The 71696-nt window shown below is 45.0% G+C and overlaps 2 protein-coding genes across 4 annotated transcripts; one reads left to right on the forward strand and one right to left on the reverse strand.

The window, feature by feature from the left end:
* The first annotated feature begins 530 nt into the window (after nucleotides 1–530).
* Nucleotides 531–41899, forward strand: LOC308467755 (PABIR family member 2-like). The gene is given in 12 exon segments (XM_080989465.1): nucleotides 531–802; nucleotides 6325–6403; nucleotides 13620–13676; nucleotides 16293–16336; nucleotides 16812–16866; nucleotides 17026–17127; nucleotides 19760–19848; nucleotides 23307–23371; nucleotides 28024–28120; nucleotides 34677–34773; nucleotides 34779–35229; nucleotides 41535–41899. Coding segments are annotated over 11 exon segments (831 nt in total). The 5' UTR covers nucleotides 531–695; the 3' UTR covers nucleotides 34818–35229; nucleotides 41535–41899.
* On the reverse strand, nucleotides 36111–48998 carry LOC308467761 (motile sperm domain-containing protein 1-like). 3 transcript variants are annotated; one of them, XM_080989473.1, is made up of 7 exons: nucleotides 48955–48998; nucleotides 47993–48252; nucleotides 46311–46386; nucleotides 44767–44984; nucleotides 38935–39096; nucleotides 37484–37885; nucleotides 36111–36419 (listed from the first exon to the last, which is right to left on the reverse strand). In XM_080989473.1, the coding sequence occupies exons 2-6, from the start codon at nucleotides 48144–48146 to the stop codon at nucleotides 37854–37856; spliced, it is 642 nt and encodes a 213-aa protein (XP_080845599.1). In that variant the 5' UTR covers nucleotides 48147–48252; nucleotides 48955–48998; the 3' UTR covers nucleotides 36111–36419; nucleotides 37484–37853. The 3 variants fall into 3 exon arrangements, with proteins under 3 accessions (XP_080845599.1, XP_080845600.1, XP_080845598.1); XM_080989474.1 differs by having other exon boundaries at nucleotides 36111–36423; XM_080989472.1 differs by lacking the exons at nucleotides 36111–36419; nucleotides 37484–37885 and having other exon boundaries at nucleotides 38691–39096.
* Nucleotides 48999–71696: the final 22698 nt, after the last annotated feature.

The raw sequence follows: 71696 nt of genomic DNA on the forward strand, positions 1-71696 counted from the left end.
GAAGCCACTTTCTGGATTGGCCCGTTGTCTAGGGATGTCAAAATAGAGCAGCAAATCACTCTGCGGTAAAGAGCTTGCCCCGCCCTCAATGGGCGGAGCGGCAAGGGAGAGCCGCGGTGACGAAATCATGAGGCTCGCCTTCCCCCCGCCCGGGCTTTTTTTCTTTTGCCCCGCCCTCTATTCGGTTGAGCATGCGCAATCGTCGTCGGGAGCAGCTCCGGCCAGATGCACGCACGCGTAGAGGCCGACATGCGCAGGAGCAGCGGGACGCATGCGTGAAGGGGCGGCCCGCTTCTCTCCCAGCAGCCGGGCGATTCAACAGCCCGCGCATGCGCATCGCCTACCGGCTTGCCAGCCTCCAATGCCGTGCTTCGGCGAGACGCACGCGCAGAGGCCAACGTGCGCATGCGTGAAGGGCCTGCCCGCCGTTTCCCTTCCTTTCGCCCAGCAGCCGGGCGATCCAGCTGTCAGCGCATGCGCAACGCCTACCGGCTGGCCGGCCTCCGCCTGAGGAGACGCTCCGACGCCGCTCCTGCTGCGAAGCTGAGGCGGCGGCGACGACGGGCTGGAGGAGGAGCCTCCTCCGCCGGGCAAGTTCTTCGCGGGCACTGCCATGCTTCTCCCGTCACAGCTGGGAGGCCGGGCCTGAGGAGCAGCAGCCGAGGCCGCCCTCAGTGAGCAGGCCCGCCGCCGCCATGGCCCAGGTCGAGAAGATGGAGTTGGACCTGGAGCTGCCGCCGGCCGGGAGTGAGGGGGGCGGCCTGAGGCGCTTCAATAGTGCCCCACTCATCCACGGGCTCAGGTGAGGAACGGGCCCTCCCGCTGCTCGGGGATTACAACTCCCATCATTCCTACCGCACGGGACCGGTGGTCAGGGATGATGGGAATCGTAGTCCTCGAACAGCTGGAGGGCCGAGTTTGAGTCTAGTTCAACCGGTATCCCAAGAAATGGGGCACTGCGCCAGGAAGGCGCCTTCTCCTCTTGCGCCTGGCCATTCGCAGGAGGAGGAATAATAATAATAATAATAATAATAATAATAATAATAATAAAAAATATAAATTTGTATCCTGGCCGAGGCCGGGCTCAGAGTGTCTAACATCATAAAAACAACACAATGTGCATAAAAACAGACATCAATCTTAAATCTAAAATAAATCTTAAAATTAATTCAGACAAGTTAAAATCTGGGCAGGTGGTGATTATCAGGTTGGAATTGAGAGTGGTTAATACTTACCCTTAAAAACCACGGGCACGGAGCCCGTGGACATGGGGACTCGGCTGGCACCGCTAGCGCCCTCCCGACTCGTGAAGGAGCCTTTTTAAAGGCTTTGGATCGGGTGCCGGGGAGTGGCGTGGTGCTTTGAGTCCACTGCTTCCCCTGCCGAGCGCAGCCGCATGCCATTCGACGGAGAGCGCTGACTTCTTCCATTGGAAATTTGGACTATCAACAACAACCCGTGAGTAATTGGGAAACCGGGTACAAAAGGAGAAAAAAAAGAAATTTTTTTCGGATTCGGTCCGAGCGGGGGTGATCTAAAAAGGAAGTCAGTCCCCCCCCGATTGTAAACATTCTAAAACAAGGACTGGGTAACCAAGATCGAAAGAGAAGTTTATTGTTGACAAAAATCATTAATTCCACGATAGGAAATTACAAGAACTGCGCTGGAGGAGAAGAGTGGAGGGAGAGAGGGAAAATGCAACCCCCCCTGGGAACCGGGGCGATTCGTAGAGCCTGGCGAAGAGAGACGGAGACTTTGACAGCTGTCAAAGTAGCTGTCAAAGCTGGAGAATATAAAGAGGACTTTGTTACATGGACTTTGCTGGCTAATTCTGTTACAATTTGACACAATATGGATATAAACTGTCGGAAAATAAGGAACAACAATTTGACTTTTGGATTAGAGGATATAAAGTTACTACAATCCCCCTAGAGGGGTTTCGGGACATTACAAGTGGTCGTACGTGGAAAATCACTCTGGGATTTGTACAGGACTTATCTTCTGGGAAAGCTGCAAAACTGAAATAGTATTTTGTCTACAGAGGTGTTTACATTAAAAGGAGACAATAGAATTTTCTATTGAAGAAAGGAAGGGACTGGACGTAAGTTTTTGTTCCTGAACAACAAACCTCTGTAGAGATATCAGATCTCGGAATAAGAACGTTTTAGCAGCTGAACAATACAAGAAACCTGAGAAAGTAAGGAATAAAAAGAACAAAGGACTAACTACGACACGGAAAGAACAATGGGAGGAGCAGCAAAGACCAAGGAAATTAAAGGCCTCTATTAGACTGGATTTTTGAAGTTAAACATTATTAAAATAAATAAATTAAAAGAAAGCCAGCAAGGTGGAATGGGAAAAATCTGGCCATGGACTTGAGACCTCCAGGCTGACAACATATAGACTGATGGACATGGGGAATTCAAACCGGGGAAGGGAGGGGGGAGTTTTGGAATCCAAAGGCTATGTAACCATCTTTTTGAACCTTCTTATATTTTTTATCTTCTATTTCTTTATATAACTTTTGTATATTATGGTATTTTGATTTGGCATGTTTAAAAAAAGGGAATTCGTGGAAGGAAATTGGGGTAGATCTTGGGGAAAAATCTTTTTTCTTTTTCTGTTAATGATGAGGGATGATGGTAAGATTGTATAATTTAAATTGGTTAATGGGTTAAACATATTAAGTTTTAAATTGGGAGTGAGAGCTTGTGGAACTAAATTAATGAAAGGGGAATATAGTCGGGAGGGGGAGGAGGGAGTCCTAGAAAGAAGATAACGAAAGTAAGGCTCTAAATATACTTTATCTTTTCTTTTCTGTTATATTTCTATATTATTGGAAACTCTAATAAATATGATTTAAAAAAAAAAAAAGAGAGTGGTTAATACTTGCCAAGACCAACTGTTTCCACTGTTTAAAATAATAGTTATTATTTCAAAAAGGGCATTGGGGTCGGTAGGAACAGAAAGGAGGCATCACACCCCCCCCCCCGAGGTACTGTCACCCTTTTGGCCCTCCAGCTTCTTTGGGACTGCAATTCCCATCATCCCTGACCGCTGGTCCTGTGAGCTAGGGGTGATGGGAGTTGTAGTCCCAAAGACGGCTGGAGGGCCAAGTTTGGCCATGCCTTCTCGAAATGAATGGGCGCGCAGAGACTCGAGCAGACCAAGATCCCTCGTGTGCGACGAAGCCGAACTTGGGGTTTGTGTGGGTATTATGAGACGTATAGGATGCCCAACTACTGCGCTTACAGACCCAGAGCAGAAATGTGAATATTGTTTATAGGCACCTTGCTTGTATATATCCCGTATCTTTCGCTCTATATGACACACTTTTTCCCCTCCAAAAATTGAGGGGAAATGTGTGTGCGTCCTATGGAGCGAATGCAGGCTCCTTGGCTTCAGCGATAGCAACGCTAAGCCTCCGAAGTGCAGAGGGAGCGTTCCCTCCGCACTCCGGAGGCTTCGCGTTGCTTTCGCTGAAGCCTGGAGAGTGAGAGGCGTCGGTGGGCACCGACCCCTCTCGCTCTCCAGGCTTCAGGGATAGCCGCCTGAAGGCCATCCTGCTGTGTTCTGGAGGCTTCAGGTTCCTTTTGCTGAAGCCAGGAGAGTCTTGCTCTCCCGGCTTCAGCAAAAGGAACCCGAAGCCTGAGGAGCGCAGTGGGAACTTGCGCTGCGCTCGGAAGGCTTCAGGGATAGCCGTGCGCAGCCCCTTTGGCAGGGAGAGGCTGCGCGGGGCTAAAGAGGAAGCCAAAACCAAGCGGGATCTATTCCGCTTGCTGTCTTGGCTTGTGCCATAGCCGCGTGCAACCACTCCGGCAGGGAGAGGTTGCGCTGGGCTAAAGAGGAAGCCAAAACAACGAGCAGGATCCATTCCGCTCGCTGTCTTGGCTTATGCCATAGCTGCGTGCAACCCCTCCGGCAGGGAGAGGCTGCTCAGGGCTAAGGCTTCTTTAGCCCCGTGCAGCCTCTCCTGGCTGGAGAGGTTGCGCGCAGCTAAAGAGGAAGCCAAGACACCGCTGTCTTGGCTTGTGCCATAGCCGCATGCAACCCCTCCGGCAGGGAGAGGTTGCGCGCAGCCTGTACACTGCTCTTTGGGGCTGGGGGGGAAATGTGATTTTCCCCCTTGATCTCCCCCTGTAAAAACTAGGTGCCCCCTATGGTCCGGTGCGCCTTATGGAGCGAAAAATACGGTATATATGCGATGGAAGGCTTAAAAGTGGTTTTTGCGCCAGGTGAGCTGGGGGTTCCCCTGGAGTAAAAGCAGGGTGGATTTGATTTAAATCAAATCAATTTAAATCACGATTAAAATCACTAGTCAGTAAGGCTTGATTTAAATCCTCTTTTTTTTTTTTTTTACAGAAATGTTCAACCTTGCTGAAATCTTCTTCATATTGACAACCAGAGGAAGGTTTCGTTTTTGGAAGAATAAATTTTCAGAATAGTTTTTACAGTTACATCAAAAATGACTGATTTGGTTATACTATTAGAAATACATACAGATAATTGTGAAATTATTGTTTCTATTTGGACATTGTACTTGATTGGAAGGAGAAAAATAATCATTTCCTTCATAACAATTTAAACAATTTATTTCACTAAAACAATAACATGATAAACATGATGGGCCATGCCTGGTTTAAAGCATACAGTTAAAACACAAATAAAGGATCTGGAGAGCACATTGGAATGTTGTTCTACTTTACGCTACCTAAGGTCACAGGGAACTGGTATCCTATAGACCAGCGATGGCCAAACTCGGCCCTCCAGCTGTTTTGGGACTACAACTCCCATCATCCCTAGCTAACAGGACCAGTGGTCAGGGATAACGGGAGTTGTAGTCCTAAAACAGCTGGAGGGCCGAGTTTGGCCACCACTGCTATAGACGTCTGTTACAATGGGCAATTACAGTGGTGCCTCGCAAGACGAAATTAATTCGTTCTGCGAGTTTTGTCGTCTTGCGATTTTTTTCGTCTTGCGAAGCACGGTGTCGGGAAAGTTTTGGAAAAGCTTCAAAAATCACCAAAGTCTTTAAAAACCTAAAAAAAGGCTACCACACTGTGTTCTATGAGTTGCTCCTCAAAGTCAAGTCGCAACTGTATTAACGGTGTTAAGAAAAAGGAAACAAACTTGCAGGATGTTTCCGTCTTGCGAAGCAAGCCCATAGGGAAAATCGTCTTGCGAAGCAGCTCAAAAAACAAAAAACCCTTTCGTCTAGCGAGTTTTTTGTCTTGCGAGGTACCACTGTAACCTGTTGATATCAGTGGGGCTCCTGTTTTGTTGGCATCTGTCTGTCTTGGGAGACAATAGAGGACTGGGCCTGTTGAATGGCCTCATTCGTAATAATTTCAAACGGAGGGCTTCTTGTTTCACAGCTCATACTCTTAGCCAACATACTGCTATTCCACTAGTAATTAATAATGCTAATAATTTATTATTTATATCCCGCCCATCTGGCTGGGCTTCCCCAGCCACTCTGGATGTCTTCCAACCGAATATTAAAAACACAAGACAGCATCAAGCATTAAAAAACTTCCCTAAACAGGGCTGCCTTCAGATGTCTTTTAAAAGTCAGATAGTTGTTTATTTCTTTGAGGGAGGGCGTTCCACAGGAAGGGAGCCACTAGCGAGAAGGCCCTCTGCCTGGTTCCCTGTAACCCCATATCTCTCAGGGAGGGATCCGCCAGAAGGCCCTCGGTGCTGGACCTCAGTGGAACGGTGGGCTGGAGACGCTCCTTTGGGTATACAGGATCGAGGCTGTTTAGGGCTTTCAAGGTCAGCACCGACACTTTGGATTGTGCCTGGAAACGTCCTGGGAGCCAATGCATATCTCTCAGGACCATTGTTATATGGTCTTGGTAAGGTTTTATTTTACACAAAGGTTCAGCCTCGCTGGCATCCTCTTAACACACTTTGAATTGTGCCTGGAAACGTCCTGGGAGCCAATGCAGGTTTCTCAGGACCGGTGTTGTATGGTCTTGGTGGCTGCTCCCAGTCCCCAATCTAGCTGCTGCATTCTGGATTAATTACAGTTTCCGGGTCAGCTTCAAAGGCATCCCCACATAGAGCGCATGGCAGCAGTGTGGCCAGGATCCAAAGTGCTACAGGTGGTATTGTGCTAGCTGTGCATGGGAGCTACATATTTGTATAGAGCTAGCAATATGTGTGGCACATTTTAGAACAAACCAAGCAGCCTCTTCCAAAGTTGATAGTCGACATTTGGATGGGAGAGAAGAGGGTGGGAAGGGAAGAGTAGTCAATCAGGAATTTAGAATCGTATGTAAGACAGCTGCATAACGTAATAGATGCTTTCGCTTCTTTCAGTGACAATTCCCAGGTCTTTCAGCCTCACGTCTTGCGCACCCTCTGGAACAGCACAACGGTTGTGAACCGGCACAGCATGGTAAGCACTGGTGAGGTACAAAGCGCATTCGAACCCCAGGGGTTTGTGGAAGAGGGAGGCTGTGTGGGAGCCTGACAGACAGGCGGCGAAGGCCCCGTTGCATTTCCATCAAAGCTGAATTGGTGGTTGTGCTGTCAGCCCTTGACTCTAATATTATTTCATGCATATCAGTTGATATCTTGACCCTCCTCCATGAAAATAGCTGTTTACTTGGCCGTTTTCCTATGTTGTGAAGGCTGAAATTTCAATTCAGTGGAGCAGGGTCAATATATTAACTGATATGCATGAAATGTCAGAGATAGCTATATAATCCCTAGTGTAGTAACATAAGACCTTTGGAGCAGGCATTTTTTTAAAAAAAGTTTTTTATGAACCGCCCTAATCAGAGAACCACTTTTTGAGGTGGCAAAAGTGATGTCTTCATCGCCAGTTGCAATTTCCAGCTCCTGCCAGCCAACTCCATCAGGAGGAGGCCATAAGGCATCATCTTCTTTCGTGATTTCACCATCATCAATTATCCTCTTTATTTGTATTTATTTTTGTTCAAATTTTATTCATTTTCAATCACAACCTTCCAATTAATGACAAATCAAATCAAACCAATCCAGATTACAGTAATAGCAGTGCACCAATTATATATTCCAATTGTAAAAAAAAATTAAAAATTGGGACTTCCCGTGTTCCAGATGTCTGGAGATAACAGTCCTCATTCGCATCTCTGCATTTCCGGCTATTGTTCAAATTCAATACTAATATTATCCACCCTCATTCTGAATCTGATCAGTCGTCGTTTCTGTGGCTCACATCTTCTGTAGCAAAGCTTTTATGCATATGTATTATGCATATTGTATTTTTTCTGTGATGTTAACCGCTCTGAGCCTGGCTCCGGCCGGGGAGGGCGGGGTACAAATAAATTATTATTATTATTATTATTATTATTATTATTATTATTATTTTGTTAACACACAGGAGGCATGTTTTTCCCCTCCCCATCTTATTCTCTGCCCAATTATTTGGGTGTTCAGTCCTCTCTCCTTTGTTTGTCAAGTTCTCATTAAAGGCACTGGGCTTCATTCCAAAAATAAGAGTTTTTAAATGGCAAGTCAACAACTTCTCTCTGGTGTCTCCTAATGAGCTGGTGTCCGTGTATGTCTGTATATAATGCTGTGTTGTGGGGCATGCTTCTTGGCTGTGTATTACGTGGAAATTATTTAAATTCCTCCAAGAACAAAAGGACCCCCCCCCAAGCTCCTCCGGGTTGATCATCCTCTTTACTTCTTGAGTACGCATGCTTCTTTTCTGATCCAGACATCATTTTTACAATTGCTGCCGTTTGCATGTCTCAGTTTCTCATCAGGGCGGAACTCGAACTCGAGTCCGGACTTCCTCTCGTGCCCGACATAATCACGCAAATAGAAATTGCAAATAGAAATATGGCCTGCCAAGAATCCCTGCTCTGTAGCGTAACTATTCATGGCATATCTCAGGACTGGAGTTGTTGAGCTTTTTTTACACTTCTACCCCAAAGCTGTTGAGCTGTTTTTCAGATGGAAGTTGTAGAGCTTTTTTTAGGATTGATGCTGCTGACCTTTTTTTACAATTTTAACCCAAAGTTGTTGAGCTTTATTTAGGATTGAAGTTGTGCTTTTTTTACGATTTTGCCCCAAAGCTGTTGAGCTTCTTTTAGGATTGAAGTTGTTGAGCATGCAGTAAACTTTGTTTCCTCTTTCCATGACTTTTTGCAAGATGAGGAACTTGCAATTTTCTGTCTTGCAAAGAGGCAAGCTGATAGCATTTTCAATGGCAGGAATAAATTCAGCTAATTTTGCCCCAAGATTGAATTAGCTTTAGTATCAATCTCTACATGGTAGGCTAAAGTGTCAATCATCTCCACCAGATAAACAGATGAGCAGTGAGAAGAATAAGTTTTGCAGCTGAAATTCCACATATAAATAATGCTTCAACTCTTCTTAGCCACCAATGAAGGTGTTTTCAGGTTCTATCATTGTTAAAATATTTAGAGTACTGTATTTTTCGCTCGATAAGATGCACTTTCTTTCTCCTAAAAAGTAAGGGGAAATGTCTGTGCGTCTTATTGAGCGAATGTGTGGGCCCTGGAGCCGGCTGGCCCAAGTGCAGCGGCGAAAATCAGATCGCGTGTCACAGAGGAGGGAAGGCTGCAGAGAGGAGGCTGCTGGGGTTCCTGTATCGGGCATACTTTGGTGTGTGTGTGGAGGCGTGTGAGTCGTGTTGCTGCACGGGAGAGCGCATGGTTAAAGGGGGAGCTTGAGTGTCCTTGTGTGTGGAGCCTCTCAATCTGTACGGCATCCCAAGGCTACCGTCTGTTCATCAGCCCTGTTCCCCTTGCCTAATTATTGTAGCGCCTTCCTAAGGATTCAATTGCGACTCCTATTTTGTTTTGCGCTCCCCGCTGCGTATGGTTTTAACTGGGCGATTAAAGTCAGCCGCTGCTCTGCTCTTTTTGTTCTTGTCCCTTTCTGGCAGGGAGCGCACAGCCGCAGTGAACTCCTTTCCTGCCCTCTGCCTCAGGGTCTTACTGCCCACCCTCTTTTGTTTTTGGTTGATGTGTTTGCTCGGATTGGGCCAGCAATGGCCCATTCCCCTTGCTCAGAGTGTCTGCTTGCTGTGAGGTGACGCAGCTAGGAAGGAATTAGCAGGCAGACACGATCGTTTCCCCTTCCGTTGCTCAGCACAGGCTGTGGCAGCGTCACCTCACAGCAAGCAGACACGCTAAGCAAGGAGACTGGTAGCAGACAAATGCAACAAAGAGCAGGGAAGTCCCTTGCCCTCCTGGCAAGCAGAGGGGAAAGGATCGCGTCCTTCCTGCTAATTCCTTCCTAGTCACCCTGCGCGCAGGCTCCAGCCCACCCGGCTCAGGTTCCGTCAGCTAGAAGCACAACTGACAGCTGCTGCTGCCGCCGCGCCTCCTCTCCGTGCTCCAGTGCTTCTGCTGCTGCGTCCAGGGAAGCATTCTAGGGAAGCGCAGGCAGCCAGAAAACATGCAGGTGGGAGATAGAGAGAGGGGGCTGGCTTGGGGGGGGGGACTTTTGCTTTCCTTTCCTCCCTCCCGTTAAACCCCTCTCCTGCATTGTTAGCCAGCTCCTTCTCCACACACCCCTCTCGTGCTCCTTGTCCCTTCTGTGTTTTTCCTTCCCTCCCCACTTAAAACGTGGTTACAAAGCACGGATCCACATGGATCCTCAGGATCTTTGCATTGGGTCACCCCAAATTCAACATCAGATCACATAGCATGTCCATGGGTACAGCCTGTACCAAAAAAATCATGCACCCACTGTTGCCTGGGGCCGCAGTGGCGCAAAAATGTGGTTACAAAGCACAGATCCACATGGATTCTCAGGATTTTTGCATTGGGCTACCCCAAACTCACCGTCAAATCACATGTCTGTGGCCACAGCATGAAGCACAAAAATCATACATCATTGTTTCATTCAGAATATTTTTTTTCTTGTTTTCTTCCTCTAAAAACTATGTGCGTGTTATGGTCAGGTGCGTGTTATAGAGCGAAAAATATGGCAATATTACCTTCCTTTGCAACAGATTTATATGATGGAGTTTGATCGCATCTGCATGAGAGAAACTGTCATTCCTCTTTCCTTTTAAGAAGAATGAATATTCTTTCAATGCTGTAAAAATAAGGGGTTTTCAGGGTCACATGCCTTGGAGCAGAGGCTGAGTGGTAGTGTATTTTTCCTCCATTAAAATGGGTGGAATGCATATCTACCATAATCAATAGTCCTGGGGAGGTTACAGCTGTGGAAATATTAGTGTTCTTCAGGGTGGATTTGATTTAAATCAAATCGATTTAAATCACGATTTAAAGCAGTAGTCCATAACGCTTGATTTAAATCCTTTTTTACAGAAAGGTTCACCCTTGCTGGCATCCTCTTCATAAAAACAGAATACTGAAGGTACACTTTAACAGGGTGGATTTGATTTAAATCAAATCAATTTAAATCACTATTTAAATCACTAGTCAGTAAGACCTGATTTAAATCCTTTATTTACAGAAAGGTTCAACCTTCCTGGCATCCTCTTCATATTGAAAACCAGAGGAAGGTTTCATTTTTGGAAGAATAAATTTTCAAAGTAGTTTTTACCATCACATCAAAAATGATTGATTTGATTCTACTATCAGAAACACATAGATCATTATGAAATTATTGTTCCTGTTTGGATAACTTTTCTGCTGTACTTGATTGGAAGGAGAAAAATCATCATTTCCTTCACCACAGTTTAAAACATTTATTTCTCTAAGACAATAACATGGTAGCATATGGATCCGTGTTTGTTAACTGATGTGGTTAAACTATTAGAAATGCATTGAAAGATAATTATGAAATTATTGTGAGGTTTATTCTGTGTCCAGGGCAGTTGTTTATCAGCTCCATCTGGTACGCAGGCTGAGACCCTACCTGTCCGCGGACTGTCTCGCCAGAGTGGTGCATGCTCTGGTTATCTCTCGCTTGGACTACTGCAATGCGCTCTATGTGGGGCTACCTTTGAAGGTGACCCGGAAAATACAATTAATCCAGAATGTGCTAGCTAGACTGGTGACTGGGAGCGGCCGCCGAGACCACATAACACCGGTCTTGAAAGACCTAAACTGGCTCCCAGTACGTTTCCGAGCACATTTCAACGTGTTGGTGCTCACCTTGAAAGCCCTAAACGGCCTCGGTCCAGTATACCTGAAGGAGCGTCTCCACCTCCATCGTTCTGCCCGGACACTGAGGTCCAGTGCCGAGGGCCTTCTGGCGGTTCCCTCACTGTGAGAAGCCAAGTTACAGGGAACCAGGCAGAGGGCCTTCTCGGTAGTGGCGCCCGCCCCGTGGAACGCCCTCCCACCAGATGTCAAAGAGAAAAATAACTACCAAACCTTTAGAAGACATCTGAAGGCAGCCCTGTCTAAGGAAGCTTTTAATGTTTAATAGGTTATTGTATTTTAGTGTTTTGTTGGAAGCCGCCCAGAGTGGCTGGGGGGACCCAGCCGGATGGGTGGGGTATAAATAATAAATTATTATTATTACTATTATTTAATAAGTTAACCGTTTATATTTGGACAACTTTTCTGCTGTACTTGATTGGGCGGTCCATCTGTTAATGGACAGCCGTCCTGACTCGGCCCCAGACACACTGATCAGATGTTTGGAAGCTGTGGCTGGATGGTTACGTGGGAGCCGGTTGAAGTTAAAGCCTTCGAAGCCAGAGGTCCTTTGGCTGGGTCGGGACAATATGGGATTGGGGGGCCAACTCCCACCTCTTGCGGGGTTGCAATTAGTGCCAGCGTCATCCATTAAAAGTTTGGGTGTAATCTTCGACATCTATGAAGGCGCAGGTTGCAGCTATAACAAAGGTGGCATTTTTTCATCTCCGCCAAGCTAAGCAGTTGGCTCCTTACCTCTCTCGCCCTGACCTCGCCACTGTGATCCATGCAACGGTCACCTCCAGGCTTGATTATTGTAACTCACTCTACGTGGGGCTGCCCTTGAGACTGACCCAGAACTTCAGCGGGTGCAGAATGCTTGGCTTCTCGCAGTATACCTTCAGGTATACTGGACCGAGGCCGTTTAGGGCTTTAAAGGTCAGCACCAACACTTTGAATTGTGCTTGGAAACGTACTGGGAGCCAGTGTAGGTCTTTCAAGACCGGTGTTATATGGTCTTGGCGGCCGCTCCCAGTCACCAGTCTAGCTGCCGCATTTTGGATTAGTTGTAGTTTCCAGGTCACCTTCAAAGGTAGCTCCACGTAGAGCACATTGCAGTAGTCCAAGCAGGAGATAACCAGAGCATGCACCACTCTGGCGAGACAGTCTGCGGGCAGGTAGGGTCAGATGGAGCTGATAAACAGCTGCCCTGGACACAGAATTGATTTGCACCTCCATGGACAGCTGTGAGTCCAGAATGACTACCAGGCTGCGTACCTGGTCCTTCAGGGGCACAGTTACCCCATTCAGGACCATGGAGTCCTCCACACCCGCCCTGTCCCCCCAAAACAGTACTTCTGTCTTGTCAGGATTCAACCTCAATCTGTTAGCCACCATCCATCCTCCAACCGCCTCCAGGCACTCACACAGGACCTTCACCGCCTTCACTGGTTCCAATTTGAAAGAGAGGTAGAGCTGGGTATCATCCGCATACTGATGAACACCCAGCCCAAACCACCTGATGATCTCTCCCAGCGGCTTCATGTAGATGTTGAAAAGCATGGGGGATAGGACAGAACCCTGAGGCACCCCACAAGTGAGAGCCCAGGGGTCTGAACACTCATCCCCCACCACCACTTTTGGAACACGGCCACGGAGGAAGGAGCGGAACCACTGTATGACAGTGCCCCCAGCTCCCAGCCCCTCTAGATGGTCCAGAAGGATGTTATGGTTGATGGTATCAAACGCCGCTGAGAGATCCAGCAGAACTAGGAAACAGCTCTCACCTTTGTCCCTAGTCCGCCGGAGATCATCAACCAGTGTGACCAAGGCAGTTTCAAAGGCAGTTTCAGCCCCATGATGAGGCCTGAATCCCGACTGGAAGGGATCCAAATGGTCCGCTTCTTCCAGGTGTGCCTGGAGTTGTTCAGCAACCACTCGCTCAATCACCTTGCCCAAGAATGGAAGATTTGAGACTGGGCACACAAAAACTTTAAACAAATCCTTATTTCCTGATGAATAGCCTTTGGACTATAATGTCACTTAAATAGAAAATCTTGACAAAGATTTTTTCTTCGAAAGCGTTTTATTTTCAAAATCCGATTTACCGTATACCATGTATAAGACACCCCCTATTTTGGGGGACTCCAAATTAAGCAAACACCCCTCAGCACTACCCGTGTAGAAGACGAGCCCCAATTTTAAACCTATATTTTTTGTAAAAAACCCTAGTCTTATAGATGGAAAAATATGGTAAATCCAAAAAATCCGATTTAAATATTTTAAAAATCCGATTTAAATATTTTAAAAATCCGATTTAAATTATTAAAAATTGATTTTTTTATTTTAAAAAAAATCATTGATTTTAATCCACCCTGGCATTCTTACTATACAATTCTGTGGGCAGTTTTTATTAGCGGCTCATCTTTCCTTCTTTACAAAGTGGCATGCCAGGTTCTTGAGTGAGTGTTGGCTTTCAGCCCAACCAAAGCAAGGTAACTTCTGAAAGGTCTGTGTCTTCCTTCTCTCCCACAGCTGGTCTCTTCCTCTACAATTTGTATTCCCAGCAGCCGACTCCATCAGATCAGGAGGGTAAGCAACATTTCACTTCTACAGGCGCTGTCATCGAAGTACAAACATATATAAAGGTTCTTTGGAATTGGTCTCAATAATATCTCGGTTATTCGAAGAAAACAATTGTTTTGCAGAAATTAAGACTATAATGGAAATTGTTTGAAGATTATATGTCCAGACACTGCTCAAAAAATAATACGTTGATATGTTTGGATTAATGCTTGTAAAGTCGAGTAAGAATAAATAATAATAAGTTAAGAGAGTTAAGAAACAAAGATATAAATTGCAATGTGAAATACAGTAATACTGTACAAAAGAAGGTGAATGTTGGTGGAGGGAAGTCACAAGGGTGTTTTAATGTTTGTAATTGGTGTCAGTAGCGTATGTGAAATATTTCTGTTTTCCTGTTGGTTTGTATATAAAATAAAATAAAATTTAAATAATAATAATGTATTTCTACTGTGCCCATCTGGCTGGGTTTCCCCAGCCACCCTGGGCGGCTTCCAACAGAACACTAAAAACATAATAAAACAGGCATAGGCAAACTTGGCCCTCCAGCTGTTTTGGGACGACAACTCCCATCATCCCTAGCTAACAGGAACAGTGGTCAGGGATCATGGGAGTTGTAGTCCGAAAACCTCTGGAGGGCCGAGTTTGCCTATGCCTGGAAGAAGGGGCAGGGGAGTTTGGGGTGGGGCGGGCGGGCAGGCTTCCTCGCTGGCATCCTCTTAATATTGACAACTAGAGGAAAGTTTCCTGTACTTCGCCGTTGAGGGCTTTCAAGGTCTGCACTGACACTTGGAATTGTGCCCCAAAACGCCCCGGGAGCCTATGCAGGTCTTTCAGGACAAGTGTTATGTGGTCTCGGCGGCTGCTCCCAGTCCCCAGTCTAGCTGCCGCATTCTGAATTAATTGCGGTTTCCAGGTCACCATCAAAGGTAGCCCCACGTAGAGCATGTTGCAGTAGTCCAGTGATGGCCAAATTTGGCCCCCTCCAGCTGTTTTGGGACTACAACTCCCATCACCCCTAGCTCACAGAACCAGTGGTCGGGGATGATGGGAGTTGTAGTCCCCAAACAGCTGGAGGGCCAAGTTTGGCCATCACTGCAGTAGTCCAAGCGGGAGATAACCAGAGCATGCACCACTCTGGTGAGACGGCTGGCAGGGAGCTGGTTTCTGCTGCTGCAGAGGGTCGAGATGTGAGCTTCCAGGTTTGAAAGCTTCCTGCAGACAGAAAACGAGCATGTTGGGGGGAAATGTATCTTCCTGATACATTTATGTTTTGTGTGCATCTACGCGGTTATTTATAATCAAACGCATACAGTGGTACCTCGGGTTAAGTACTTAATTCGTTCCGGAGGTCCGTTCTTAACCTGAAACTGTTCTTAACCTGAAGCACCACTTTAGCTAATGGGGCCTCCTACTGCTGCCGGAGCACAATTTCTGTTCTCATCCTGAAGCAAAGTTCTTAACCTGAAGCACTATTTCTGGGTTAGCAGAGTCTGTAACCTGAAGCGTATGTAACCTGAAGCGTCTGTAACCCATGGTACCACTGTATTACCCTATCCTCTGTGATGGTACAGTTTGGCTGCACCATGCAATTCTGCTGATACACCCTGGTGCAAATTTATGTATTTTTTCCGTGTATAAGACTAGGTTTCCCCCCCAAAAATTAGGGGGGGCATCTTATACTCGGATATATCTTCCACCCATTTTCTTAAATCTGATTCCGCCAAAATAGTCTTATACAGTGGGACCTCAGGTTACATACGCTTCAGGTTACAGAACATGCTGATTCCTGGACCGTCTGCAGGCCAGATTGAAAAGGCGATTGGGCCGGATCCGGCCCCCGGGCCATAGTTTGCCTACCCATGCTGTTGATTTTCAGATCCCCGCACCACACTCGAGCTTCTGCATAGCTGCGCAGTCTTACAGCGCAGAGGCGACTTTCTGCATATAGCCCACCAATTCTCCATGGGATTGTCGGGGGAATTTCCTGGCTAATCAAGTATCTGTCTTTGCTGCTCTGTCGTGAATTTCTTCGCCGCTTTCGATATGTGACAGGGAGCTAGGTCCTGCTGCAATATCTCAGTACCGTCAGGATACCTCTTTCTCAGCTCTGGAATAACTCTCTTTCGTAGAACCTCAATAGATTGTGGCGAGCTCATCATTCCTCCTATTGGCTGCAGGCTTCCGACACCACAATGACCAACTGGCTTTTCATGTTTGTTTTGAGTACAGGATAGCGAGTGAGATAGAAAATATTCTTTGTTTCAGTTCATTTGCACAAGGCTGTATAGGATGTAGCAGTGGTGGCCAAACTTGGCCCTCCAGATGTTTTGGGACTACAACTCCCATCATCCCTGGCCTCTGGTCCTGTTAGCTAGGGATGATGGGAGTTGTAGTCCCAAAACAGGCATCCCCAACCTGCGGCCCTCCAGATGTTTTGGCCTACAACTCCCATGATCCCTAGCTAACAGGTCCAGTGGACAGGGATGATGGGAATTGAAGTCCAAAACATCTGGAGGGCTGAGTTGGCCGATGCCTGATATAGGATATATGGTTGATATAGGAAGTGATATTTTGCGGAGCAGGAAGTCATTAAGAACTAAGCTGTGAATTCTTGTACTCCAGGAGGAAGGAGTGGATTTGATGAACAGAGAAGCGGCACATGAAAGGTAGGTGCAACTGAACTGCTGTCTTAAAAAAAGGAGCAAATATACCCACAACGTAACTTGCTGTGTTTAACTGTATAAATTATTTATACATCATATAAATATAACTCTTTTCACATTATCTAATTGAGTAGAAGCAATTAAAGACCAACATTTAGAACAGGAAATACAAATAGATCAGTTCTTATATACGTAATGTCCAAATAGAAGCTTTTGTGTTCCATGTATGTACAAATGAATCAGTTTTTTTAAAGGTAATGTCCAAATAAAAGCTTTTTGTGTTCCATGTATGTCTTTACAAATACAAGTGTCAGACGCGACAACTTTAAGAAGCAGTACTTGCAGAAAATGAACTTGTTCTTTGTAATGTTCCACATATGCCTTTGCAAAGTATAGTTGTTGTATGCAGTTGCTGTAAAAAAGAAGAAGAAGCGACTGTGTTCTCTTGTCACCACTGATGAGCCTTTTTGTGTTTTAGGGAAGTCCAAACAGCACTGCAGATAAGCCAATCATGGGAAGAAAGCTTGAGCCTGGTAATCTTTTTACAGATGTTTAATATTTTAATTTAATTTAATTTAATTTAACCAGTGAGCTTAGAGTGGGGAATGAAGTGATTGGCTGTGCTCTTTTTCACTGAGATTTTTGCAGCGCAGCCCCATGAGGCTGTCAACATGACCCTTTTGTGTTCTCAGAGTGACAACGACTTGGACAAATCGGAAAAATCCTCGTCTCCAAAGAGGATAGACTTCATTCCCATCTCTCCGGCACCTTCGCCCACGAGGGGGATTGGAAAGGTACGCCAGAGAGCTTCCTCAGTTTAGGAGTCGCAAGGGAGGTGGCAGTGTGGGAAGACTTTTCTATACAGCAGGGACGCCCAACTCCCGATAGACTGTGATCTACTCTCGCAGTATAAAAAAAACTGGCCGGGATCTACCCATTGTCGTTGGATGGATCAAAGTTGTGGAGCTTTTTTTTGGGAAGCCAAAGTGGTTGACCTTTTCCCCTGGAAGCAAATGAATGAAGGAGACGGAATATATGAATGAATGGAACGAAATACATGAATGAATGGAACGGAATATATGAATGAATGAATGAATGAATGAATGAATGGAACAGAATATATGAATGAACAGAACAGAACGAGCGTTGCGATTCACACAGAACATAATCAAAGGTCACTTATATATAATACACAGTTGAGGGTCCTGAATCCGCAGTCCGATAGTGCAGGGACAGCCAACTCCCGATAGACTGCGATCTACTCACAGTATTAAAAAAAAAACTGGCCGGGATCTACCCATTGTTGTTGGGTGGATCACAGTTGTGGAGCTTCCCCCCCCCCCCCCCAGAAGCAAATGAATGAAGGAGACGGAATATATGAATGAAGGGAACGGAATATACGAATGAATGGAACTGAATAGATGAATGAATGGAACTGAATGAGCATTGCGAGATACACAGAACATAATCAAAACTTGATTATATAAAACACAGTGGAGGGTCCTGAATCCACAGTCCGATAGTGGAACTTAATTTGATGGCCCACTTTTTTGCTAGGGAGCAAAAGTGGCTGATCTTTTTTGGGGAAGGCAAAGTTGTTCAGCTTTTCTTAGGAAGCCAGAGTGGTTGAGCTTTATTGAGGATGCAGTAGTTGTTGAGCTTATTTTATTGTGTGTGGGGGGGGAGATCCCTGAGGGACCAGAGATCGACCAGGAACACCCCACGATCTACTAGTAGATCGTGATCTACCTGTTGGACGTGCCTATTATACGGGAACTAAATGATATTTAGTGGTCTTTGGGAGTCCTCAGATCTTTTGGACCGATAAGCTCATTCATAATCTTCAGACAGGGCTGTGGACACCAACCCTTCTGGTTGCTTTTGTCAAGAACTGGAGGGATCAATATTTTGCAATATGTTTATAAAACTTCATTTTTTCCTATCATTTTTATTAGTTTTTTGTAAACATTTTAAACATAGCATTCAACTTATATATAACATAGAAAACATTTGGCTAAAACAGCCGGAGACTTCCCTCCTCCTTGACTAATGGTTTTCTGTGTATAAGACTAGCCCCCCCCCCCCAAAAATAATGTCAAAAATTTGGGGGCGTCTTATACACAGATACGTCTTCCCCCCATTTTCTTAAATCTGATTTCCCCAAAATAGGGGGTATTTCCTACATGGGGGCATCTTATAGGCAGAAAAATAAAGGTAAAGGTACCCCTGCCCGTACGGGCCAGTCATGTCCGACTCTAGGATTGCGTGCTCATCTCGCTCTAGAGGCCGTGAGCCGGCGCTGTCTGAAGACACTTCCGGGTCACGTGGCCAGCGTGACGAAGCTGCAGCTGGCGAGCCAGCACCAGCGCAGCGCACGGAAACGCCGTTTACCTTCCCGCTATAAAGCGGTCCCTATTTATCTACTTGCACTTAAGAGTGCTTTCGAACTGCTAGGTGGGCAGGAGCTGGGACCGAACGACGGGAGCTCACCCCGCCGCGGGGATTCGAACCGCCGACCATACGATTGGCAAATCCTAGGCACTGAGGTTTTACCCACAGTGCCACCCGCGTCCCTAGGCAGAAAAATACAGTACTATTAAATCCAAATTGTAAATTGACCATTTTTAAATTACCGTATTTTTCTGTCTATAAGGCGCCCCCATGTATAAGATGCCCCCTATTTTTAGGGACTCAGATTTAAGAAAATGGCGGGAGATGGCCCCCATGTATAAGATGCCCCTCAATTTTGGACACTATTTTTTAGGGGGGAAACCTAGTCCTATAGACGGAAAAATACGGTACTATTAAATCCTAATTATAAATCAACCATTTTACACTTTGCAATAATGGATAAAGTCCACCTTACAAAACTTCTGGCAACCTTCCTAGCGAAGTTAGTTTTTTACAATTGTCTTTCAAGTATTCTGTAAATTTATTCCAATATTTCAGGAAAGTCTGGTCTTGCTGGTTCTGAATTTTCCCTGCAAGTTTCGCCAGCTTGCCATAGTCCATTAATTTCGTCTGCCCCTCTTCTTTCGTTGGGATCTCTTGTATGCTTCCAACGTTGGGCTAATAATATTCTTGCTGCAGTTCTTGCAGATAAAAACAGTCTTTTATCTTGCTTATGTATTTCATTACCTACAATGCCTAGTAAGAAGGCTTCTTGGTTTGTTTTTTAAAATAAATATATATTTTAACATTTTTTAAAAGTTCATTATAAATCATTTCCCGGAAAGCTTTCACCTCCTTACAGACCCACCACATAGTTTAAAAGTACCTTCCTTTTCTTTACGTTTCCAACAACGATTCCTTGTTTTATGCATTTCAGTTAATTTCGCTGGTGTTGATATGTTGATAAAACTTCTTATTTCTAACGACAGAAACATCATTTCAGGTGCTTTTCAATGCTGTGCTTGTCTTTCCTAGCAATGCTTCTCTCCCTCCCTGCAAATGTTTGTGTGTAGTAATGGATTGCCTCCAAGCCCAACTCCTAGCCCCATAAGGAGATTTTCAAAGTAAGTCAGTATATCTGCTGAAGCGTTTCTTAGTAATCAGTTTGACTTCTGTACTGTTAACTTATACATGACCTATGCCTGCAAATGGAACAGATCAGGGTGGATAAAAAGCAATGATTTAAATATATATATGTCAAAAAAGATTTTTTTATTTAAATCGGATTTTTTAAGAAAATTAAATCAGATTTTTATAATAAAATGCTTTTGGAGGAAACATCTTTCTAAAGATAGTTTTCTATTTAACTGACATTCGAGTCCAAAGGCTATTCATCAGGAAATAAGGATTTTCATTTTCATTTTTCAAAAATAATAAATTTTCAGAGTAGTTTTTACAGTTACATAAAAAATGACTGATTTGGTTCTACTACAGTCATACCTCAGGTTAAAGACGCTTCAGGTTGAGCGTTTTCAGGTTGCGTCCTGCGGCAACCCAGAAGTACCGGAAAGGGTTACTTCCGGGTTTCGCCACTTGTGTCAAAATGACGTCACGCGCATGCGCAGAAGCGGCGAATCACTAAACACACGCAGACGTGGGTTGCATTCTGCTCAGGTTGTGAATGGGGCTCCGGAACCATAAAATTACTCATCTCCTACTATCCTTCCGAGAAATATCCCACCCCACCCTCCCTCTATATATCAGGGTCTGGGGACTTCTGGTTCAGTGTATCTGAAGAAGTCTGCCTGCGCACGACAGCCAAGTGTTATTATCAATGAATACAAGGATTAAGAAAAAGTCAGTCATGGAGGCGCAGGTCTGTAGTCCTACTACGCTTTCGTTTCGGAACCATAAAATCACTCATCTCCTACTACCCTTCTGAGAAAAACCCCACCCCACCCTCCACTATATATAAGAGTCTGGGGACTTCTGTTTCCGTGTATCTGAAGAAGGGTGCATGCACACGAAAGCTTATACCAAGAACAAACTTTGTTTGTCTCAAAGGCGCTGCTGGACCATTTTTAATTTTTTATTTAGTTATTCCGACTGTGTCCGACCAACGCGGCTGCCCCCCTGAATCTAGATGCATGCTGATGGACAGTGTGTGGCGTTGTGTTTGTTATTATTTATTATTTCTTTTATTTCTGCACCGCCCCATCCCTGAAGCTCTCGGGGGGCTTCACGTTAAAAACCACTTGCATAAAACCAACACGAAAACCAGATTATCAGTTGTATAATTTAAACATCATGTGTGTTTCCTTACTTGTCTACTCCAATACAGCCACAACACGTGGTTAATGAATGTAATAAATGCATTTATTAATAGTAGAATGTCACCCCAAATTTACAATTTCCAAATAAAATAGATACCAGTCCATCACCAAAGAGTAGTCAATGTAATGAGTTAACATTTCAAATAGTGCTGAAGCAACCTGTATATTAAATAACGAATAAACAATAAATTAGGAATACACACCAAGTATTTTTTTTAGAATATCCATACAGATAAATATAATACTTGGGGATCAGTGCTTACTAACCAGTGTATCTAGCTGATGCTGATAAAACCAATGTATAGAACTTATAAGGTTATTCACAGATGTATCAAATAACAAATAATTAGGATCAATGTAGAAGAAGAAGAAGAGTTTGGATTTGATATCCCGCCTTTCACTCCCTTTAAGGAGTCTCAAAGCGGCTAACATTCTCCTTTCCCTTCCTCCCCCACAACAAACACTCTGTGAGGTGAGTGGGGCTGAGAGACTTCAAAGAAGTGTGATTGGCCCAAGGTCACCCAGCAGCTGTATGTGGAGGAGCGGAGACTCAAACCCAGTTCCCCAGATTACGAGACTACCGCTCTTAACCACTACACCAAATGTAAGAAACTTTAAAGGTACAGTGCATCAAATCTGGCAGCACACCGCAAGCTGAAACCATAAAGTCACAGGCTGGTTACTTAAAGCCCATTTTTAAAATAAATTTATTTCTTCTGACAATTTATCAGTTATACAGTGGTACCTTGGGTTATAGACGTTTCAGGTTACAGACTCCGCTAAGCCAGAAAGAGTACCTCAGGTTAAGAACTTTGCTTCAGGATGAGAACAGAAATCGCACGGTGGCGGGGCGGCGGCAGCAGTGGGAGGCCCCATTAGCTAAAGTGGTGCTTCAGGTTAAGAACAGTTTCAGGTTAAGAATGGACCTCCAGAATGAATTAAGTTCTTAACCCGAGGTACCACTGTAATTTAAACATGTTATGGGTTGCCTTACTCGCCTAAGCAGATAGCAATTGGCATTTCTGATGTTATGTAACTTGTCATTATTGTGTTTTATTTTCTGGAAAGGATAGCATTTATTTTCAACTTTATATCGATTTTATTAGCATTGTCCTGAAAATACTGCCCCGTGTAGATATGCTTATTAAAGAGCGGACTCGTGTAGCAGAGTTTCATTTGATAAACTGCTAGGGCACAAAGTCCATCTTCGGTGAAATTCCTTGGCGGTTAAAAATAGTAACAGTGCTTGCTTTTAAGGGATGAAAGCTTGTGAAAGGCTACTCTTTGTAAGGATTGGGTGGAGTATCTATACAGCATTATAATCAGGGTGGATTTGATTTAAATCGATTTATATCACAATTTAAACCACTCGTCAGTCAGACTTGATTTAAACCACTAGTCAGGAAGACTTGATTTAAATCCCTTTTTACAGAAAGGTTCAACCTTGCTGGCATCCTCTGAATACTGACAACCAGAGGAAGGTTTCCTTTTTGGAATGATAAAATCCCTTTTTAACAGAAAGGTTCAACCTTGCTGGCATCCTCTTAACATTGACAATCGGGAGGAAGGTTTCCTTTTTGGAATCATAATTTTTTCCAGTTATATAAAAAATGACTGATTTGGTTATACCATTAGAAATACTTACAAAATTATGGTGAGGTTTAATAAGTTAACTGTTTCAATTTGGACAACTTTTCTGCAGTACTTGATTGGAAGGAGAAAAATAATCTTTTCCTGCACAACAATTTAAACAATTTATTTAACTAAAGGAATAACATTATAGCACATGTATCCATGTTTGTTAACTGATGTGGTTAAACTATTTTTTTTAAAAAAAAAACCTTAGACTGAGTTTTAGCACTTAAAACAGGCATCCCCAACCTGTGGCCCTTCAGATGTTTTGGCGTACAACTCCCATGATCCCTAACGGGACCAGTGGTCAGGAATTATGGGAATTGTAGTCCAAAACATCTGGAGGGCCGAAGGTTAGGGATGCCTGATTTAAAACAAATCCTTATTTCCTGATGAATAGCCTTTGGACTATAGTGTAACCTAAATGGAAAACTATCTTTAGAATGATTTAAAAATCCGATTTAAATTATTAAAAAATCTGATTTTTAAAAAAAAACATTGATTTTTATCCACCCAGATTATAATTTTGAAAACACAATACAGTAGCTTTAAAGTCGTCTTGTCACCTCAGAAGTTTCCCCATTCCTAGGTTGACCGTAATCCGGCTTTGATTTTAGCAGGAGGAGCCAGAGTCCAATCAACTGCATCCGGCCCAGCGCTCTTGGTCCCATCAAAAGGAAAGGTATGTGCAGGGGCAAAGGCAGGGGGGTGCCGTGGGGCCGTCCGTCCCGGGTGTCACCACTGGGGGGGGACACAAAATGCCGTGGGGCCCTCACCGTGGGGCCTGCGGCCTGCCCGAGCCATGCGTCTTTCCTGCTCCAGATCAGGCATGGCCAAACTTGGCCCTCCAGCTGTTTTGGGACTACAACTCCCACCACCCCTGACCACTGGTCCTGTTGTTGGGATATTGCGTTCCACCTTAAGAACAGACGTGTGGATTGTTGCATGTCACATGTCTGTTTACAGTCCAGCACAGCTTGGAGGATGGATGGCGGCTAACAGATTGAGGTTGAATCCTGACAAGACAGAAGTACTGTTTTGGGGGGACAGGGGTGGGCGGGTGTGGGGAACTCCCTGGTCCTAAATGGGGTAACTGTGCCCCTGAAGGACCGGGTGTGCAGCCTGGGAGTCATTTTGGACTCACAGCTGTCCATGGAGGCACAGGTTAATTCTGTGTCCAGGGCGGCTGTCTATCAGCTCCACCTGGTACGCAGGCTGAGACCCTACCTGCCTGCGGACTGTCTTGCCAGCGTGGTGCATGCTCTAGTTATCTCCCGCTTGGACTACTGCAACGTGCTCTATGTGGGGCTACCTTTGAAGGTGACCCGGAAACTGCAATTAATCCAGATTGTGGCAGCTATTCTGGCGACTGGGAGTGGCTCCCGGGACCACATAACACCGGTCCTGAGAGATCTGCATTGGCTCCCAGTACGTTTCCGAGCACAATTCAAAGTGTTGGTGCTGACCTTTAAAGCTCTAAATGGCCTCGGTCCTGTATACCTGAAGGAGCGTCTCCACCCCCATCGTTCAGCCTGGACGCTGAGATCCAGCACCGAGGGCCTTCTGGCGGTTCCCTCATTGCGAGAAGTGAGGTTACAGGGAACCAGACAGAGGGCCTTCTTGGTAGTGGCGCCCGCCCTGTGGAACGCCCTCCCTTCAGATGTGAAGGAAAGACATCTGAAGGCAGACCTGTTTAGGGAAGTTTTTAATATTTAATGCTGTATTGTTTTTAACACTTGATTGGAAGCCGCCCAGAGTGGCTGGGGAAGCTCAGCCAGATGGGCGGGGTATAAAGAATAAATTATTATTATAAATTATTATTATTATTATTATTATTATTATTATTATTATTGCTGCGAACTTCTGTTTGTGTATTGCTTTTGCTTTAGCTGTCTTGCTTTGGACACGAAGGAAAGCAGACATGTTTTCCTTTTGTCCTGATGTATGCTGAATAAACTGCTTGTAAATATGCTCACACAACCTCTCTTGCCACTTCTGTTTGCGTGTTTACTCTGCTGAGTAGAGTGTCCCAGCTTCTGAAGCTCGGGTCCAGATTCATGCTGATCCAAGGACTGGAGATAGCTCGGAACACCAGCCGGTGGGCTGGAGCCAGCTGGGGGCCTGCCAATTGCCCCCGTTTCCTTGGTTGCATGCCAACAACAGGGTTATGGGCCCAGATCCACGGCACTTACACAAGAGTAAGGCTGCTGATGGATGCTGCACCACCTGGCATTTGATGTGTGTGCCAAGCAATTAAGGCCGCTGAGAGAAGCAGGCTGTGTTGATTTACGACCTGCTAAGATAAGCAGTTGTGAAGAGCTCAGGTCCTGGCTGAAGTAAAAAGCAGGAATGGATCTCTTACAAGCATCAGATGGGGCTCCCTGTCCACGTCTAAATGGACACAATTATCAGACCTGGGCAAAGTACTGCAAGGGTCAATTGAGAAGGCTTGGGGTATGGAACACTGTTTCTGAAGATCCCCCAGCTCAAATAACAGATGCATGGTCTGCAGCCAACTCCAAAGCAATGGGGGCGATTCTCCTGTCAGTAGCTCCGGAGGAGTTAATTACCCTGGCTGGCAAGGCGTCTTCACGCCAAATGTGGAAGGCGTTGAAGGAATCGCATCTGAGACAAGAAGCTGGGTCTGTATTGCTTTACTTCAGAAAGCTGCACAGAAAGAAGCTTGAGCCAGGGGGAGATCTCAGAGCCCACGTATTGGACTTCCAGAAGTTAAGACAGGAATTAGTGCATATAGGTTTCATTATGCCGGAGTCTTGATTTGCGGTCCTGATTTTGGACTCCCTGGATGAGAGTTACCACGCTGTGGCAAGCCAGCTGGCTACTCTACTTGCTCAAGACCTGACTGCAGCAAAGGTTTTGGCTGTCCTCCAAAATGAGTGCAGTGGTACCTTGGGTTAAGAACTTAATTCGTTCCGGAAGTCCGTTCTGAAACTGTTAGTAACCTCAAGCACCACTTTAGCTAATGGGGCCTCCTGCTGCCGTTGCACAATTTCTGTTCTCACCCTGAAGCAAAGTTCTTAACTCGAGGTACTATTTCTGGGTTAGCAGAGTCTGTAACCTGAAGCATATGTAACCCAAAGCGTATGTAACCCGAGGTACCACTGTATGATCGGAGGAACGCAGAACCCGATTGCGTGCTTCAGGGAGAGCAGACTGCGATGTCATCTGGGACGGCATTGCAGCCACCAGGGGAAGCTAAGGCTTTGGCAGCTGTGAAATGCTAGTCCTGTGAGAATCAAGGTCACGTCCAACGGAATTGTCCAAAGGCGAAAGATAAACAGAGAAAAAAGACTGCAGATGGCCGGAAGAAGGGGGGCCAAAAGCCCGAAACAGTGCAGAACAAGGCTTTAGTTGCTAGCACTGCTTCTCCAAAAGCCAAAGCCTGATTTGTTGTGGATTCATGCGCATCGCAGCACATTGCGAGGGACAGACACTTGTTTATCTCCTTTATGCCACAGGATGGGGCAGTTCAACAGGCTGATGGAAAGACATTGCGGGTTGCTGGAATTGGGACAGTGAAACTGACAAGCTTGCACACCACCATCAGCAAGGTACTGTATGTTCCTGCTTCAGCAGACAAATTTGCTCAGTATCCCACAGCTGACTGAGCAAGACTTTGAAATTTCCTTCAAGAAGGGGGTTTGCATCATTTGGAAGAACAATGAAGGAATCTTGCATGCTGATTTTATAGATGGATTGTTCTTGATAACTTACGATGACACTGGTGTTAATGTGCCTAATGTTGAATCTTGTTGTGTTGCACAAACTAACAAAGTTCTTCATTTAGATTGTATTCATACACATCATCAAAGATTTGGTCACATGGCATGGCAAGCGCTCGCCAAGATGCCAGAGAAGGTTCAAGGTATGACAATCAAACTCTGCAGGTATTATATGAAATGTGTCTCTTGTGCAGAAAACAAAGTGAAGGTTGCACCCAAAGGCAGTGTCTAGCAGGCAGGCGTCTAAAACCTATTAGCTAGTCCACGCAGACCTGGTTGGTCCACTTTCACCCTCTTTGGGTGGTGCCAGGTACTTCGTGGTTTTAATTGATGCTTTTTACAGGTACATTCATGTGTTTGTGCTCAAGCAGAAATCAGAAGCATTTCCTAGGTTCAAGGCCTTCTGTGCTTGGTTGAATAATGCCCACGGTAGACAACTTGGTTGTTTGTTTACTGACTGAAGTGGGGAATTCACTTCTCAGCAGTTTGAAGCTTTTTTGACTGAGAAGGGAATCCAGCACGACCTCTCAAGTTCCAGATCTCCCTGGGAGAATGGACTTTGTGAAAGGACAAATCAAACTTTGCTGCAAGGCCTAAAACCCTTGTTGCATGATGCCAATCTTCCTGAGAAATATTGGGCAGAGTCACTGAATAATTTTGTTTACACGTATAACAGGAGATTGTCTTCACCTATCGGCTGTACTCCCTATGAGAAGATGTTTGGTAAGAAACCTTACGTCAAGCACATGAGAATCTTTGGTTCTGACATGTGGGTCCACACCCCACAGAGCAGCAAGCTTGGGAAGCGTGGGGCACATGGTTTGTTCATGGGGTATGAAAAAGGTGCATACAGGGTACTCATGACTGACACTAAGACCATACGGTTCACAAAGAGTGTTGAATACAATCCCAAGGGGGGGGGGAATGTGGGGATTTTCCAGAGTCACTCAGAAGATGAGGATGCTGAGGTAGCAGAGGAAGCTGAGGATGATGATCAGAGTTCAGATTCCAGCTTAGTGGGCGGTGCTGCTGCTGATGTCAGCGACAGTGATGACACAGCAGACTACAAGAGCGCAAAGGCCTCACTCAGACCATCTGATGGGTTTGACACTAAACTGGAAGAACCACTGTTCACCATTGGCCACCATTCTCCTAAGAAGGAGGAGATGAGTGCTGAAGACTTGCATCTAGTATGCAGATCTGCAAGGGCCACAAAAGGCAAACCTCCAAAGAGATTTGCTGATGAGTTTGCTAAGACAGCAACAGCTGTTGTTAGTAGCTGATCCAAGGACTGGAGATCGCCCAACACACCAGCCAGTGAGCTAGAGCCAGCTGGGGGCCTGCCAATTGCCCCCATTTCCTTGGTTGTATGCCAGCACCTATTAGCTAGGGACAATGGGAGTTGTAGTTTCAAAACATCCGGAGGGCAGAGTCTGCCTATGCCTGGAGTTGAGGAGCGGGTGCCTGAAATGATCATCACCCAGAGACTTGGTTTGATTGTCTTGTTTTGCTGCTATGAGGCAAGCTTCAAACTGCTGCTTTTTGAAGGTCTCCTCCTCCAATCTGAACCAAATCTGCTTGATTTTGGTAGGAAAAATGGAAACCGAAAGCCAGCCGAAGAGACTTTTCCAAGGAACCACCAACATTCTTTCTCCCGACGTGACCCACCTGTCAGACCTCAGCTCATGGTAAAATTAATCTTAATAATGCATATACTACTCATCTTGGCCCAGAAATGGTTTGCCATGTCTTTTGATGTTCTAGCATTCCAAAATAGTTCCTACCCAGGGTGGATAAAAATCAATGATTTAAAAAACAAACAAAAAAAGGGATTTTATATTTAAATCTGATTTTTTCTACTTAAATTGGATTTTTAAAAATTTAAATCCGATTTCTAAAACAAAATGCTTTTGGAGGAAAAATCTTTCTAAAGCTTTTTTATTTAAGTGACATTCTAGTCCAGGCATAGGCAAACTCGACCCTTTAGATGTTTGGGGACTACAACTCCCGTCATCCCTGACCACTGGTCCTGTTAGCTAGGGGTGATGGGAGTTAGTTTCTTCGGATTCGTTGTTTTTTGTTTGTTTTTGCATTCACTTTATGTGCACTTTATCAGAACAAAATGAGTTGGTCTATAACAGGCATAGGCAAACTCCGGCCCTCCAGATGTTGGGGACTACAATTCCCATCATCCCTAGCTAGCAGGACCAGTGGTCAGGGATGGTGGGAACTGTAGTCCTCAAACAGCTGGAAGGCCAAGTTGGGCCACCACTGCTCTAGATCAGGTGTGGCCCAACTTGGCCATCCAGCTGTTTTTGGACTACAACTCCCATCATCCCTAGCTCACAGGACCAGTGTGCTGGTCCCGGGGGTAAGGTACCTTGGGTGTAGCAGAGTCCACACGAAGAGGGGCAAGGTCCGAGGCAGAGAGCCGGGCGGGGAACAGGAACGCTGGAACAGGAGGCTGTGCAGGGAACAGGAACACCGGATGGTCGGGAACAGGAGGCCGAGCAGGGAACAGGAGTACCGGATAGTCAGGAACAGGAAGCCGAGCAGGGAACAGGAGTACCGGATAGTCAGGAACAGGAGGCCGAGCAGGGATCAGGAACACAGGAAGGTCCGAAGCCAACAACGACGTTGCTCCCGCAACCTGGGGCCGGGCTGACTGGGCTTTTATCCTCTTCTAAGGCCAGGGGCGGTCCCGGTCCCCAGGAGCCCCGCCTCCTCTGGCCTTAAGGCGAGCACTCCTCCTGGGGGCAACCAGTTCCCTTCGCCTCTCTGCCCTAAGCCTCTGCAGATCAGGAGAGGCCGAAGGGTTACTGGGCCCTGGAGGAGGCTCACCTGTGGCCACTGAGTCGTCAAGCCCCTCTGGGGCCAGAAGGGCTTCACCTGGGGCCAGCTCCTGATGCACTGCCACAGGTGCAGGCTCTTCAGCATCTAGGCCTTGCCCCAGTTCAGCCGGCCCTGGAGGCGGGGACTCCTGTGCAGGCTGGGATTCCTCTGTTTCATCCTCCGAATCGGAATCCCAGGCCATCACACCATCCCCCCTCCCAGGCCCCCCCCTCAACCGAGGGTCCGGACCCGGCTTGCCGGGGTACGTCGCGTGGAACTCTCGGAGGCAGGCAGGTGCGTGGACATTGGCCGCTGGTTCCCAGGAACGGTCCTCCGGTCCGTACCCCTTCCAGTCAATGAGATACTGCAGCTTTCCCCTGCGGTATCGGGAGTCCAGGATGCGTTCCACCTCGTACTCAGGCTCTCCCCGAACCAACACTGGCTGCGGTCGGGGACGGTTCGGGTGGAACTCGTCGGGTGGGGCCACCGGACTCAAAAGGGACCTGTGGAAGACCGGGTGAACCTTCAGGGTTGCGGGTAACCGGAGACGGAATGCCACAGGAGAGATTTGGTCTACGATAGGGAACGGGCCGGTGAAGCGGGCGTCCAACTTCCGCGAAGGTCGAGAGGGGTGGAGGTGGCGAGTGGAGAGCCAAACCAGGTCACCGACGCGAAGTTCCGGCCCCACCTGGCGGTGGCGGTCGGCCTGGGCTTTGTACGCTTCCTTGGCCTGGTGCAGTTGCCCCACCAAAAGCTGTTGCTGGGACTGGAGCTCTTGAAGCCACTCCGTCACCGCCGGGACCGCGGATGCCGGCAGCACCTCTGGAAACAGCCGTGGATGATAACCATAACTGGCCTGGAACGGGGTCTGCTGGGTGGACGCATTCACCGCGTTGTTATAGGCGAACTCCGCCAATGCCAGGTGGTCGACCCAGTCATCCTGCTGGTAGCTGCAGTAACACCGGAGGTACTGCTCCAGCACCGCGTTCGCCCGTTCCGTCTGGCCATCGGTCTGTGGGTGGTAGGCTGACGAGAGGCAGACCTCTGTCCCGAGGGTCTGGTGTAATGCTCGCCAGAACCGGGATGTGAACTAAACGCCCCGGTCGGACACCACGCGCTCAGGTAGTCCATGCAGGCGGAAGACATGCTGAAGGTACAGCTGAGCAGTTTCCTTGGCTGTGGGTACAGATGGACAGGGAGCGCAGTGCACCATCTTGGTGAAATGGTCGGAGAAAACCAGAAGGCAGGTACAGCCACGAGACGAGGGTAAGTCCACTACAAAGTCCAACGAAACTGTGTGCCAAGGGCGCGGTGGAACTGGCAATGGCTGAAGTAGGCCGGGGGGTCGCCCGGTAGGTCCCTTGGCGCGCCGGCAGACATCACAACCAGCAACGTAGCGAGCCACGTCAGCCTTCAGGCGGGGCCACCAAAACTCACGACTGACCAGATGGGTGGTCCGATACCGTCCAAAGTGCCCCGCTGCTGGGGCATCATGGGCCATCCGGAGAACCTCCAGCCGCAGTGGCCCTGGCGGGATGTACAGACGACCGTGGTGCAGCAGGAGGCCCTGATGCAGGACCAGCCCCGGATACTGTGGGCTGGACCCTTCAGCCAGCTCCCGGAGTCGTTCCTGGGCCCAAGCGTCGACCCGCTGCTGTTCCCGCACCCGAACCTGCAGTGGCTGCGCCTCCTGGGTGGCCAGGAATGCAGCCGGAGGTAGGATCGTGGTGGGTTCTGCTTGCTGTACCGTGTCTGTGTTGTCTTCAGGTTTCCGGGACAGGGCATCCGCCTTCTGATTCTGAGAGCTAGGGATGTAGCGGATCCGGAACTGGAACCGGGAAAAGAACAACGCCCACCGGATCTGTCTTTGGTTCAGCTTGCGGGTGGTCTGGAGGTACTCCAGGTTCCGGTGGTCGGTTCTCACCTCCACCGGATGTCGTGCCCCCTCAAGATGGTGGCGCCAGACCTCAAAGGCTACCTTGATGGCCAGTAGTTCCCGCTCCCACACAGTATAGTTACGCTCCGCTGGTAGGAGCTGGCGAGAATAGAAGGCACAGGGTAAGAGTGGCGCTTCAGGACCAATCTGTTGAGACAAGACGGCACCGAGAGCCGTACTGGAAGCGTCGGTCTCCACCACAAAGGGTCGAGAGGGGTCAGGATGTTGTAAGATTGGTGCCCTCTGGAAACAGGCCTTCAACCCCTGAAACGCCGCCTCTGCCTCCTTGTCCCAGGAAAACGGCGTCTTTGGGCGCAGTAGCCGGGTCAACGGGGTGGTGCGATGAGCATAATCAGCGATGAAGGTCCGGTAGTAATTGGCGAACCCCAGGAAACGCTGCAGGTCCTTGCGGTTCCGGGGTGCCGCCCATTCTTGAACCGCTGTCACCTTCCCCGGGTCCATTTGCACCCCATCTGGAGAGAGCCGGTGACCAAGGAAGTCCACAGTCCGCTGATGGAACTCGCACTTGCTGAGCTTTGCGTACAAACGGTGCTCACGCAAGCGCTGCAGCACGGTCCGGACATGTCCCTCATGGCAAGCCGGGTCACGGGAGTAAATCAGTATGTCATCCAAATACACCACCACGTACTTGTCTAACAAGTCCTGAAACACGTGGTTGATGTAGCGTTGGAACACAGCAGGCGCGTTGCACAAACCGAAAGGCATAACCAAATATTCGAACTGCCCGTACCGGGTCCCAAACGCTGTCTTCCACTCATCCCCGGCTCGGATCCGAATCAAGTTGTAGGCCCCCCGGAGGTCCAGCTTGGTGAACACCTGTGCCCCTTGCACCCGCTCCAGCAGCTCCGAGATAAGGGGCAAGGGGTATCGGTCTGGGACGGTAATTTTGTTCAGGGCTCGGTAATCATGGCAAGGGCGGAGTTCCCCACATTTCTTCTTAACGAAAAGCACTGGTGCCGCGGTAGGCGAGGTGGAAGGCCTAATGAACCCACGCTCCAGGTTCTTGCGCAAGAAGTCCTGCAAAGCCTCGCGCTCTGGCTCTGTTAGGGAATATAAGCGACTCACTGGTAAAGGCGCTCCGGGTTGGAGGTCTATGCCGCAGTCAAAAGGCCGATGCGGCGGCAGCTGGTCTGCCCCCCGTTCCTCGAACACGTCCTGGTAGTCCTGGTACACGGCTGGGAGCGTGGGTGCTGCCTCCTCTGAGGGCGCGGCCGCCAGCGTTCCGGATTGAGCATGGGAACATGGGTCTGGGAAGTGCACGGTCCGTTTGACCCAGTCAATCTGAACGTTGTGGGCTTCCAGCCAGTCCATCCCGAGCACCAGGGGGAAGCGGGGCATAGAGGCAATGTCCAAAGTTCGCAACTCCCGGTGCTGCTGGAGACACAGGACCAGGGGCTGGGTCTCCTGAGTAACGGCACCTGAACGCAGAAGTCGTCCGTCAATCGCTTCCACCTGGACCGGTACTGGCTTGTTCCGAAGTGGCACCTGATGATGGGCGGCAAAAGCAGCGTCCATATAGGAGCGGGTTGCCCCTGAATCTACCAAAGCATGGGTGAGGATCCAGGGCCCACCTGGAGGGTATAAACGTACCAAAACCATAAGATGTTGCAAGTCCATTGGTGCGGGCCCATTCTGTACGGTTTGGGACCCCCGGTAGCTAGGGCCATCAGCTACTGGGGTTGGCGGTTTCCCTGCAGCTGGCGTTTCTCAGGGCAGGACAGAGCGAAGTGTCCACTTCCGCCACAGTAAAGACAGAGATTTCCCTCCCGACGCCGCGCCTTCTCTGCGGGGGAAAGGCGTGGCCGCACTGCCCCGAGCTGCATAGGCTCCTCCGTTAAATCAGTTGTGACCGTGGGGCTGCCGGAAAAAGCTGGTGCCGTGAACTGGAAGTGTCGGCGACCCCGGGCCTGACGACGATCCTCCAACCGGTCGTCTATTTGTAGACTCCGTTGAATGAGAGTGTCCAGCGTGGTGGGGCGTTCCATTGTGGCCAACTGGTCCAGTACCTCGTCCGAAAGCCCTTCGAGATACTGGTCCCGCAGTGCCGAGTCATTCCAGGTCAAGTCCTGTGCCAACAGCCGAAACTCCGTGGTATATGTGGCCACCGTGGACTTGCCCTGTTTCAAACGCCGAATCGCCCGGTTGGCTTGACTCTCTTTCTGGGGGTTGCCGAACGCGGCCTCCAAACGATTGCAAAACCCCGTATAGTCTGCCAGCAAGGGGGAGTCTTGCCTGAGTAGCGGCAACGCCCACTTGGCCGCCTGGTCCTTTAACAAACTAATCAAAAAGTGCACCTTGGTGCGGTCGTCAGGAAAGTTCCGGGCTCGCCCCTGAATATACAGCTTGGCCTGGGCCAGGAACATGGGAAAGCTGGCCGGGGCTCCATCAAATTTCTCAGGCAAAGCCACTGGGTACTTGCCAGGAGCCGGGGCGTCGGCCCCAGGAGCCGGTAGGGCTTCCAAGCGTTGCTGAAGTGCCACAACCGCGTCGCTGAGCTGCTGCACGGTGTAAGTCAAGGCCTGGTTCTCCTGGGCCAAAGCCACCAGTGCAGCCGCCTGTTCAGCCATGGCCTCTGGCTCTTCCCGAACGCACCCCTACGAAGGGGAAGTGCGGGTGTGGCGGGAGCAAACTGTGCTGGTCCCGGGGGTAAGGTACCTTGGGTGTAGCAGAGTCCACACGAAGAGGGGCAAGGTCCGAGGCAGAGAGCCGGGCGGGGAACAGGAACGCTGGAACAGGAGGCTGTGCAGGGAACAGGAACACCGGATGGTCGGGAACAGGAGGCCGAGCAGGGAACAGGAGTACCGGATAGTCAGGAACAGGAAGCCGAGCAGGGAACAGGAGTACCGGATAGTCAGGAACAGGAGGCCGAGCAGGGATCAGGAACACAGGAAGGTCCGAAGCCAACAACGACGTTGCTCCCGCAACCTGGGGCCGGGCTGACTGGGCTTTTATCCTCTTCTAAGGCCAGGGGCGGTCCCGGTCCCCAGGAGCCCCGCCTCCTCTGGCCTTAAGGCGAGCACTCCTCCTGGGGGCAACCAGTTCCCTTCGCCTCTCTGCCCTAAGCCTCTGCAGATCAGGAGAGGCCGAAGGGTTACTGGGCCCTGGAGGAGGCTCACCTGTGGCCACTGAGTCGTCAAGCCCCTCTGGGGCCAGAAGGGCTTCACCTGGGGCCAGCTCCTGATGCACTGCCACAGGTGCAGGCTCTTCAGCATCTAGGCCTTGCCCCAGTTCAGCCGGCCCTGGAGGCGGGGACTCCTGTGCAGGCTGGGATTCCTCTGTTTCATCCTCCGAATCGGAATCCCAGGCCATCACAACCAGTGGTCAGGGATTATGGGAAATGTAACATAGGAGTTTGCCTATGCCTGCTCTAAGATTCTACTGGACATTTTTTTAATTTTTAATTTTCATTTCATGTGCCCTGACTGAAGCTTGTGGTTTCCCCTCGTGCCCTGCAGTTTGTCCTCGGACGCCCTCGACGGGAGCTCCAGCAGTGCCAGGCTTTCCTCCGACTCCCTGGCCAAAGGCGCCGTGGCGGAAGCACCTGTTGTGCGATCCGAACCCCCTTCATCTTGATGGATGACCTTTCCCCCAAGTGACTCCCCCCTGCCGCTCGCCTGGATGTCCGCCCGTGCCGTCCTTTCGCTATACCCGCCTACAGAGAAATTGGTGGCATAAAACCCCTGAGGGCATCCGGATTATGAGCGCAGAGTGCGAAATACCCACGTCAACCTTCCTTCTCGGCAACGTTTCCTGGCGATTTTAATCCTTTTAAGGGATGCGTCAGGTCCCGGCGGTGCCTGGCTCGCCGGTTTCCCTTTTAATTCATTTGCCAACATCTGCTCGGTTTTCCTTTTAACTACCAATTATTTTGACAACAACTGCTCAGATCGGGACTTTCCTTTCAAAGAAAGTGAATCCACATTTCCTCCAGATTCTCGGAAAAGCACCCAATTTATATTCGCGTTAAAAATGTCGGCGAGAAACCAGTCGCCGTCACTTGTTCCAAAGGTAAGAATGTAGTTGAAATAAACTCTTGCTCTAGGTCAGGCCTACGCAAATTTGGCCCTCCAGCTGTTTGGGGACTACAACTACCATCATCCCAGACTACTGGTCCTGTTAGCTAGGGATTGTGGTAGTAGTAGTCCCCGAACAGCTGGAGGGCCGAGTTTGCCAATGCCTGGTCTAGATACTTGTTTAGAAAGAATAATTCTCCTTTTAATAGACACATCAGGCCCAATGCTGCTTGGTTTGCCGGTTTTCCTTTTAACTACCTGAAGGAGCGTCTCCACCCCCATCATTCAGCCCAGACGCTGAGATCCAGCACCGAGGGCCTTCTGGTGGTTCCCTCATTGCGAGAAGTGAGGTTACAGGGAACCAGACAGAGGGCCTTCTTGGTAGTGGCGCCCGCCCTGTGGAATACCCTCCCTTCAGATGTGAAGGAAATAAGCAGCTATCTTCTCTTTAAAATACATCTGAAGGCAGCCCTGTTTAGGGAAGTTTTTAATATTTAATGCTGTATTGTTTTTAACACTTGATTGGAAGCCGCCCAGAGTGGCTGGGGAAATTCAGCCAGATGGGCGGGGTATAAAGAATAAATTATTATTATAAATTATTATTTTGCCAATGTCTGCTCGGATCGTAACTCAATTCTCAGAAAAGCTGTTGCGATCGCTTGTTCTGAAGCAGGCACAGGCAAACTCCAGCCCTCTAGATGTTTGGGACTACAACTCCCATCATCCCTGACCACTCGTCCTGCTAGCTAGGGATCATGGGAGTTGTAGGCGAAAAACATCTGAAGGGCCGAGGTTGAGGAAGCCTGACCTCTTCTTTCTCACAAGATCCCATCGGCCTTAACTTCTTTTTTCTTTTTAAAAAAGAAGCAAACAATCTACTGTCTCACACGCTATTTATTATTTATAATTCTGTAAAATAAAATAAATAAAATAATCATAATCATAATCATAATAATCATAATCATAATCATAATAGTAGTAGTCTGGTGATTTGTTAGAGTATTTATGAAGCCCTTTCCCCATGTTCTGTGAGCGCTGGCTGGTCTGTATTGATAGGCAACGTTGTCCTATTTGTAGGATTCCGGTTCCAAATGTTTCTTGTCGTCCACATTTGGAAAACTTTGATTTTCTTCCTTCCTTCATTCCAAGAAATAGCACGGAATTTGATGTGGAATTTGTGCTCATCTGGCTTGGAAAAAGGAGAAAAAAAGGACATTTGGCTTTTCCCTTCCTGGAATTTTCCTTTGGAAAGCGTTGGTTTGGAATTGGAGTTGTACCTCTTGTTACCCCTATTCTGGTTTTCACCTGGGGAGAGTTGGTTTCCTCAGCCACCACTGCTCTAGATCAGGCATGGCCCAACTTGGCCCTCCAGCTGTTTGGGGACTACAACGCCGATCATCCCTGACCACTGGTCCTGTTAGCTAGGGATGATGTACGTTGTAATCCCAAAACAGCTGGAGGGCCAAGTTGAACCACGCCTGCGCCTACTATGGATGAGCTTCCCTGAAGTGCAAATACAGCAGTACCTCCGCTTATGTAACCCTTTGGTTACGTAAACTTCGGGATATGTAAGTGGCAACACCAGAAGTGTTTTACCGGGTTTTGCAGCTTGCGCAGAAGCGCTCTACCACGCCATGCGCATGCACAGAATGGCACCTCCGGTTGCAAAAACCTCGGAATCCGGCCAGACCTCCAGAACGGATCCTGTCCGCAACCAGAGGTACCGCTGTAATGTATTAGTTTAAATATATATATATATATAGATCTGTGTTGCAGATTTAGCAGTCAACAATTCATCCGGTGTAGTTGTATGGTTGCAAAAGCTTGTCCTCTTTTCTCCTTTTGTAAAAAGGGCGCCAGGGGTCAGCAAACATTTTCAGCAGTGGGCCGGTCCACTGTCCCTGGACCTTGGGGGGGGGGGGCTGGACTATATTTTTTTTGGGGGGGAATGAAAGAATTCATATGCCCCACAAATCACCCAGAGATGCATTTTAATAAAAGCACTCATGTCAAAACACGCCAATTCCTGGACCGTCCGCTGGCCGGATTGAGAAGGCGATTGGGCCGCATTCGGCCCCTGGGCCTTAGGTTGCCTACCCATGCTCTGGGCCATTCCCCCCCCCTCCCATTTTCTTAAATCTGAGTCTCCAAAAATAGACTGAAAAACATGGCAGCTTCCACTGTCAGGCGAGCGGCTTTCTATTCCGCCATCTTGGCGTTTTATCCGTATTTAAATTTGCAATACTCACAGTCAAATGAACGTTGCAGATAGAACTGCCGGCTCCTATGGCAGCCAAACGCTAAAGTCGACGTGAATTTAAAAACATGCAATTTAAAAAGAAAGCAGAAATGAGATTTTTGCATGGTAGACCTAGGTAGAGAAGTTTCTGCAAATTCCTTCGACCATTTCATGGCTGTCTGTCGAAAAGTGCCTCCGAGCATGCGAGTCTTTCCAGTGAAAACAGAGTTAAAGCTTTGCTTTCCAGAAAAAAAAAAAGCAATGCAAATCGCCAGATGATTTTTGCACCCAAACGGGAGTCAGAGGCCCACGTTCAGGATTCAAATTTAAAACGCGGTAAGAAAAGGAGAAAAAAGATAAACATCCAGTTGTGTTCTCACTCATGTTCTCAGGATGACCATAGTGATAAGACCTGCAAGAATCAGAGGAAAAAATCCAGTTATTTTAGCTTAACTCGAGAAATAACCCACACCGAGAGGTTTGTTAGGTGTGGGGGGCACGCATGAAAGCTTGTTCACCGGGAGCCAGATGCACGTTTGTTAATATTTGTGAAATGTAGTTTGCATAGACAACTGATCTTTGTACAAACGCCGAAATGTCAGGGGGCTCAAATATACTTTCAGTTGCAATCAGGGTGGATTGGATTCAAATCAATTTCAATCACGATTTCAATCACTAGTCAGTAAGACTTGATTTAAATCATATTTTTTTCTACAGAAAGGTTCAGCCTTGCTGCCATCCTCTTCATATTTGACAAGCACAGGAAGGTTTCCTTTTTGGAATAAGTTACAGAAAGGTTCAGCCTTGCTGGCATCCTCCTAATATTGACAACCAGAGGGAGGTTTCCTTTTTGGAACAGTAAAATTTCAGAATCGTTTTTACAGTTCTATCAAAAATGACTGATTTGGTTCTACTATTCGAAATACATTGACAGATAATGATGAAATGTTGGTGAGGTTTCATAAGCTAACTGTTTCTATTTGGACAGCTTTTCTGCTGTACTTAATTGAAAGGAGAAAAAGAATCATTTCCTTCATCACAATTTAAACCATTTATTTAACTAAAGCAATAACATGCTAGCATATGGACCCATGTTTGTTAACTGATGGGGTTGAACGTTTTTTAAAAAACAACTTAAGACTGAGTTTTAGCACACATTAAAAACTTAAAACAAATCCTTATTTCCTGATGAATAGCTTTTGGACTATAATGTAACCTAAAAGGAAAACTATAGAAAGATTCTTCCTCCAAAAGCATTTTATTTCAAAAATCCGATTTTTAAAAACTTTTTTTAAAAAACCATTGATCTTTATCCACGCTGGTTGCAATTTTGCTGGCATGGGCCTCACACAGTGACTCGATTATAGGTTGTTTTTTTAAAACGTTTCTATACACATTTTCATTTTTTCACTTGGTCCTGCCCCAAATCACATAATGTAATGATGACAAAAAGATGCGTACCTAATACGTAAGCTGCTACTAACTTTTGATTCACACTTAAGTGGAGGTAGAGAGGCACGAGGGAACCTCCTTCTCCCAATGTGGGAAGCATGAGAGCCGCAATGCACACGATTCCGAGGAACACGGTGAGCAAACTCGGCCCTGATGAGGCAATTCTGTTTTCTAGAAAAAGGAAAAGGCATTTGACATTATGGAAAGGGGCAGAATTTCTTTCCTTTCCTTTCTTCCCCCACCCTTTTATTGAATTTAGTAAATAACAAAACTTTAAAAAAAAATCTTTATTATGTTGCAAAGTAAATAAATCAAAACAAAACCATACATAAAGAAAAATATCCAATAAAACAGAAAGAAAGAAAAAAAGAAGAAAAAGAAAAGACAGTTAAAGAATAAAGAAAAGTATAATATTTCAATACAATAAACACTATTTTACATAATAATAATAATAATTAGACTTCCATCACTCTCACATTTCCTTTCACCATTCATATTTTATCTGTATTTCAGTATTATTTTCCTCTTAATATATAGATTTGTATATATGTATATTTTCCCTTTTCTATTCATGAGGTCATTCTAGAAACAGCCAAATTTTTACTTTTGAACCTTGTCTTTCTGAATAGTCATTCAAGCAATTCCATTCCTTCTTGACTGTATTCATTGGCTTTAGTCTTCTTATATCCATCATCAATTTGGCCAGTTCCAAATATTCACATAATTTACATAACCATTCCTCTTTGGCCGGTACCTGGTTACCCTTCCAGTACTTAGCCACCAGAATTTTCGCCGCTGATGTCGCATACAGAAAAAAATTAGTTTTTTCTTTTGGAATACAGCATCACTGTTCAATATTCCCAAAAGATGTGTTTCTGGTCTTTTACTATGTGAAGTTTTTAGTAACTTTTTTATTTTTTCATGAATCATGTCCCAGAACTTTCTGATCTCTGGACATGTCCACCACATATGGTAGAAGGTTCCAATCTGTTTTGTGCATCTCCAACACTTATTACCAAGCGATTTGTTCATTTTAGCCAATCTCTCTGGTGCTAAATACCACCTACAGTGCATTTTCAGGTAATTTTCTCTTATTAAATAACATACTGTAAAATTTATATTTTTTTGTCCACAGTTTTTATGAATGGTATAATACAGGCATGTCCAATAGGTAGATCGTGACCTACTTAGACCTGAACCCCCCCTGAAACAGGGGTATGTCACTGCCAGTTTTTAATTGAGTGGATCACAGTCTCTTGGGAGTTCGCCACCCCTGGTATAACAAAAAGTACAAATGACTATCCCAAATAACTATCCCAAAATACAGACATGCCTTCACACTGGCCAGATTGGATGTGATGCCCTCTGCCGTACTTGAGGGCAGATACCAAAAGATTCCAACTGAGAAACGACTCCGCCCCTGTGCAGATGGCAATCTGGAAACAGTGGCTCATGTTTTCCTGTCCTGTTCTGTCCCCTTTATAAAGATCTGAGGAATGAGATCACCCCCCCACTCTTACTTACCATCCCAGGCCGCCCATCTGTGGCCACATTGTTTTTTCTTTTATCAGATCAAAATGATCAGACAACAGCAAAGGTTGCTAGGTTTATCAAGGGTGCAATGAGATTAATGGACACTATCTGAACAATAATCTTGGCCCTTTTTACCCATTGTTGTCTTTTTAATTGTATATATTGCTTGTTTTATGTTGCTATGGCCATTGGCTAATGTAAATAAAGTTTATCTCTTTATCTACAAATGAGATCCACTTCATTCCTAAATGTTTCATTTCACCAAACAATCTTGCTTCCCATCAAATCCACCCTGCCAGAATGGCTAGGACTTCAGGGGTCGGCAGACCTTTCTGGCAGGGGGCCAGTCCACTGTCCCTTGACTATATTTTGAAAAAATCAATAAAAAAATGAAGAAATTCCTATGCCCCACAAATCACCCAGAGGTGTGTTTGAAATAAAAAGGCGCATTCTACTCGTGTAAAAACACGCCAATTCCTGGACTGTCCGCTGGCCAGATCATGAAGGTAATTGGGCTGGATTCAGTCCCCGGGTCGTAGTTTGCGGACCCATGGATTAGAGCAGGGGCCGACAAAATTTTTTTGCCGTGGGCCGGTCCACCATCCCTAGCAACTTGAGGAGCCAGAGAAGCAGCACCGGGGGGGGGGGGGGGCTGGAAGAAGAGGCGAGGGGGGCAAGTAGTCCTCCCGAGCCCCACCTGCTGCAGTTACTTCCTGGAGGCTGCCACCACTACTGCTGCTGATTCTCGTGAGTAGGCAGAGCGAGCTCGTCCGCTGCACTCTCTGGCCCACAGGAGCAGCAGGGCGGCGGAGTGCGAAAGGGCTGGCTCCGGAGAGGGGCTGCTCAAAATGGCACTCAGCCAGCCCCCTTCCTCCTCTAGGCAGGGTGGGGAGAAGCAAGGAGGAGGGAGGGATTTAAATCACTAGTCAGCAAGACTTGATTTAAATCATTCTTTTTTACAGAAAGCTTCAACCTTGCTGGCATCCTCTTCATATTGACAACCAGAGGAAGGTTTTCCTTTTTTTTTAATCATAAAATCCCTTAGTTTTTTTGTTTTTTTGCTTGTTTTTTTACAGAAAGCTTTGACCTTGCTGGCATCCTCTTCATATTGACAACCAGAGGAAGGTTTCCTTTTTGGAATTTGGAGGCACACCATACCATCATTTGCTAGACTAAGCTTGTAAGGTGACTTGATGTTACACCGTTATAGTACTATAAAAGAAGTAATTGCAACAATAAATGATATGCAGTGGGAATGAGAATTTAAAGGACTACAAGGTGCTGGGTGCTGGTGGAGGAGAGTCAAATGGGTATGGTCCTCCATCCTTCCTTTCTTTCTTTCTGACCCTTTCCCTTTACTCTCTTTGGTTTTGGGGGGTGAACTGTGTGTACCTTTTTGTCTGTTTGTAAATATGCTTAAATAAAACATTAAAAAGTCAAATGGGTGTGGTACTTGATCCTTCCCCCCCCCTTCCTGACCCCTTCCCTTTACTCTCTGGTTTTTGTGGTTAAGTGCAGGCTTCCTCAACCTCGGCCCTCCAGATGTTTTGAGACTACAATTCCCATCATCCCTGACCACTGGTCCTGCTGGCTAGGGATGATGGGAGTTGTAGGCCAAAAACATCTGGAGGGCCGAGGTTGAGGAAGCCTGGGTTAAGTGTGTGTACCTTATTAGTAAGTAAACTTTTATTTATACCCCGCCCTCCCCAGCCAAGACCAAGCTCAGGCCGGCTAACCTCAAATATCAAATACATGAAAACACAACCAAATGATTAAAACACAGCTTAAAAATTAGAACCAGGATAAGCTTAAATGGCTGCCCATGAATTACAACCATAGGGGTCGGGGACCTCAAGTATTCGTAAGGGCCAGCTATCCGTTTTGGTCCCACATGAGCCGATAAAAGGGCCAAAGAGATAACTTACAGGGTCCCATAGAGGGGGGGGGGTTCAAACTGGGCCCGGACCGAAGGCCAGGTGGAACAGCTCCGTCTTGCAGGCTCTGGTGGAAGGACGTCAATTCCTGCAGGGCCCTGGTCTCCTGCAATAGAGCATTCCCCCAGGCTGGGGCCAAAGCTGGAAAGGTCTTGGGCCCTGGTTGAGGCCAGTTGAACTTCCTCGAGGCCTGGGACCGCCAAGATATTATTATTTGCAGACCCTAAGGTCCTCCACGGGGCATGCCAGGAGAGGTGGTTCCGTAGGTACGAGGGCCCTCGGCTGTATAGGGTAAGGTTACCAGGCGACCCCGTTTCCCGGGGACAGTCCTTGGATTTACAAATCGGTCCCCTGACAAAACCTATTCCCTTCAACTGAAGTTGAAAAGTGTCCCCGGATTCATGGGGGGGGGGGGGGGAATCCGGTAACGTTAGTATAGGGCTTTAAATTATGGTTACCAGATGTCCCCGTTTCCCAGGGACAGTCCCCGGATTTACAAACCTGTCCCCAGATTTAATGTCCCTGGATTTATATTGTTGTTGATTTATTGGTAGAGAATGAACGTGGTGTGATTGGTTCAATGGCACAAGGCACATCATATGGCTGCTGAGGCTGCCACTGCCGCCGCCACTGCCAAGGGGGAACTGGGGACGCCCGGCATGTCGACTGGGAGAACTGCTGACACACACACACCCCGCGACCCAAATCAAGCCGGGGGCAAGAGCGCCCGGCCACCCAGCTGACTGCTCAGTGGCGCTCTGGGGCAAGAAATACCCCGGAGCCGACACAGGGAGGAGGAGGAGAAGGAAGAGAAAGAGGAAGGCAAAAAAGAGGGGAGCCCCAACTTTGCTGCGCCGCCACCGAAGAGGAGAGGTAGGAGACCACCAGGAGGGTGAGGGCACGTGGCCGAGCCCCGGCCCGAGCCAAGCCTACTCCACAGCGGCTAGCGCAGGCTTCCTCAACCTCGGCCCTCCAGCTGTTTTGAGACTACAATTCCCATCATCCATGACCACTGGTCCTGCTAGCTTGGGATGATGGGAGTTGTAGTCCCAAAACATCTGGAGGGCCGAGGTTGAGGAAGGCCACACGACAGAGGAGACCACAGAAGAGAAGAGGGTACTTCTTATTTTTTTAAAAAGTAACTTTTCTGTTAATAGCTTTTTTTTCTCTTTTCAAAAAAAAGTGTCCCTGGATTCTTTGGAAAACCTTACTTGAAAGCAGGCATCTCCAACCTTTGGCCATAGGCCAAAACATCTCAAGGGCCACAGGTTGGGGATGCCTGCTTTAAAGGTGAAAACCAGCACCTAAAACCTGACCTTGTGCTCCACCAGGAGCCAGTGCAGCTGGCATAGTGCTGGGTGGATGTGGTCCTGCGGCGGGGAGTGTTCTGCACCCGCTGGGGTTTCTGGGTCGGCTTCGAGGGCAGCTCCGCGTAGAGCGAGTTATAATAATCAAGCCGGGAGGTGACCGTTGCATGGATCACAGTGGCTAAATCAGGGCGAGGGAGGTAAGGAGCCAACTGCTTAGCTTGGCGGAGATGAAAAAATGCCACCTTTGTTATAGCTGCAACTTGCGCCTCCGTATTGTCTGCTTGTAAATATACTTAAAGAAATAAGAAAAGACAACTGGAAATTATGTGTGCAACAAAACCGGCAAGAATTCTACTAGCACCAGCTCGGAAGATGGAAGAAAGCCCAATGAAAAAACAGTGTCAAGAGAAACTCCTGGGATATGCACCATTAGCCAAATGAACAGATAAATTACACAAAAGGGACAACAAAGACTTTAAAAGAATTTTGAACCATTTACGATATATATGAAGAAACAACACGAAGAGTTGGACTCATTGGCAGGGTTTGAGTAAACATTCACAAGTGTATATAACATGGGTAGCCCAATCGCCTTCTCAATCCAGCCTGCAGACGGTCCAGGAATCAGCATGTTTTGACATGAGTAGAATGTGTCCTTTTATTTAAAATGCATCTCTGGGTTATTTGTGGGGCATAGGAATTTGTTCATTTTTATAAAACAAAATAGTCTCCAAATATATATATATAGTCTCCAAAATATAGTCTGCCCCCCACAAGGTCTGAGGGACAGTGGGCCGGCCCCGGCAGAAAAAAAAAAGACGCAGGATGAAGAAATTGAAAGTAAAACCAAGTGGAAGGATAAGGGAAGTCCAGGGGAGGGGGGCAGGAAAAAATGGGAAATTGTTGGAGAGATATTTCATCAAGGATGTATATATCGCAAAACCAATAAAAACTGTTTAAAGAAAAAAAAGTAAATATGCTTAAATAAAACAATTTTTAGAAAGAAAGAGGCAGGTACCGGTATATAGCACCAAAAAGCAATGGCGTTCCAAGCACCCAACTACCTGGCTGGCATAAAGCCTGCTCGAAAAAGACGCTCTCTGCCAGGTGCTCCGTGATCCTCTTCTCCTCCTCTTCCTTTGGCTCTTTCGCCGCCGGAAGCAGTATGGCGATGACCTCTTTCCTCCCCAATGCTTTCCTCTGGCTCTGCTCGGAGACCAGGAGCCGAAACTTGTCAATCACACCATAGTGGCAAGGTTGGACGTCTCGGTGACGGATCATGCTGTAACGGGAGAAGAGTATGAACGGCCACATTTCCGTTTTTAACACGTTATTGCTTTTTTTTGTTTTAATGTTTATTAAATTTTCTTTTTTTCCTTTATAACAAGCATCCCCAACCTGTGGCCCTCCAGATGTTCTGGCCTACAACTCCCATGATCCCTAGCTAACAGGACCAGTGGCCAGGGATGATGGGAATTGTAGTCCAAAACATCTGGAGGGCCGAATGTTGGGGCTGCCTGCTTTATAACAACCAAATAAAATTTCTTTATCAAATATATCTTTTTTCAAATCGTTCCCCTCCCTGATTTCCATATGCAATCACTTTTATCTTCGCATTTCTAAATCACCCTATTTACCTTATCTCAGGCTTCCTCTCAATATGGACAGAGGAAGGTTTCCTTTTGGGAAAGGTTCAGGCTTGCTTGCATCCTCTCAATATGGACAAGTGGAGGAAGGTTTCCTTTTGGGAACCATAAAATCACCCATTTCCTACCACCCTTCTGAGAAATACCCCACCCCACCCTCCCACTATATATCAGGGTCTGGGGACTTCTGTTTCAGTGTATTTGAAGAAGAGCGCCTGCACATAAAAGCTTAGACCCAGAACAAACTGAGTTGGTCTCTAAGGTGCTACTAGACAATTTTTTTTTTTTTATTATTTCAGCTATTTTTGTTCACCTGCATAATCTCCCTTGCTTTTTCCTGCCTGACTAATTGCAGTCGTTCACAGTCGCCCACAGGTTGACCAATCCCATTGAGTTCTACTACCCTTTGTAGAAAAACCCCGCCCCACCCTCCCACTATATATCACGGCCTGGTAATAATAACAACAAATAATAAACTTTGATTTGTATCCTGCCCTCCCCGGCCAAAACCGGGCTCAGGGCAGCTAACATCAAATATGTAACACTGGTATAAAATCAAGCAATAACGAAATTACCTCCTGAAAACAAGTCAGGATCAAATTAAAATCCAATTAGATGGCTTTCTGCAGGATTAGGGTTGGGAACAGTAAACGCTCATCAGGCCCAACTATTTGCGCTGCTCTTATATGGGCCTGGGAGGCCTCTTTTCATACTAGTCCTTATACAGACTTCAGTTTCCGTGTATCTGAAGAAGTGTGCATGCACACGAAAGCTCAGACCCAGAACAAACTTCATTGGTCTCTACGTTCCTCCTGCACCATTTTTCTTTATTTTCCCCACCCTGAGATGTCTTGATAAGGGTGGACTATACATCTAATAAAGGGAAGATCGGCCTCTGGAAGGCAGGTTAGTGGTTGCTATTCATTACAAGCCAACAAACCCAAACCCAGCTTTTTACTCACATGTCAACGCAGCACTGAGGCTTCACTGCACCCACTGCATCGACCACAATGTATTTATTTGGGGTTGTGCAAAGAACTGAAAGAAAAGAAAAAGGGTCGTCATTCGATGTCAGCCAATTGCCAGGAACTGGCACAGAAGCGAAGCTCAACATCAGGCACAGGCAAACTCCGGCCCGCCAGTTGTTTTGGGACTACAACTCCCATCATCCCTAGCTAATGGGATCAGTGGTCAGGGGTGGTGGGAATTGTAGCCCCAAACATCTGGAGGGACAGAGTTTGCCTATGACTGCTCTACATTTTTTCGTCATTTACTTCACCTACCGCAGGGATGGCCCAACTCGGCCCCCCAGCTGCTTTGGACTACAATTCCCATCATCCCTGACCACTTTTTTAATAAAGAATTTATTGAACAAGCAAAGTCTTAAAATACATGCAATACCAGCAAACAAACATAAAAAGTATTGAGAGTATACATACAAAATAACAAAAATAAAGGAAAAAGAGAGGGAGAGGGAAAAAAGAAAAGAACAATAAATGAATAGAGTAAAAAACATAGTAACAGCTCATATTTTAGTCAGCAAAGAAAAGAAACTTCCAACTATACCCATGGTACTAATTTTCAAATACACTATTATTTACAGTTACACAACGTTGTTTTTCGTTAACTGTTGGGGAAACACTGAAGACCATTGTAATTTCAAGGAGCTCGATGACATGCCTCTTTCCCTTTACATTCCTGGTTTTAAATTTGCCGATTCATGCTGGTATAACTTGTTTTCCACACACCTGTGTCAGGAGTTTCCTGGGTCTCCTGTGTTCTAGGTGCTGATTGGCTAGTGGGGAGGATACCCAATTGCAGTGAATTGGGTTGGAGACGCTCAGCTGCTCCGCATTCCTGTTGAGTCACAACCCATGTCCCAGGCTGATCATGAGTGATCCCTGCTAACCAGGTGCAGTCAATCAAAGTTGGCTATAAAAGCTGTAGGTTGAAGGGGCTCACAGAGCTTCTTCACAGATTGAGGTACCAGATACTGTTAGCTGGGGTCTCTCTTGCTGCTTTACCTGGAGCTCCAGGCAGCTGAAGGGGAGATTGTGTGTGACTTCTGTCAGGTATGCTGTAATTTGTGTTTTGTATGCCTGCTGCTATCTGTTAACCTTATGCAAATAAAGCATTACTTATTCTTCATCCACTGGTGTGTTTATTGGCTCCAGATCTAGAAAAAACCCTGCCCTTGGCAGAACATTAACTTAATTTAACTTTATCTAACGTGCACTTTGTATTACAACGCTCATTCAATATCCTCCAGAAAACTTTTACTATTGCAGTACCCTTTGAGACATTACTTATTAACCAATCCTTATTTACTTCTTGTTTTGTATTTCCTCTTCCTGACCCCGTTCTCCTTGCTAATTGTAAGTACTCTTATCAATTTGGCTTGCCATTCAGTCTTTGAGGGGACATCATCCCTGACCACTGGCCCTGTGAGCTAGGGATGATGGGAGTTGTTGTCCCAAAACAGCTGGAAGGCCAAGTTGGGCCATGCCGGATCTAGACTCCCAAGTTATTGTAACCCACCCAGGGACTTTCAGGCAAAAGGCAGGTCAGAAAGTGAATAAAAGGAAGTTGAGGCAATCCCTCCTCCCCAAGCAAGCACTTCAATTGAATTGTACCTGAGACGCACCTTTGAATTTTAAGGCAAATTCATAGGGGTTATAGAGAGTCAACACCTGTTTGTGGGTCGACAGGTCGTCTGCGTAAAAGATAAGCTCCGTGGGGAACAGGAATACGGGAAGGGTTCCTTCCACTAACTCTGGCTGCCGTTTTTGCTGCTGCATTGGCCCCGAGTCGTCCTCCCCGCTGCGCCTTCTACTCACAGGACCGCTTCGTCTCCCCAAGCGTCTTGTCAGAGCAATTTAGGAATCCGAATGCATTTTGGCAAACCTATAGGCAGGAAAAAAACAACGGTAAAGGTCAAAGGCTCTGGTTCGCATACTTGGGCAGCCAGGTGGAGATATATATATATATATATATATATATATATATATATATATATAGCAAGCTTCCTAAACCTTGGCCCTCCAGATGTTTTGAGACTACAATTCCCATCATCCCTAGCCAACAGCACCAGTGGCCAGGGATGATGGGCATTGTAGTCCCAAAAAAGCTAAGAGGGGGTCATCCCTGACACAACTCCGGGAACTCCGCCACGGAAGAGGGAGGCGCTGCCCACCACTGCCCGGGACCCCCAAGGCGAGAGAGAGTGACCGCCAAAGGCATGACGACGACGACGACACGCCCCCCAAAAAAGCCAGGCCCTCCTCGCCCTCAGCGAGGGTCGCCTGCTTCTTCGAGAGCCATTTCCCCCAGGAAGCCCCCCCCCCAACGGCCCGATACCCCCGATCGCCGCCGCCCCCCCCCCCCGCAGAGGAGCGCAGCGCAGCTCCTTCCCCTCAAGCCCGAGGAGACCCGCTTTTGTTTCGGGGTCGGGTCGCCTCGCAGCTGTTTCGAGACTACAACTCCCATCAAGGAGCAAGAGGTGAGGGATGGTGTGAATGGTAGTCCCCAAACAGGCCCCTCAGCGGGAAGGAAACCCCTGAGGGCATTCCTGGGGGCGGCAGACCCCCGCTCCCTGTCCTCACTCACCCCTTGGACAGACCCGCCGCCGCCGCCGCCTCTGGGCTCTTTCGGTCACCAAGCGCCACCTCTCCGACTCTCTCCCTCGGCTCAGCGGACGGGCCCGCCCATTTCCCCGCCCCTTTTTGTGTCACCAGTCGATAGGGCTGCCGGGAATGTGAAGCGGGAGGCGGGAAAAGGGCGCGAGAGGCGGTGCCTCTTCTCGACGTCCTTGGGCGGCAGGGGGCGGGGCGGTGGGTGGAGCTTCCCCGACGCGTGCACAAGAGAGGAGGGCCTCGCTCGGGCCGCCCATCGTCGCTTGCTGCCGTGATGGGAACAAGGGCTGTTGTTTCTGTGGAGGCTGCGGATGTGCGTTTCCCTCGCCCGGCCCGTCCAGAAAGAGGGTCGTCCTCTCCCCGCCTCTCACGGTATGTAGTGAAAAACGACAATAAACAACGCGCGCGCACACACACACACAGAATCGCAGGTTGGCTGGCGAATGGTGGCCGTCCAGCTGTTTTGGGACTCCAACTGCCTTCATCACTAGCTCACAGGAGGGTCTGGGTTAAAGGCGGATCTAGACGGATCCTCATGGATCCTCCCCTTTTTTAAAAATAACCCCAACAAATGCAGTGTCAAATCACACCTGGAAGGCACGCCTACAGACTGGACTATAAAAACGTGGATCCAACACTTTGCCGCGCTGCAGCAGCACAAAAACATGGATCCGAGGCATGGATCCTCATGAATTCATATGATTTTTATATTGAAACAAAATAAAAACACCATGATACTGTAGACCACTTCTTAGTCTGTAGGTAGAACCAAAAAAATCACGCATCCACTGTTTCGTGGTGCCGCAATGGCGCAAAAACATGGTTACAAAACACGGATCCTCATGGATCCTCATGATTTCTGCACTAGATCAGCCCAAAGTCACCATCATTTCAAATATCATGGCCATGGGCACAGCATCCACCACAAAAATCACGGATCCACGGCTTCCTGGCCACTCCATGGCCCAAAAACGTGGTTTTGAAGCACGGATCCTCATGGGTCCTCATGATTTCTGCACTAGATCAGCCCAAAGTCACCATCATTTCAAATATCATGGCCATGGGCACAGCATCCACCACAAAAAATCACGGATCCATGGCTTCCTGGCCATACCATGGCCCAAAAACGTGGTTTTGAAGCATGGATCCTCACGCTTTTTCCATTGGGCCACCCCAAACGCACCGTCAAATCACACATCATGTCCTGAGGTACCGCCTGCACCACAAAAAAGTAGGATCCACGGCTTCCTGGTCGTACCATAGCCCCAAAACGTGGTTTTGAAGCACGGATCCTCATGGATCCTCATGCTTTTTGCATTGGGCCAACCCAAACTCATTGTCAAATCACATGTTATAGCCAGGGGCACAGCCTGCACCACAAAAAACTCAGATCCATGGTTTCCTGGTCGTACCGTGGAACAAAAATGTGGATCCTCATGGATCTTCACCACAAAAATCATGAGTTGCACTACAAAAATCACAAAAATGCCCTTACCTGCACTGTTAATGTCTCCACTGGAAAATTATTATTAGAGCCGGAAAGAGAATATATGACTATATATAGTACCAAGATATGGTTCATATTCAAGAACAGATCAAATACATGCCAAAGTATTAAAGAGGAGAAAAAATATGAAACTGCTTACATACTGTCAACTAATATCCAGATTCAAGAAAGACTGTATGGCAAACATTTTTTAAAAAATTATTTTTATTGAGATTTTCAGTTAAACAGAAAACAGAAAACAAACCAGAACAAACAATCAAAAACTAAAACAAACACTCTTAACAATCGTTCTTTGGTACCATCATCTTATTTACATTGCGTTGGATCACGCCTCGACTTCCTTCCTATCCCGTTGCGGTTTTCTTGGTATATTTCTACTCTTAGAGTTTCTGTTCCAATTATGTACACGTCACAAGGTTTACGTTAAGCCTACTGTAGTTTTTAAATTTCTACAGTTACTTTCAGTATATGTCACAAATTTACTCCATTCGTCAATAAACTTTGTACCTTCTTGGTGTCTAATTTTATGTGTCATTCTTGCTAATTCTGCGTATTCAAATAATTTTACATGCCAATCCATAACCGTAGGGCTCTCTGCTGATTTCCATTTTTGAGCTATCAATACCCTGGCCGCCACCGTCGCATATTGAAACAATCTCTGATCTTCCTTTTTAATTTCGTCACCTATTATTCCTAACAAAAATGCCTCCGGTTTTTTTGAAAAAGTATATCTGAAAATTTTCTTTAATTCGTTATATATAAGCTCCCAAATTTTTTTCATTTCCTCACAAACCCACCACATATGGTAAAGATCCCCATCCTTCTGCTTACATTTCCAGTATGTGTTTCCAATTTTATACATTTTCCCCAATTTTATACATTTCCCCCAATTTTATACATTTCCCCCAATTTTATACATTTTCCCCAATTTTACCAGTGTGATGTACCATCGGTACATCATTTTCTCCAGGTTTTCCCTTAATGTGACACATGTCGTGAACTTCATTCCTTTATTCCATAGCCTCACCCACTTGTCGTACTCTATGTTATATCCAAAATCAACTGCCCATTTTACCATCACCTCCTTTATCAACTCATCTTTTGTATCCCATTCTAACAAAAAATTATACATCTTAGATAAAAGTTTGGTTTTTCCTTCTAGAATTTCTATCTGATATTTAGATTTTTTCTCATTCATCCCCAATTTTTTATCTTCATTCCACAGTGCATTTATCTGGTGGTCTTGTAGCCAACCTGTCAATCTATCTTTCAATTCCTCATAAGTTCTAATCTTCCAACCTTTTTCTGTTTTTACCAATAAATCTTCATATGTTAACCTTTTCTCCTCCATGTTCAATTTTTTATTGTTAAAATATCTACCGGGGGATAACCACCAATGGGGTGTTTCTTTCTAGAAGTTTTTTGTTTTTCTCCCAAACTTCGTACGGGGCTCCTCTAAAAATATGATTTGAAAAACCTTTGTGAACCTTTTCATTGTTGAGCCACAAGTAAGCATGCCAGCCATATCTATTATTAAAGCCTTCTAAGTCCAACAAGTCCGAATTTTCTAAAACAATCCACTCTTTAAGCCAACATAAACAGGAAGCTTCATAGTATAATCTTAGATTTGGCACTCTTTCTCTCCGGTCTGTAAGTATCTTGGGATTTCCCCCTCTAAGATATTGTTCATAACATCACACAATACTGGTATTATTTGATCACTTAGGGTTTTATAATATTTGGCTGATATGCCATCCGGGCCTGGAGCTTTCCCGATCTTCATTTTCTTTATTGCTTTTCAAATTTCTTGTTCTGTAATTGTCTGATGAATCTTTGGCCCAGTGAATCATAACCGACTTAACCTCTTCATCCTTCAAATGCCGTTCAAGCAGCAATTTATACATTTTAGATTGGGAAAGCTCCAGGCCCGGATGGCATATCAGCCAAATATTATAAAACCCTAAGTGATCAAATAATACCAGTATTGTGTGATGTTATGAACAATATCTTAGAGGGGGAAATCCCAAGTACGTGGAAAGAAGCTTATATTATTTTAATCCCCCCAAAAAGACACTGATGGTTTAGAGGTTAAAAACTATAAACCTATTTCATTATTGAATAATGACTATAAATTATTTGCAGATGTATTGGCGGAAAGATTAAAAAGGCTTCTAAATAAAATAATTCTTGGCCTCTTTCCCTGCCATATGAATTTTGAAAGATTTTTTTGCCATTCCTTAAATATCGAAGGCCCCCTGATTATCGGAATAGTCTGAAATAGGAACAACATTTTTGGGAGAATATTCATCTTGATTGCCGCCATTCTTCCGGACCATGAAAGCTTTAACCTATTCCGTATATCCAAATCCTTTTTAATCTTTTTCCATGTAGGTATATAATTATCACTGATTAAATTGATATTTTTCGATGTCAACCAGATACCTAGATATTTTACTTTTTTTACGACTTTAATTCCATATTTTTGTTCTAATTGCTCTCTTATATTCCTATCCATATTTTAAACCAGCATTTTAGTCTTTATTTTGTTTAATTTGAAACCTGATAATTTGCCGAATTCCTCTAATTGTTCCAAAACCTTACCGACGCTTGTTTGTGGTTCTTCTTTTTTTTTAAAAAATGATATTTATTAAAGTTTCACAAAAATACAGAAAACAAAGAAAAAAGTATAAATTACAGCAAAAAAGCAAAAAGTAAGAAAAAACATACAAAATAAAACAGTTAAAAACACACTAATGTTCCATAACCTATCTTCCTTACTCTTATTTCCCCAGACCTCCTCATACCTCCCTTCTTTGTATTCCAATTCAGTTTGTTGGTTCAGCAAATCCTTACCATTAATCTTTTACCCAATTGTTAACCTTTTTTTTTTTCCATGTCTCTTAAAGCATTACAGCTAAAAACCTCTTAATTTCTATCCAGCATCCTTCTAAAGTTCCTTAATTTTACAATATTTCTGTAAATAGTCCTTAAATTTTTTCCAGTCTTCTTTCACCGACTCTTCTCCCTGGTCTCGGATTCTGCCAGTCATTTCCGCCAATTCCATGTAGTCAATCACCTTCATCTGCCATTCTTCCAAAGTGGGTAGATCTTGTGTCTTCCAATACTTTGCGATAAGTATTCTTGCTGCTGTTGTAGCATACATGAAAAAGGTTCTGTCCTTCTTTGGCACCACTTGGCCGACAATGCCCAAGAGAAAGGCCTCTGGTTTCTTCAGAAAGGTATATTTAAATACCTTTTTCAGTTCATTATATATCATTTCCCAGAAAGCCTTAATCTTTGGGCACGTCCACCAAAGGTGAAAGAATGTACCTTCAGTTTCTTTACATTTCCAACATTTATTATCGGGCAAATGATAAATTTTTGCAAGCTTGACTGGGGTCATGTACCACCTGTATATCATTTTCATAATATTCTCTCTTAAGGCATTACATGCCGTAAACTTCATACCTGTGGTCCATAACTGTTCCCAGTCAGCGAACATAATATTATGTCCAACATCTTGTGCCCATTTAATCATAGCAGATTTCACCGTTTCATCCTGAGTATTCCATTTCAACAGCAAGTTATACATTCTTGACAAATTTTTAGTTTTGGGTTCTAACAATTCTGTTTCTAATTTTGACTTTTCCACTTGGAAGCCTATTTTCTTATCCAAATTATATGCCTCCATTATCTGATAGTAGTGGAGCCAATCTCTCACTTTATTTTTTAATTTTTCAAAACTCTGCAGTCTCAATTTATCTCCTTCTTGCTCCAAAATTTCCCAATATGTCGGCCATTTGGCCTCCATATTGAGCCTTTTCAGAGCTTTTGCTTCCATTGGTGACAGCCACCTTGGGGTTTTATTTTCCAATAAGTCTTTGTATCTTATCCAGACATTAAACAATGCTTTCCTAACAGTATGATTTTTAAATGCTTTGTGTGCTTTGACCTTATCATACCATAAGTATGCATGCCATCCAAATACATTGTTAAAACCTTCTAAATCCAAAATGTCTGTATTTTCAAGAAGTAGCCATTCTTTCAGCCAGCAGAAAGCTGCTGATTCATAATAAAGTTTAAGGTCTGGCAGGGCAAATCCACCTCTTTCCTTGGCGTCAGTTAATACCTTAAATTTTATTCTGGGCTTCTTGCCCTGCCAGACAAATCTAGAAATATCTCTCTGCCACTTCTTGAAACAGTCCATCTTATCTACAATTTGTAATGTCTGAAACAAAAACAACATTCTAGGCAATACATTCATCTTTATCACAGCAATACGGCCCAGCAACGAGAGTTTCAAATTTGACCAAATTTCTAAATCTTTTTTCACTTCCGTCCAACATTTTTCGTAATTATCTTTAAATAAGTTCCCATTTTTGGCTGTCATATTAATCCCCAAGTATTTCACTTTCTTTACCACATTCAATCCTGTCTCATTCTGAAACCTCTCTCTTTCAATCGGTGTTAAGTTTTTCTCTAAAACCTTAGTTTTTAACTTGTTCAATTTAAAACCTGCCACCTGACCAAATTCCTGAATTAATTCTAAAACTCTTTTAGTACTAGATTCTGGCTCCTGTAACGTCAATACTAGGTCATCTGCAAATGCTCTCAATTTGTACTGTTTAGCTCCGACCTGTATGCCCTTAACCAACCGGTCCTTTCTAATCATATTTAGCAAAACCTCCAGGACCTTGTTTGTGTTTCTTCTAAGGATAACACCAAGTCATCCGCATATGCCTTCAACTTCTACTCCTTGGTACCAATTTTGACCCCCCCCCCCGTATCTCTTGCTTGCGTCCCAGACTATGTCAATATTAATATCATTATTTAAATTCCATTTAAGATATTCTTTCAGGGTGTCTTTAGCTTTTTCAATTACTTCGGAGTTCTCAAAAAGATTTTCATTCATCCTCCATCTATATATACTTTGCACTTTACCTTTTATTTCTAAGACTATGGGGTTATGGTCTGATAGAGTTCTTGGCTGTATTTCACATTTCAAAATTCTTGGAGTTAGGTACCTTGAGGTCCAGGCCTGATCTATCCTTGCCCAACTCTGGTAAGGTTCCGAAAAGAATGTAAATTGCTTTGTACTTGGATGTTTATCTCTCCAAACATCTATTAAGTCCACCAAATTGAACAAGGACCTTGGTAATTTCCCTTGATTACCTTTCTTCTTTTTTGTTAGCCTGTCCAATTCTGACTGTACCACTCCATTGAAATCTCCTAATAAAATTATTTTTTGATCCTCTTCAATCTCTCTTCCAATTTCCTATAAAACTCTGCCTTATTTGTATTTGGCACGTAAATGGCAACCACATTAAGTTTTTCACCCTGATGATTGATTTGTACCCCCAATATTCTCCCTTCCTCATCCTTACAAATTAATTTAGGTTCCCATTTTTCTTTGACATAGAGTACCACCCCTCTTTTTTTACTCACATCAGAATTAATAAATTCCACCCCTAACCTTTTCTTTTTCAAAATATATTTGTGTTTTTTGGCAATATGAGTTTCTTGTAAACAAATTACGTAGAGATTTTTTTTCTTCAATACATTCTCAATTTTATTCCTCTTAGATTTCTCGTTTAAACCATTCACATTCCAGGTTATTAATTTCAACGTCATTATTATTTAACCGAATTAACTTTATGGGCTAATAGCCGTAAATAAATAAATAAATAAATAAATAAATAAAAAACCGAATTAACCGTAGTAACAAATTAAAATTAAATTTGAATGGTTTTGTCGCCTGTGTCCTCCTCTTCTTCTTCTTCTCCCACTTCTCTTTCTTCTGTTTCCTCCTCCTCTTCTTCTTTTCCTCTTCTTTCTTTCTCTTCCTCTCTCTCCCTTTTCCTTCTTCTCTCCTCTAAATCTGACTCCCTTTCTCCAAATTTATCCTCTACTTTTCCAAGCTCCTTCTCATATCTCCTTGAAAATTTCCTCACTTCTTGAATGTCTGTCAACCTGAATCTTTTATTTTTGTAATGAAAGGAGATCCCTTCCGGGAACTCCCACCTGTGTTGTATGCCGTTTCTTTTCAAAACACTCACTAGTTGTTTATAGCCATCTCTCTTACGTAAAAATCTGGTAGGAATTTCTTTGAAGATAATAATCGGCCTGCCATCAATTATCAACTTTTTTGGGTAACTCGTTTTCAATATCGCATTCCTCATGTCTAACGAGTTAAATATCACTAGACAATCTCCTGGTAGTTTCTTTGATTTAGCTTGTAAAGATCTTACTTTTATTCTAAATGCATTTTCCACTGTATATTCAACAACTTCTTCTTTCATGTCCAGCCATCTTGCCAGCTCTTTGATCATTTTAACTTTGATGTTCTCATTCATCTCTTCTCCTACTCCTCTAAATTTCAAATTCATTTGCTTCTGCCTCATCTCCAACATGGCTAGACTGTCCCATACTTGGTCCTGACTTTTATTCAGGTCTCCTAACTCCTCTTTAATCTTATCTGTCTCTCTCTTGTTCTCCTTCACTTCCTTTTGGATTCTTTTAGTTGACTCTTCTATTGTCTTTGATCTAACTGTCAAGTCTTTGATTTTGTTTGAGAGTTCTCCTACTGCCCCTTCTATTTTTTTATCTAGCATTTCCTGCACTTCTCCTAACTTCTTCTCCATATGTTGTTCGCTTTGCTTAAATTCTTCCTTTGTCTTCAGCCACAAAATGTCCAAATCTTTAATTTCTTCTTGTCGGGATATTTTCCTTTCCCCCGGTGTTCCCCCTATCTTTTTGCCATTCTTTCTTGCCATTTTAAATCAATTTCCAATTTTTTTTTTCAATTTTTTCCCAAAATTTTCCAAATTTTTCTAATGCAATACTCAATTTCACCCCTAGGGGGCGTACAATCCCCCTCTAATGCCTTTATATATGAAAGAAACCTATTGTCTATTATACCACAAGATGTCTCACTTCAACTTCTTTCCCCAACACAATATTCATATATTTTATCACTTTTTTCTCAATTTCCTTAAATATCTCCACCAATTAACCAATTGTGATTAAGCAAATTGATACAGATTAATACACTTGCATTAACACATTTTTGGTAACCAGTAAATCAGTTAATCAAATAAATCAGTTTCAGTACTCTCACTCCAATTAATACAATTAATAATTTTCAACAATAGGGGTTTAAAAGGTCTACTTAATTCACTTATAACTGATTTAGCTGAAATCCTCTTTTAGCCCCCTGTTTTCTTTTCTGTTGAAGTTTTAATTCAGTTAAGCAATAATTTTCAGCCGCTTGTAGGCCTAAATCCACTCGACTTAAATGCTCTTCAGCCACTTGCAGGCCTAATCCAAATCGGGGCAGGTCAACTTGAATGTTAAGCAGCTTTAAAGAACCAAAAATGGAATATTTGTAATCCAGAATGGCTTCCTTCTCTTCTTGTCCTCTTACTGGTATAGTCTAATATTATAACAAATTGTATCCAAAACCTACAACCTGAGAGGGAGATAAAGAAATAGTCCCAAAATCCTGAGTCACTGGAAATCCAATATATAAAAATCCAAAGGGGAAGTGTCCAAAGTTCAATATTAAAGTTCTTATATTTTTTCTTCACCTCTTGCCGGCTTATTAGTTATTAATATGAAGAGAATATGAAGAGAGAGGGGAAGAGAAAGGGGAAGAGCCAAAAAAGAGGAAGTTTATTTTCCCCTCTCCACTCTTTTTTCCTTACCCAGAAAAAATATAAAAAATAAACGGAGGGAATGTACTGAAATAGCATAATAATTAGGCTGGGAGGGTTATCCATATACTTAAAGTCAATTTGGGTTTTTAAACAAACCCCTGGAACCAAAAATGATAGTGTTGATGTTCTTAAAATCCAGCTCTTAAATCCCAGCTCCTAGATCTCAGCTCTTATTTCTGCTTTTCCTCTTCTTGGCCACCATTAATCAAGCACAGTTCATAAGTCCTTTAAGTCATTAATCACTCTCTCCTTCAAAAAAGCCTCTTACGCATTCTTTTCACAACCATGAGGGTAAAACAAAGTTCCAATATAACTCTTTTTGCAGCTCTTTAGTTCAAATTAATCCACTGCCTCGGCACAAAGTTGCAGAGGACTTTCACTTTGTACTCACTCAGCAGGGTTGTCAGCCTCCTTCCTTTTTTCTTGCAACTTTCTCTCTCTGCGCCATTTTCTCTCCGCTACTGGGATGGACTCCTTAAATCAATCCTTCGACATCCAGAACTCCCTCAGTGTATTCTTTTCAAGTCTATCTTTAAAGCCAGCTGTGCACACTGAGGGTTCTGTTCTTATAGCTTTGGAAGTTAACCGCTTTTCAGTAGAAGTTAGAGACATCGCAACGCGGGGGTGGTGGTGCCTCCCTGTCGCGTCTGCAGCTCCGTTCGCTCTCAAGCCTTTAAAAAAAAAACCTGAAAAAGTGGAGAAGCCGCTTTGACGCCGCTGGGTGCCCTGTCCCCCAAGGCTGCTCCCCTTGAGGTTTGGGGGTGTGCAGTACCCTTGCGCCACCCCCAAACCCCCGCGTCGCTCAGAAAGCCTCAGAGAGGTTTTCTGCACTTCCACAATGTCCGCGGTAAACCGGAACTCCTTGTATGGCAAACATTTAAATCAGTGAAAAGACAGAATTTGAGTCCATCATAACAGAGTTCTACCTTTTGGGTAAAATTTATAAACTATTAATCAAATATGACACCGAGCCCGGACAAGCAAAACCTTATATGACGAAATGGATGCAAAAATTTTAAGAGCAGTTTACAGTGGAACAATGAGAACAATTATGAATAAAGGAATAAAACTTCAAGTTAAGCCCTAAAACAAAATTGGTACAGTGGAACCTCGGGTTGCAGACATAACCCGTGACTGAGGCACGTCCGCAACCCACAGCGTTCGCATCCTGAAGCGCCACATCTGCACAGGCGCCAGCACAATTTGGCGCTTCTGCGCATGTGCGAGCGGCGAAACCCAGAAGTAACCTGTTCTGGTACTTCCAGGTTTCCCGCGGTCCGCAACCCGAAAACATATAACCTGAAGCGGCTGTAACATGAGGTATGACTGTACAAAAATGTTCTTTCAATGGTATATAACTTTGAAAAATATACAGAAGATGAATAATGCAATGAATGGACATTGCTGGAAATGTGATAGACCTTAAGGAATCTTCTTCCATTTATGGTGGACCTGTGAAAAGACCAAAAAGTTTTAGAGGAAAGTTCATTTCGAAATGAAAAAAATGTAACTCCCCCCCCAAATTTGCATTGGACCCCCAAACTATGCTGTTGGGAATGACTCCTTCAGCTACTGTATTGTGAAATCGTAAGTGGAACTATTTAGTTATATGACCACAGCAGTCAGAGTGGTCTTGGCTAACATATGGAAATCTGACATATGTCCTGAAATAGATGCATGGAAAGAGAAACTATCAGAATATGCAGTAATGGCAAAACTCACGAATTTAGTAAATAATTGACTCATCTTTATAATTTGTAAACAACTTAACAGAACCGTAACAAAATGAACATCTGTAAGGATTTGTATAATAGACCTTAGTTACAAAAATATTTCCTGTTTAAAAATAGCTTTGTGTGTATATGATAAAGAAAAAAATATATAGTAGAAGAAATCTTGTCTGTCTGATCTAGAAATGAAATCATATTTTAAAATAATTCTTGCTTTAGATTTTTATAATCATATATGGTATTTCTCCAATAGCAAACTACCTAGAATTGGAAATAATATTTAGTACACTAACCTTTGTTTAACTCTTGATAACTGTCAGCTTGTTGAGTTATTTTGTACCATTGTGATTCAATGTTATATTTGCGCTCAACCAAGGAAACCCACATGACCTGAAGGTGTTGCTGTGCAATGCTAGGTCAATGGTTCATAAGACCACTGCCATCCATAACTTGATCGTGGATGGAGGACTTGACCTGGCATGTATAACAGAGACTTGGTTGGATGAAACAGATGGTCCTGTCCTAGCTGCTGCTTGTCCACCAGGTTTCTCTTACACACAGCAACCCAGGTCATGTGGGCGGGGGGGGGGTTGCAGTGATTTTTAGGAAGTCACTAGCTTGCATCAGGCGTCCTACTGGGAAGACCCAGTTCTCTGAGTGCATGTTTTGGAAGTTGGGCAATAGGAGCAGTACAGGATTCCTTTTGGTGTACCGACCTCCCCGCTGCACCAAGGATTCCCTGCCCAAGCTGCTTCAGGTCATGGCGGATGTTCTCCTGGAGATACCTAGTTTGGTTGTCCTAGGGGATTTTAACATCCATGCCAGCACGACCTTACAAGGGGCTGCTTGGGACTTCGTGGAAAGCATGGCCTCCATGGGGCTGTCCTTGAATAAGTTTGGCCCAACTCATAGTCACGGACATGCCTTAGACCTGGTGTTCACCTCTAGTGACGTGGGTGATCTGACACTAGGTAAAAGTGAAACAAAAGAAGTGCCATGGTCAGATCACTTCCTGGTGCAACTGGACTTCTCTGTGACCCTTCTCCTCTGCAGGGAGGTGGGACCAATTCGGATGGTCCACCCCCACCACTTAATGGATCCAAATGGTTTCCAGAGAGTGGTAGAGCATGCTTTATCCCATGTTGATGGCCTTTCAGCTGATTCCCTGGTGACCCGCTGGAATGCGGAGTTAACCAGGGCTATCAACTGTCTGGCTCCAAAGCGCCCTCTCCGATTGCATGGAGCCCGGACAGCCCCGTGGTTTTCCCCGGAGCTGAGGGCGATGAAACAATTGTTGAGACGGCTAGAGTACCGGTGGCAGAAAACTCATTCTGAATTGAACCAGACACAGGTTAGAGCTCAACGTCGAGCCTACCAAGTGGCGATAGTGACGGCAAAGAAGACTTTCTTCACTGCCTCTATTGCATCTGCAGAAAATAGTAGCAGGAGACTCTTTCAGGTGGTTTGCAATTTAACAGAACCACCTTTACCTCCGGGGCCTTGTAAAGACCCCAAAATCTCCTGCAACGATTTTGCAGATAAAGTAGCTCATATTCGGAAGGAGGGTAGACACCACCGTGGGAGCAGGGCCGGGGCAGGAGAGTGCTAGAGCCCTGTCTGGTCAAGTTGCATGGAATTAGTTTCAATCTGTTACCCCCGAGAATGTGGACATGGATCCAATGTCCCCATGGATCCTTACGTTTTTTATGATTGGTCACCCTGAAATCACACATGATGTATATGACCACAGAATGAACCACAAAAACCACAGAGCACAGACAAGGAACAAACACTATATTCAATACTTTGATCCTCATGGATCGTCATGATTGTTAAATGGACTCCACCAAATTATATTGTAAGTGTCAGCATCGCCCTTGAGCCAGTGCCACCAACTGGACTCATACACTTAAGCCCCGACTGGGCTAGGCGAGCTGGGTAGCACTTCCAGAGACCACCACCTGCACAGGAACAGGTCAAAGTGCTGTGGACTCACAGCTTAGAGTTGTGAGCACTGGATTCACTCCAACAAGAAGACAGTCGTCGCACAGCAGAGTATAGCAGAGCATAAACGACTCAGAGAGCAGCTCTGTAGAATATCTTATTTTATTCTATCTACAACTATATTTTTTTTTTAAAATATTTATTAGGGTTTAAAATAGAAATAGATATAATAAACAATATAGCATATGTCTTAACATAATTTCACATCTTCTTTGGACTTCCTCACATCTCCCGCTCCCACTTTCATCGTTATAACTTTTTGCCAGCAATTTATCATCTTGTTTGCATTCTTATGTCCCATCTGTTTATTTATAATCTTGTAATTCTCAAAAAAGTTTATATTTTCTCAATCTCACTTATTATCTTAAATCATCTAATTTAGTGGTGCTCAATTGTTTATGATCTAGCATCCTGCTTAACATTCACTCAAATTACAGTATTTTTGTAAATAAATCTTGAATTTCTTCCAGTCCTCCTCCATCCTCTCCTCTCCCAGGTCACGGATTCTGCCGGTCATCTCAGCCAGTTCCATATAGTCTATCAGTTGCATCTGCCATTCTTCCAGTGTGGGTAGATCTTGAGCTTTCCAGTGCTTTGCAAGAAGTATCCTTGCTGCTGTTGTTGCGTACATAAAAAATGTCCGATCCTTCTTTACCACCCCTTGGCCGACAATACCCAAAAGGAAGGCCTCTCTCTGGTTTCTTTATAAAGGTATACTTAAATACCTTTTTCAGTTCATTATAGATCATTTCCCAGAACGCCTTCACTTTAGGGCAGGTCCACCAGAGGTGGAAGAATGTTCCTTCATTCTCTTTACATTTCCAACACTTATTATCAGACAGGTGGTATATTTTTGCAAGTTTGACTGGGGTCATATACCATCTATATATCATTTTCATTACATTTTCTTTCAAAGCATTGCATGCAGTAAAGTTCAACCCAGTACTCCACAACCTTTCCCAGTCCTCAAACATGATATTATACCCAATGTCCTGCGCCCACCTTATCATAGCCGATTTAACCATTTCATCTTGTGTATTCCATTTTAACAGCAAGTTATACATCCTTGAAAGTACCTTAGTCTTTGGTTCTAACAGTTCTGTTTCTAGTTTCGATTTTTCCACCTGGAACCCTAGTTTCTTATCATTTTTAAAAACTTCTTTAATCTGAGCGTAATGTAACCAGTCTCGCACTTTATCCTTCATTTTCTCCAAACTCTGCAATTTCCAGTTGTCTCCATCTTTTTCTAGTATTTCCCAATATTTTGGCCATTTGGCCTCCATATTGGGTCTTTTTCGGGCCTTAGCTTCCAAAGGTGAAAGCCACCTTGGAGTTTTATTTTCCAACAAGTCTTTATATTTTGTCCAGACATTAAACAGTGATTTTCTGACAATATGGTTCTTAAAGGCCTTATTGATTTTAACCTTGTCGTACCATAAATATGCATGCCATCCAAAAGTATTGTTAAACCCTTCCAAATCCAACACATCAGTGTCTTCAAGAAGTAGCCAGTCTTTTAGCCAGCAAAAAGCTGCGGCCTCATAGTACAACTTTAAATCTGGCAGGGCAAAGCCCCCTCTTTCTTTCACATCAGTTAATATCTTAAACTTAATTCTGGGCTTTTTGCCCTGCCAGACAAACTTAGAAATATCTCTCTGCCACTTCTGAAAACACTCCGTCTTATCCAGAACCTGGAGTGTTTGAAACAAAAACAACATCTTTGGCAATACATTCATCTTGATAGCAGCAATTCGGCCTAACAAAGAAAGTTTCAATTTTGTCCAACTGTCTAAATCTCTCTTAATTTCTGCCCAACATTTTTCATAGTTATCCTTAAATAGACTCAGATTTTTTGCTGTTATGTTTACCCCTAGGTACTTTACTTTTTTAACCACATTTAGTTCTGTCTCTTTCTGAAACCGTTCTGACTCTGTGTCTGTCAAATTTTCCCCCCAAACCTTAGTTTTCTGTTTATTTAATTTGAATCCCGCCACCCGACCAAAGTCATAAATCAGTTGTAATACTCTTTTCGTACTAGACTCTGGCTCCTGCAGGGTCAGAACCAAATCATCTGCAAAAGCTTTAAGTTTGTATTGTTTCTCTCCGACCTGAATTCCTTCCACCAACCGGTCCCCTCTGATCATATTCAGGAGCACTTCCAGAACCGAAATAAATAACAAAGGGGAGATAGGGCAGCCTTGTCGTGTTCCTTTTTCAATTTTAAACTCTTCTGTAACCACATTGTTAACTATCAGTTTAGCTTTCTGCTCTGAATATATCGCCTCAATCCCATTCTCAAAACCCCGTCCCACTCCCATTCCTTTTAAGTTTCCCTTCATGAATTTCCAGGAAATGTTGTCAAAGGCCTTCTCCGCATCTATAAAAATTAAGACTGCTTTTGTGTTTATATCTGTTTGCAAAAGTTCCAAAATGTCAATAATATTCCTTGTATTAGCAAACAAGTGTCTGCCTGGGAGAAAGCCTGCCTGGTCATTGTGAATTACTTCATTTAAAACTTTTTTAAGTCTACTTGCCAAAATGTCTGCAAATATTTTATAATCCACATTTAGAAGAGAGATGGGACGATAGTTCTTAAGTTGTGTCTTTTCAGCTTCTGACTTTGGTATCAATGTGATAAACGCTTCCTTCCACGACTCCGGCGCCCTATTCCCCTCCATAATTTCATTGCTGACCTCCATCAAGGGTTGTATCAAATAATCTTTTAGTGTCTTATAGTACTTGGAGGTCAGCCCATCTGGCCCTGGAGATTTGCCCAATTGCATGTTCTGAATGGCCTGTTCAATCTCTTGTCGTGTTATTTTAGAATTCAGGATTGTCCTATTTTCTTGTGACAATTTTGGTAATCCATTTTTTCCCAAAAATTGTTTAATCTCAGCCTCGTCTTGCGGCCCTTGAGTGTATAATTTCTTAAAGTATCTCTGGAAACACTTTCTAATGTCCACAGGATTCTGGATATTTCTTCCTTCGATCTCCAAGTTTGTAACTGTATTTAATCTTTGTCTTCTCTTCAACTGCCAAGCTAGCAGTTTTCCACATTTATTCGCCGACTCAAACGTTTTTTGTTTCATTAATTTGACCTTCCACTCTATTTCCTGGTTTATCAATTTAGAATATTGTGCTTGATAGAGTTTAATTTCTCTCAAAGTTGGCTGTGACTTCGGGTTTAATCTTAACTTCTTCTCTAATTCTTTTATTTTGTCCAGAATCTTGTCCTTTCTCTCATTTTGTGTCCTTTTCTTTACTGCATTCTGTTGTATCAAGAATCCCCTCATAACGGCTTTGCTTGCGTCCCAGACGATTCTTTTTTCCACCGTGGTGTTCATGTTTATCTCAAAGTAGTCCTTCAGAGCTTTTGGGGCCTTCTTAGTAATCTCCTGATCTCTAAGCAAGTTGTCATTCATCTTCCATCTAAAAGAGCCGGTTGGTAACAGTGTCATGTCCATCTTTACTGCATTGTGGTCAGAGCAGGTCTTTGTGCAGATTTCCACCTTTCTAGCCTTAGGTGCCAGACCTCTAGATATCCATATTTGGTCGATTCTTGTCCAGGTCAGTTGGGCTTCAGAGAAGAATGTTCCCTCTCTTCCCAAGGGGTTCTTTGTCCTCCAGATGTCAATCAAATCCATATTGTCTGTCATTTCAAAAAAAGTTTTAGGTAGTCTGCCGTCTTTTGTAACATTTTGACTTTGTGACTTGTCCATGTTGGTTGATACGACCCCATTCATGTCTCCCATCATAATGATGTTGTTATAGTCCAGATAGTCCAGCATAATCTCATGCAACTTCCTGTAGAATTCCGATTTCCCTTCGTTTGGTGCATAGATTCCTAATATCAAAAGCTTCTCTCCTTGATGTTGTATCTCAATTGCCAAAATTCTTCCATGTTCATCTTTGAATAGAAATTTAGGTGACAGGCTCTCTTTCGCATATATCACCACACCTCTCTTCTTTACTCTATCCGAAGATATAAATTCCTGGCCAAGTCTTTTATTTATTAACACTTTTCTGTGGAGCCTTGTCACATGTGTTTCCTGTAAACAAATAATGTCCAATTGCTCTTTTTTTAATATATGAAATATTTTCTTCCTTTTTTCCGGAATGTTACAGCCATTTATATTCCAGCTCAAAAGTTGCAGAGACATCCTGAATAAATCTGGTTATTTTTCTAGGGGTGGTATCTTATTCGCAGGATCTTCAGGTTCCACGGGTGTCGGTACTACCGGTGCTCCAGGCCCAAAGGGTAGTTCAATTCCTTTTTGAAGGTCCTCTCCGTATGTAGACAGAAATTTATCTCTATCTTCCAGTGTTCTGATTTTAACCTTCTTCCCTCTAAAGGTAAAGGATATTCCTTGGGGGAATTCCCACCTGAAAACAATTGAGTTGCTCCTTAATAGTTTGACAAGTTCAGAGTAGGCGGATCTGAGGTCCAGCAGTTGTCTAGGAATATCTTTGTAAATTTCAATTCTTCTGTCCAGAATGTCCAGTGACTTTTCGTAGTGTAAGCCCAAAATCTTATCCCTTTCCTCCTTTGATCTCAATGTTATCAAGCAATCTCTGGGCCTCTCCTTCTTTGTAAATCTTCCAAGCCTGAAAGCTGACACAATTTTAAAGTCCTTTTCCTCTAAATTCCAAAACTTGGAGAATTCTTTAGTTAAGAACTCAGCTAGGTTGCCTCCTTCTGCTTCTTGTACCGACCTAATCCTTAAATTATTCTCACGGTTTCGCAGTTCTATCATAGAAAGATAAATCTGATGTTCACCTACTTGTTTGCAGAGTGGTCTTACCTCTTGTTCTAAATTTTCAAGTTTTTGACTGGTGTCCTCAGCCAATTTCCGATTTTCTGCCGTGGCCTCCGTCAACTGTCCAATTGCCTGTGTGTTCTGTGCAACTTGTCCAGTTAATTTATTTAAACATTCTGTATTTTGATCAATCTTAGCTGTTTGCTCATCTGCTTTCTTATCCAAAGCTTCCACTTTCTTGTCCAGAGATTCCAATTTTTCATAAATTTTCTCTAGAATAGAAGCAGATGATCCTGAGGCCATATCTTCCAATTGTAACTGCTCTGTTTCTCCCTCCCTTGCCTGTGGCAGAACGGCTTCTTCTACCTCTGAAGGCAGAGTAGGTACAGATGATCTAGGTATCTGCGAGGCTGAGGTTAGAGTTGTCAAGGTTGTTTGTCTAGTTCTTCCCCTTCTTCTTGTGCCACTCATTCCAACGTTATCTAAAAGTCAAGGTCAAGCTGAGTTATTCCCATGGGAAAACAGAAGCCCAGAGAAAACAGGAGGCCGGGAAAGAGAAAGTAAATGTAAAGTCACTGTTGTGAGTCTCAAATCCTCTAGAGGGAGCTTAAGATGTCTTTAGGGAAGAATTCTAATAAAATTAGAGTCTAATTTAGTGTCCAAGAACCTTCAAAAACAAGTATTTAGCAGAGTTGGTGTTAACAGTCACTTTGTTTCAACAGTGCTTACTGGTATTTCAAACTGTGTTTCAAAATAGCAGGTCCAGATACCCTCAGATTATTGCAAGTTCTGATACACAATAGCCAAATCTGCAGAACTGACAGCTCAGTCTCTCATGCAGCTCAGGCAGCTCCAGACCCTGGGTTTCTCTTTCCAATTGTAATTCCAATAGAAGAAAGGTAGAACGATGCAAATAAGAGATGCAAAATCATAAGCTTAAAGTCCTTACTTTGCTTAAAAGAAAATTCAGTGGGTGCTCAGATCAGTAGGATTAAAAGTTCTTTTTACGCCTCCACTCCTCCAGCTCCTTGCTTTAAAGTTCAATGACAGCGGAAGACGGACTTCCTGTTTCCACGTCTCTCCGCTTTCAGCCAAGTTCAATATTTTAGTCTCAAATTTTAGTCTCAAATTTAGGATATTCAGTCTTTACTCACAAGTTGTTGCTTTCTTCCGAATCGAGAATTTACAGGAAAAGGGATCAGCGCTCACCGGCAGCAGCCGCGCGGCTTCGCTCCACAGATCGCGAAACGGCTCACAGCGCCGCTACCCCCCTCCACGTTCCGGAGCCCCTTACGGGGTTCCTTTTACGTTTGGGAGGTCGCTTCTGGCGCCCACCGAGCCTCAAGACCACAGGCTCTTGCTGCCTGTGGGTTTCCGAAGTGGGTCTCCGCTTCGCCGTAGCGGACGACCCAGTTTCTGCGGAGCCGCCTCCTCACTAATGGAAGAGGACCGCCATTGCCGTTCGCGCCGCCCCCGGAAGTCCACTATCTACAACTATAATACACAACTATGTACAGAGCTAAATGAGGTCTAAGTGAAAATGCTGAACTGCACTGAGTGTCTGCAGCTGCTCTTAGCAGCAACCTTATCTATACACACGATCTCTAACCCTCAGTCTCTCTCTCTCTCTCTTTGATGTGAGGCTGGAGCGGAATAAGTAGAGAGCAGAAACCGCCCCCTCCTCTCTGGAGAATCAGCAGAGCACATCAGCAGATTCTTGGATATGGGAGGGGTGAAATCTCCTCATCCTCCCCCATTTCATCCGACCATTCAAGAATCTAAACATAACTGCAATTTACACACACACTCCAAAAGTTGTTCTCTGCTTACAACCCTGGTAACATATCTGTAGGTATCTCTCTCCCTACTTATCTAAGACACTTTAACAATACCATTAAACAATCTTTGTAACCACTCTGTGTCCATTAGGAAACAGTTAAAGCCTAAACCTCAATCTGCAGTTTACACAAAATACACACTGTGAATACACAAATGAATAAGCAGCTTCTAGAAAAATCTTCATACACGTTTCTTCCTCTCAGATACAAAATGACATTGCTCATTTAGGCAGATTTAAACAAACCACTTTTTGTACTTAAACACACGCTTGCTCCTTCAATCCTGATCCTTCTAACATATTATCCATGAGCCACTCTAGGTCAGGTAAGGAAATAAATGCAGCATTTTGTGCTATTACTGTCAGCACACTTAATGCCTGGTTTAAAAACCCCACCAGAGTTGCTCGTGACCGCAGCCTTAGCGAACTCTTCAGAAAACCCTTTCGGTGGTACACCCTTGGTTGTTCTCTCGGATCTGCACAAAACTCTCTGATCCTCTTGTTCTGGTGCTTTCTCCTCTTTGGGAGAATGGGGAGCTAAAGTATATGAAGCTGCTAAGTCTGAGTCAGCGTCAGACTCTCCTGAGGCTTTTGGGCTCTGATAATCTGTGCCATCATCTGGATCTACACTGGCACCAGAATTATCAATCACATCAGAACTTGCCTCCCTCTTAACTGTCTTTGCCCCTTTTGCACCATCATCACAAATGGGATGGCACTGAAAAACGCCAATTCTGTCCCATTTTGGATTGTCATCAATACTCCTGGTCAGCCTTATGGTTTTCGTGTCTGTAATCAGGACACGATAAGACCCTTTCTCGTAACCTAGGAAAACACCATGTTCTCCACGCTTGCTCAGTTTGTCACCCTGCGAGGTGTGCACCCAAACCTCCGACCCAAAAATTTTAAAATGTTTTACACATGGCTTTCTTTTGTGAAGCATCTCGTATGGGGTGCAATTTACAGCAGACTGGTACCTCCTGTTATACACGTGACAGAAAAACGAAAGAGCTTCGGCCCAAAAGGGATTGGGCAGCCCCGAATCATGTAACAGTGTTTTGATTCCTTGCTGCAGGGTCTGGTTTACTCTCTTACATAAACCATTCTGCCAGGGTGACCTGGGCGTGGCAACCCTATGCTCAATGCCCTGTTCAGAAAGAAAAGCCTCAAACTCCTCTGAACAAAACTCACCACCCTTGTCACTGAAAAAATAACGTACATTCTCATTATGTACATTCCTGAGCCATTTACAAAACTGGCGAAACTTGGTAAAGGCTTCAGATTTTTTCTGCAACATGTAGACCCATACATATCTTGAATAGGCATCTATCAAAACCATGAAAAACCTTGAATTGCCTCTAGAGAGTGCTAGAGGCCCCACTAAGTCTACATGAATGACTTCGTATGGTTTCTTGGCCTCTCTCCCAGACTCTGTACCTTTGGGAGCTTGCCTTGCCTTACTCTCAGCACAAGAAACACATTTCATGTGGTAGGGACATTCTTTCAACTTCATACCCTCAACCATATTAGGCATTTTTGCCACAGCCTGGAAATTCAAATGACCATAAGCACGGTGGTAATAATGAATACATTGCTCATGCAACTTCTCGTTCTTATCAACAGATAAATTGCAACACTCTTTCTCAGTTGCTTCTGCAGTTGTACCTGTAACAAAAGGCAGTTGGTACAAACCATTAACACACTTGGCATACAGAATGAGCTTGCCATCTTGACGAATTTCACAATGAGATTTAGCAAACACCACCTTAAACCCTTGTTGATCAAGCTGGGAAACATTCAGCAGATTGTCCTGAATATCAGGCGCATACAGGACATTCTTAATTGTTGCATTCAGGCTCTTTAAAAACACAGTTCCCTGAGCCAAACTCCTGAGAACAGTCCCATCTGCTTGATGAATTTCTTTCTCTTGCTTCTCAAGCTGAACAAAGAGATCCTTATCTTTGGCTACGTGGTTGGTACAGCCAGAGTCAATCACGAAGAAACTCCGCCCATGTTGATTGGAGCAGCGAGAGATCAAAGCCTTTGAAGTAGCAGGTGCTTGGGGATTTCGTCCTCCTCCCCCTCTGCCTCTGAAGTTTCCCTTCTTCTTTGAAGATTTCTTGCTACACTGGAAACTCAAATGGCCTTGTGCTCCTCACGAAAAGCACCGCCGCAACTTTAGTGCTTTAACAGCAGTTTCACTTTCCCCTGCTGCTGGAGACTCAGGCACATTTTCAAGCACATTTTTAACAGCACAGTCCCGGCTTTCTCTAACAGCCTGTCTGCGATCCCACTCATTCAAGAGCACGCTAGACACATAATCTTCTGTTAGCCGGTCAGCAGGCACCGTAGAAATCTGGGCAGCTACTCCGTCATAGGAATCATCTAGGCTATTTATCATCAGCATTGCAAACACAGCCTCTGAAATATTCAGGTCTCGCTGAACAAGGTCCTGTCTAAGGCGTTTTAATTGAGACAGATGGCTAGGCAAATCACCACCTTTCTCCAACTGCAACCTGCACAGCTTCTTGAAGAAAATCACACTGGAACCGGCATTTTGCCTCAAATGCATATCTCTCAGTTTATGCCAAACAGCTCGTGTAGTCTCTTGACCCTCTAAATTCACCAGCAAGTGGTCTGAAACACTCAAAACAATTGTCCCCCGGGCTCTCATATCTGCAGCATGCCACTCAGGCCATTCATCAGCATCCTCATCGGGAGGATCATCTTCTATCGTGTGAAATAGCTTCTCCCTCTGTAAAAGCGCTTTCATCTTGACCTGCCAGACAGCATAGGTCTCAGGCGTGAGGAGAGGAAAGGACAGAGCCACCTGGCCAAAATGTGCACAGGCCATGTCTGCTATCAATTAAAGCAAGACACTTCCCTCGTGCAACACAGATAGAGCCTTGGACTCCTTCAGCCACTCTCTCTCCCACTCAGAGCGCAATTAAAAGGCAAACAGGGATGCTATCTTCTTTTCTTGGCAGCCAGCAACATACCTCCATAAATCAAGCAGCAGCAACAGCAACAACGGCAGCTTGAACACTCTGCTCCAAAACAGCTCTGCTTCTGGGCACCACAAATCAGTCCAGCATGCAACCTCCATTCCGCCGTCCAGCAATCAGCAACAGAAGCCTCTGGCGACTGGGACGACTGGTACAACTGG

Source organism: Podarcis pityusensis (assembly GCF_964106645.2).
Source record: "Podarcis pityusensis genome assembly, chromosome: W".
Taxonomy (NCBI): domain Eukaryota; kingdom Metazoa; phylum Chordata; class Lepidosauria; order Squamata; family Lacertidae; genus Podarcis; species Podarcis pityusensis.

Excerpts from the sequence above, each read along its gene's own strand:
- LOC308467761 (XM_080989472.1), bottom strand. The coding sequence starts at position 48,146 with ATGCAGCAGCAAAAACGGCAGCCAGAGTTAGTGGAAGGAACCCTTCCC. Across the intron at positions 46,387-47,992 it reads ATTTGCCTTAAAATTCAAAG|TTCTTTGCACAACCCCAAAT; the intron begins GTGCGTCTCAGG and ends CTTTTCTTTCAG. Across the intron at positions 44,985-46,310 it reads CCTCAGTGCTGCGTTGACAT|CATGATCCGTCACCGAGACG; the intron begins GTGAGTAAAAAG and ends CTCCCGTTACAG.